Consider the following 70,225-nt stretch of genomic DNA (forward strand, 5'->3'; position numbering starts at 1 on the left):
CCAGAGAAAGAGTATAGTGGGTAAGAGGCAAGGAGCTGACCTGAGTTTGATCTCTGGTGTCCTGAGTCTACCAGGAGAGATTCCTGAATGCAGAACCAGGCCCTGAGCATGACTAGGTGTGGCTCAAAAATCAGACCAAAAAAACCCAAACCAAAATGTATCTTGGTTGGAGCTCTGGTTCAGTGAACGTCTGGGTTACCAGGGATTGAACCAGAATCTGCCAAATGGAAAGCAAGCATCCTACCAACTAACTGTACTATCTATTCCAGATTCAGTTTTCTTTTTTTTTTTTTTAGTTTTTGGGCCACACACCCGGCGGTGCTCAGGGGTTTACTCCTGGCTGGCTGCTCATAAATAGCTCCTGGCAGGCTCGGGGGACCATATGGGACACCGGGATTCGAACCAACCACCTTTGGTCCTGGATCGGCTGCTTGCAAGGCAAACGCCGCTGTGCTATCTCTCCGGGCCCCAGATTCAGTTTTTAAAAACCTTTTCATGGCTCAGGGCTGGAGCAATAGCACAGCCTTCAATCCTCAGCATTCTTTATGGTCCTCTGAGCCTGCCAGGAGTGATTTCTGAGCGCAGAGCCAGGAGTAACACTGAGCATGTTGGGTGTGGCCAAAATCTATAAAAAATGAAAAGCTAAAAAAAAAACAAATAGAAAAAGAAAAGCTTTTCATGGCCAAGGGAACTTGGACTGAACTAAAAAGACACCCTACCGAATTGGAGAAAATGCTCATATCAGATAAAGGGCTAATATCCAAGATCTATAAAATGCTTTTTCAAAGTTCAACCAACCTACAGACAAACCCATCCAAAAATGAAGAAAGGAGATGAACAGACACTTCTCTGATGAGCTCATGAGATCAGGCAGAAGTCATCTGAAAAAGGGCTTCATCAGCACTTGTTAACAGGGAAATGAAAATCAATGCTACAAAGAGAAATCTCAGGCCAGGAGAAGAGTATCAGAGGCCAGAAAGAACTGGTGGGGGCGGGTATAGTGGGAAAAGTCCCCTCACTCACCCACACACTTCTTCCATCAGTACTTCCTCACACACACACCTTCACACATTCACTCATTGCCTGGAATGCCTTCTGGGGCAATCTTGAAAATAGTCAGGAGACTCTTCAAATATCAGAGTTTCCATGTGCCCCAGAAATCCCTCAGCACGCCTCAGTGCTAACCCCAAATTACAGTCATTCGTTTGAGCAGTGCTCAGACACTCCCACCAAACACCAAGCATCCAGCCCTTCTCACTCGGCTCTTTTGATCACTTTCGAAGCAGACAGTGAGCTTCAGGTCAGCCTCTCCTCCATACCTTGAGAACCCAGCACCAATGCCCGGCACACGGTCGAGGCCCCATGGGACACAGGATTTGCTTTCCGAGAAATAAGCACATCATAACAAGTGCTTTGCACAGTGTAAAGAGCACACGGTAACTGAGGTCAGATGAGGGGCCCTGACACAGCACTGCACATTAGGGCTGGAGCCAGAGAGGAGAGTTCCATGGTCCAGGGCCACCCCAGGGGCACTGCCCCTGTGTCCTGAGCACCACTGCCACGTGTGTGTGTGTGTGTGTGTGTGTGTGTGTGTGTGTGTGTGTGTGTGTGAATGCTGCAATGACCACGTGTGAGTTCTGGGGGACACAAGACACTGCAACCCAGTGCGTGAGCCGCAGCAAGGCCCAAAAATGCGTGTGCACCCTTTCCAGCTGCAGTGTGTGAGCAATGGGTGTGTCCATGGTCCCTTGGCAGGGACAGCTGAGAGATGCATTTCACAAAGGCCAGGGCGGAAACTGCAGTGGGAAGGAGCCACCTTCTGCTCTTAACCAAAGAATGGAATGGAAAGGTCTGGGGGGGGGGGGCAGGCAGAAGGTAGAGCACAGCTGAGTGCACCTGTTTGATGGGGCAAATCTGGTACAGTCGCTGTGCCACTTCCCAGAGGTGGTGCTGGCAGGTCTTGTGGACCAAGGCAAATGCAGCCCATTAGTAGTCAGGGGCCCATCTTCCATCGCCCCCCAGGCCCCACTGTTTGGCTGCCTCTGGAGCCCTGGCCAGGATTCAATGCGTTTTTCACTCTCCTGCCCGCTCTCTTGGCCACTGAGCAAACAGTCGTCACTGTTTCCACTGTGAGCGCCTCTGCCTGGAGCCAGGCCCAGCTCGGGGCCATGTGTTGGAGAGCTCAGTCCTTGGCAGCCGAGGCCCCACTTGGACTTTCTGCCTCTGCCTCTTCCCATCGAGCTGCACAGTGGGAGATTGAAAAGCCGTGTTGGACACGCTTATATCCTCTCTCACAGCCCGGCTGACGGCTGATACATCTTGGCTTGCTGAAGAAAGTTTCCTTCTGCTTTGTGTGCCCAATAAAGAACTGTGATGCAAAATCCTACCTGGAAACTGAAAATAAAAAGGGAGTGTTCCAAATTCAAACAGCCTTTTGTTGACCAGGTAGCAGGTGAGAAAGCAAAAAGAACTTTACTTTTCTCTACATAGATCTAGGAAGTGGCTGAGTTATTAAGCACAGTGATTAAAATTTGGGGGGTGGGCTGGAGCAATAGTAAAGTTGGGTAGGCGGCTTGCCTTTCACATAGTCAACTCAGGTTTGATCCCTGGCATCCCATATGGTCCCCTGAGCCCCACCAGGAGTGATCCCTGAATGCAGAGTCAGGAGTAACCCTTGAGCATTGCTGGGTATGGCCTTTATATATAATTTAGTTATTTGATTGCAGTTGATCCCTGGTCATTTACTTGCAGGGTAAGTGTTCACCCACTGTATTATCTCTCTAGTTCCCGGGACATGGTGATTAAAAATTTTTTTTGAATTGGGTGTGATGACAAACAAAATGCACAGATCGGAAAGGTAGAGCTTAATCAGCACTGACTTGAGGTAATACTCTGATGGTATCAAGCCCAGGTCAGCTGTGTGCAATGCAAGTGCCCTCCCCCAAACAGAATTTTGTGAGCTGTGAAGGCAAGCATGGACACTACTTTCTAGCAGTTTCTCTATTTTCAATGATTTTCCTCTTGTCTGGGGCAAGCCTGATGCCTCTCCTGACATTTACAGGAAGTCAGTGGCACTGCAGAAGGTAACAAACCCTTTCCCTGGTTATTTACTCCAGCAAGGGAGGTGGAGAACGTGGACTGGGCTTGTCCAAGAGCCAGAAAGTGCTGCCAGGTCCAGGTGGAGGCAGCTTCCTAGTCACCTCCAGAGAAGCCACATCAGATGGACCCAGCTGGCAGCCTCCCCTCCCGAAGCAGGAGGCGGCCGCGCTGCTCCAGACACTGAGCTCATGCTTGGCACCAACACCTCCACCAAACCAGCAGGCACGTCACCCCAGAAGTGACTGCGTGATTTAAGGTGCTTTCAGAATAGTAAAGAAAAAGAGCAACCAGGCATCTGGGGCCTGCCTGTAAACATGAAGCAGGGGCGGGCTGAAAGCGTTGTGTGCTTGTGAGTTCAGAGCAACTGTGAGCATGGCACTGATGTGCACTCAGACACGTGTGCGTATATGTGTTTGTGTGTATATTGTGTGTACTTCATGCATGGGACCTGAGTGCTTTACCTCTGAGCCACATCCTCCACACAACTTTTTGTTTTGTTTTTGCTTTGGCCACACTAGCCTGTGTTCTTCGCTTACACCTGGATTTATGTTCAGAGATGACTCCTTGCTGGGCTCAAGATTGAACCTGGGTCAGCCTCATAACAAGGCAAACGCCCTCTCCGCTGTACTATCACAGGCCCCCATCTTTTTTTTTTTTTTTCCTCGGCCCGCCCCCTCACAGGCCCCCATCTTAAGTGCTTTCTTAATATGGGATTTTGGAGTCGAGCAACGTATCTCTCCTATTAAAACAACATATAAGGAGAACCCTGGTCTTTGGGATTTTTTTTTAACTTTTTGGTTTTTTGGCCACACCCGGCGGTGCTCAGGGGTTACTCCTGGCTCTCTGCTCATAAATAGCTCCTGGCAGGCACAGGGGATCATATGGGACACCGGGATTTGAACCAACCATCTTAGGTCCTGGGTCGGCTGCTTGCAAGGCAAACGCCACTGTGCTATCTCTCTGGCCCTGGTCTTTGGGATTTTTGTTTAGTTTTTTGTTATTTTGGGTCACACCGGCAGTGCTCAGGAGTTACTCCTGGCTCTACGCTCAGAAATCACTCCTTGCAGGCTCAGGGGACCACCTGGGATGCTGGAATTCAAACCACCACCCTTCTGCATGCAAGCCAAATGCCCTACCTCCATGCTATTTCTCCAGCCCCTGGGACTTTGTTTTAACTTTACTTTACTGCTATCAAAAAGGATTTATAGGGGCTAGAGGGATAATGCTGTAGGGTGTTTGCCTTGCACACAATTGACCCAGATTCTATTCCCAATATCCCTTATGGTCCCCTGAGCCTGTCAGGAATGATTCCTGAGTAGAGCCATGAGCAATCCCTGAGCACATTAGGGTAGGGCCCCAAAAGGAAAAAAACAAACAAACATGTATTCCTTCTGTAACTTATGGAAAATAAAATACAAGAACTTGTGTTCCCACTCAAACTTGCACACAAACATTCAGAATAGTTCTGTCCCCAACATCCCAAAGATGGAGATAACCATTGACATGAATGCCCATGAACTGACCAGTAATTGTAATATGCCCAGTAATGGCAGGTTTATATTCTAGAAAAGGAAGTACAAGTTCACGCAATACATCCTGAATCTTGACAACATTCAATGAGACATTCATTCAGAAACAAAATACCAAATACTCCATTATATGAAATGTTCGCAACAGACAAATCTGTGGAGACAGAACGTAGCTTATCACTTTGGTGGAGGGTGGGGTTTGAGGCAAAATGCAAGGTGGCAGCTAAAGAGTCCTATTTGGATTCCAATAGTGCATCCCACAAAACTTCATCACAAGAATGTTCTAAAATTGAGAGGTTGGAGTGGGTACAGTAGGTATAGCAAGTACACTTGTCTTGCACACGGCCAATCTGGGTTCAGTCCCTGGCATCATATATGGGTCCCCTTAACACTGCCAGGAGTGATTCCTGAGTGCAGAGCCAGAATTACCTCTGAGCACTGCTGGGTGTGTCCCCACCCAAAAATAAATTAATTGATTGAAGTTAGGGCTGATTCATGGGTATCTTAAAGTTAAATTATATTTCATGGTATGTGATTATATATTTCAATAAAACTTATTTAAAAGGAGGGAGAGGGAGAGAGGGAAGGAGAGAGAGAGGAGAGAGGGAGAGAGGGAGAGAGAGAGAGAGAGAGAGAGAGAGAGAGAGAGAGAGAGAGAGAGAGAGAGAGAGAGACCATGAAAGTTCAGCGGTAGGTCCTAGATTCAAACAATGCAGACCCAGCTCATATCTGCTGTTTAGTTATCACAGGCTCACCCAGTCTCTTAGCAAGCAAACTGCCAGTTGTAAGATGGCAGAAAACTGAGGGTGCCAGCTCTCCCATAGCAGGAATGTATTGCCTGTGATGGATGTGCAGGCGGGTGCTTACTCCAAGCACCCAAATCAAGTATCTGGAGCTGTTCCTTCTCGGGCCACCTCCTTTCTCCTACATTCTTGAGCTGACTGTGTCTAGGTGGGAGAAGGGCCTCAGGATATGGCTTTGTGAGGATGTGTTTTGATAGCTCCTGATTCAAAACAAAAGGGGATCTTACCCGATAGTTCTGGACTGCCAGAGTTAGTTCAGTCTTTTTTTTTTTTTTTTTTTTTTTGGTTTTTGGGCCACACCCGGTGACACTCAGGGGTTACTCCTGGCTATGCGCTCAGAAGTTGCTCCTGGCTTGGGGGACCATATGGGACGCCGGGGGATCAAACCGCGGGCCGTCCTAGGCTAGCGCAGGCAAGGCAGGCACCTTACCTCTAGCGCCACCGCCCGGCCCCTAGTTCACAGTCTTAGCTGGATAGTAAAGGGATGGTTGCTGGACATGTCAAAAAGATGCCCCTTCTGCCAGGCAAAATTCCAGAACTAGCTAACAGCTACTCTTGCCTTGGCCCAATAAGCATCGATTGAGTCAAGGTCACGCACACGGAGCTGCTCGGCTGCATCATCCTCTCCCACAGTCCTTATCATCCTCCCACATTTCAGGGAGGCTTTAAATCCAAGAGAGGGCAGATTCTGACATCAAGGGTAGATGCTGGCTACATTAACCAAAAGCTTCTCCATCAAATATAAATTGTTCCATGCTGCAGAATTTCTTTTATCTTCCATAGAAGAGATGTGTCATTCATATCAGTTCCCAAGGACGTCTAAGAGCCCCTCGTTTCACTGAGCGAGGAAGGAGAGCATGGTGACAAAAGCCACTGGGGCCATGTAGACGTCCCTTGTCATGGAAACTGGTGGTAGTCGGCTGAGTTTCGCAGCCAGGACCCAAAGGCCTGGTTCCGGAGTGCAGCCCACGCCTCCTGATAAGCAGACGCTGCTTCCTTATACTCTTGGTACGTCTCAAGTGTCCGTGCCCTAATCACACACACAAAGAGCATGTCCTCAGGGCTGCTCATAGCAGTGACCCACAGGAACACAGCAATTGGGGGTTGAACTATGAAGAGATGGGACAAGGAGGGCTCTGGAATGCTGTCTTGTCGGTAGGGAACCCACTAGAACATAACGTGAATGAACGAACAGTGCTGCTGGCATTGCAGTTGGTGTTAATCCACATCCAAGTGTGATCCACTGTGGTACACACCATCATCAACATGCTATAATTGGGCAGAGCGATAATACAGTGGGGAGGGCACTTGCTTTGCACACAGCCGACCTGGGTGCAATCCCTGGCATCCTATATGGTCCTGTATGCTCCTTCAAGCCTGCCAGGAGTGACCCCTGATTGCAGAACCAGCAGTAAGCCATGAACTCCGCCAGATATGGCCCCTAAACCAAACTAAACCGAATCCTGTTATACTAGGTCTTGGCAGATAGAGCTAAAATAAGAATACTTATTATGGCGGGGGAGAGGGGTTTAGAGGAAAACACCCAGTGGTTCTCATGCCCACTGTATGCCCATGTAAACCCACTTTGTTCCTCATTCCCTTAGCACCTCCACAGCTCAAGAACAGAGGATGTACTGAGCATTGCTTGTGATACTCGGAGCAGAGACCGTGTTGTTTACCTTCTCTGGGGCCTCTTAGTCCAAACCTAGCCCTGTACCTGCTCTGCTCCAAGTGAAGGAACTGAGGGGATCCAGTCTCCTGGGTTTTGTTTTGTTTTGTTTTTGGGCTATACCCGGCCATGCTCAGGGGATACTTCTGGCTCTGCATTCAGAAATCGCTCTGGGCAGGTTCAGGGGACCATATGGGATGCTGGGAATCGAACCCAGGCCTGTCCTGGGTCAGCTGCGTGCAAGGCAAACGCCTTACTGCTTTGCTATCTCTCCGGCCCCAAGTCTTCTTGGTCTTTATTTTTGTTTTGGCTTTTGGATCACACCCAGAGGCGCTTGGGTTACTCCTGACTGCTCAGAAATCGCTCATGGCAGCCCGGGGGACCATCTGGGATGCTGGGATTTGAACCACTATCCATTCTAAATTGGCTGTGTGCAAGGCAAAAACCCTACCACTGTGCTATCTCTCTGGCCCCCTGAGTCTCCTAGTTTTAATGTGATTCTTCTTGGACTCTCTGTTTCTTCCCTGAGGTCTGAGGGAGACCCACACTGTTCCAGGCCAGAGCAAATTGCTCATTCTAGCAAATAGGAATGAAAGTTTTATCTGAGTCCTAATTTCTTTAAAAATAGCTTCAGAGCCAGAATGATAGTACAACAGATAGGGCACTAGTCTTGCCCGAAGTCAACCTGGTTCCATTCCAGCATCTCATATGATTTCCAGGAATGGTCCATGGAGAGCCAGAAGTTATCCTGAGCATCACTAGGTGTGATTCAAAAACAAACAAACAAAAAATAAGACCAACAAAATCAAAACCCAGACAACTGGGGGGGGGGGGATAGCTTCAGGGCTGAGGCAACAGTACAGTGATAGGGAGGGCATTTCCTTTGCTCAAAATTGACCTGGGTTTGATCTCTGCCTAACATCTGGTCTCCCAAACCCCTTTAAGAGTGATCTCTAACTACAGAGCCAGGAGTGAGAAAATGGCTTCCTAAAGCATCACCCCTCAGTACCTACATTTTTTTAGGCCTTTCTAGCCCTAAATTTACACCCAGCCCCGATACTCAGTATCCCCTAACCACCAACCCCCACACTCTGGATCATGGCCAGCACTTCCTGTTTGGCCAACGAGAGCAGAGCAAACAGCTAGTTATTGTGCCAGGGAGCAAAGGGCAGCAGCGGTCAGTACCTGAGCGAGTCTGGCCACTGGTCCTCAGGGATGCTGCTGAGAAGTTTCTGGAACAATCGAAAGAGCTCCACTTTGCTGATTCGGGATCTATCCAGAAGAGATCAGGATGGTCAAATGTTTTCTAATCACCAGGCCACCCATCCAGAAGGACAAGAAGCATCTCGTGGTGTCCCTAGAATGTTCCAGAGTCCTCATTCTGACTCACATTTGACAAAGAAACAATATGAAAGAAAAACTAGATTTTACAATTTTATAAGATCCACATTAGGCAGAGGTGTCAGTAGCAAAACCATCACAGTGACACTGAAGTGGGGGTAGGGACTGGTGTGGGCTCCCTGCATCCTATCAGCAGCAGGAAACCTAAAGCTTTGTTTAAGAGTCCTGAGTGGAAAAAGAAAAAAAAAAAAAAAAAAAGAGTCCTGAGTGCCAGGCCCTATGAGAACTGGGTTTCCGAAAGGAGGGCAGGGGCAAAGTCCACTCAGTGGTGAGTGGGGCTCAGTGTCCAGCTTTCCTGGTTGGGCAGTGTGAAGGCAGCCACAGAACAAGAGTAAATGTTTGCAAACATGTATTGGACCAGAACTGACTAGAATATGTGAAGAATCTTGTACCCCAGAAAGCACCAGAAAAAAACATAGGCAAAGGATCTGAATAGATCTCAAAATGACAAAGGATCCCTGCTAAGAGGCTCCATCTGGGCCCGGAGAGATAGCACAGTGGCGTTTGCCTTGCAAGCAGCCGATCCAGGACCAAAGGTGGTTGGTTCGAATCCCGGTGTCCCATATGGTCCCCCGTGCCTGCCAGGAGCTATTTCTGAGTAGACAGCCAGGAGTAACCCCTGAGCAATGCTGGGTGTAGCCCAAAAACCAAAAAAAAAAAAAAAAAAAAGAGGCTCCATCTGCATCACTGGCTTTTAGTCTTGGGAAGGACGAGACGTAGCACCTAGAATCGCCCCAATATTGGTTCGATCTCCACATCCCATATGGTCCCCCGAGCTGCCAGGAGTTAAGTGGTCAGCCTCCATCTCTTAACCCCAAAGGCTGTACCTTGTCTGCAGGTTCTGGATCCCCCTCTTTGTTACTCCCTGGGGAAAGCCATTGGCAGTGACATCCAAGGGCTGCTCAGGCACTGCGCTCCAGCTGATGGCTAGGAAAAGCAATGATGCAGGGTTAACTCCACTCAACTGACTAGGAAAAGGGACACTGCAGGCTTAACTCAGCTCAGCTGACTAGGGCAAGGGAAAAAGTGGGTTAAAGAGCCTTCATTTTCCAGAAACGCCAAAGGTGCCTTTCTTTTCCCTTTTGGGGTGCTGGGGATGAAGCCCAGGGCCCTTAGCAAAGAGGCACACTCCATTCTACTACTTTGTGACCAAGAGTACATGGGGACAGGACCCCAGGAACTAGAGGCTGATGGCCAGGGCCTCCCAGGACAGGTTCAAAGAAGCCCTTGATTAGTCGGCTTCATGACACCTGTGGTGTGTCCCACACTGTCGATACAGGAAGTTGGCTTACTCATTTATTCATCTCAACAATCCAAATGTTTTTTGTTTGTTTGTTTGTTTTGTTTCAGACCTGAGACTTGTTCAGGGCTGCACAGAGCGTGACCCTGACATCCCATGTGGTCTCCTGAGTTCCTTCCCTCTCCCCCCCCAGGCTGGGGGCTACAGCCTCCCCTAGGCTCTGTCTCTAGACAAATACATCCAGAGCAAGTGGAACCACCCCTTACCAGCGCCACAGGGAACCAGACGGCTGGTGCCCTCTGCCCTCCTGGCCTGCACTGCTTGGCGGCTCTGGGCGAACAGCTCGTCTGACTGCAGGATTTTCAATTTTTGGACTCTGAAGCCGGAGGGTAAAGCCGAGACATTCTGACACCTGAATAGGAGGGAAGATATGTATAGTATAGGTGTCCCTTACAGAAATAGAGGATCAGACATTATGGGCCACATCAGATCTGCCCATAAGTTTCCTTACAAACAAATAATTCATTATTTTTGCAGTGCTGGGGGATTGAATGGCAGGCTTTACACATGCAATGCAAGTGCTCTACCACTGATTTCTGGCCTGGGCACCAATTTTTTTTAAAATATATTTTCCTATCTATATCTTTTATTTATTTTTTGGCTCACACTTAGTGATGCTCAGTAGTTACTCCTAAAAGTGCTCTGGGGACCATATGTGCTGTTGGAGATTGAACCTGGTCCAGCCGCATTCAAGTGAAGTGCCCTATCTGCCCTATCTCTCTCGCCTGTTTTTTACAGCTGCCCCACACCAAGCCACCTATATGGGCACTGCTTTCATTGCTTCCTTAGGACTGACTGAGCTGGACAAAGAGAAAGACCGCACCCTCACCTGCCCACCAGTGCTCTCTGCATGGTGGCCTGGCTGTACGGGCACTTGCCGATGACTACGGCTGACAGGTAGATGGGCTCTTCCAGGAAGTGCATCAGCAGTGCCCCCTGGCACCCAAGCACATTCCATCGTGCCAGCTTGTCACTGCAGGACATGGAGCGGGTCCTGTCTCCACGGCCTGGCTTCACACGCAGCAACCCCACCCGGTGGTAGGCAGCACCAGGCTGGCCCGAGTCCCCGACTCCTCCGGGCACACACTTTGCCCCTGTTCTGTAAACATCCACCACCTGGTTCCCACTGGGGGCAGAGCCAGCAATGGGGACTGTGGCAGCTTCCAAGGCAGGAGGCGCAAGGTCCAGTCTCATCTTTTTGTGAGTGGGACCATCCTGGCCCTCACATCCACTCTTTTCTTCGGCAGCCTCAGGGTGAGCTTGGCTTTCTGACGAGGGAGTCCAGGCACCATTTCCACTGACAGGATAGCACGGCTGGTCCTCCAGGGTGAGCTTTGGGATGATGGAGGCATCTCCACCTGCAGAGGAGAAGCCCCTCAAAACAGGCCCCAGGGCCCGGAGAGATAGCACAGCGGCGTTTGCCTTGCAAGCAGCCGATCCAGGACCAAAGGAGGTTGGTTCGAATCCCGGTGTCCCATATGGTCCCCCGTGCCTGCCAGGAGCTATTTCTGAGCAGACAGCCAGGAGTAACCCCTGAGCATCACCAGGTGTGGCCCAAAAACCAAAAACCAAAAAAACAAACAAAATAAAAACAGGCCCCTGGGAACCATTGAGGAACACAAAGTCGAGGGACCTCAGGGATTTATAGGTGAGTAAATGCAGGTGGGGCCCTTTGGTCTGTCCAACAAGCTTTCCTGTGATTCAGGCCTGTTCTGTGTGAGCCGTCCAGCCCCAGGCAGAAGATTTCCTAGGGAACTGAGACAAGGGGGTTTGAGGTTCCAAGCTGAATACGCCATAGTGGGTGACAGCGCTGTTGTGCCCACACACTCGAAGAATTCTTTCTTTTGGGTCTTTGGGCCACACTCAGTGATGCTCAGGGGTTACTCCTGGCTATGCATGCAGAAATCGCTCCCTGCTTAGGGAACCATATGGGACGCTGGGGGATTGAACTGCAGTCTGTCCTAGGTTAGCACATGCTAGGCAAATGCCCTACCACTGTGCCACCTCTTCGGCCCCTGCTTTTTTGTTTTTAATGAAGGAAGCAAGGGAAAGAAAGGAGGGAAGGAAGAAGGGAAGGGCGTAAGGAAGGAAGGGAGGGAGGGAGGAAAGACATCCAAGAATCTGTTCTTGCATCTATGGGTCAGTATATCTGGGCGAGTAAACTAAGTGCTACTAGATATGGCCACAAAATGGAAACCAACACCAAAACAATTCAATTTGGAGCTGGAGATGTACAGGGACCAAAGCATTTGCCCATGTGCAGCCCTACCCCAGTTCATCCCCAGCATTTGCCTGGTCCTGAGTACTACTGAGAGCTCCCCCAAGCAGAGAGCCAGAAGCATCAGCCCACCCCACAAGCACTGTAGGGAGGTACCCTCCCGTCAAAAATCTTCAGTTTCGGGGCCCGGAGAGATAGCACAGCGGTGTTTGCCTTGCAAGCAGCCGATCCAGGACCAAAGGTGGTTGGTTCGAATCCCGGTGTCCCATATGGTCCCCCGTGCCTGCCAGGAGCTATTTCTGAGCAGACAGCCAGGAGTAACCCCTGAGCACCGCCGGGTGTGGCCCAAAAACCAAAAAAAAAAAAAAACCTTCAGTTTCTCAGCTCCCAGAGCTAAGAATAAATCTTGGTGTGCTCAGAGGACCACAAGGGAGGGCAGGGATAAAACTCGGGTCAGCAATATGCAAGGCAAATGCTCCACCCAATGTATTGTCTTATCACCCTGGTTGTGAAATGAAATATTTTAACAAGATCCAGGATATTTATATTAAGGGCAATTCTGGAAAGACTGGTTTTAGGCTAGGATTTCTCCACTTCCATCAGTGACACTGAGGGCCTCGTCTTGGGGAGCCCTGATTACTAGAAGCACCCTTGGTATCTACCTACCAGATACCACTAGTCCCCACACCCCCAATTTCAACCTTTAAAGATCTCCTGAGTGCTCCCTGGGGCATAAAATCACTCAGAATGAGAACAGAGAATGAGTTTGGATTCACAAATGAATCCCCAGTCCCTTGGAAAACAAAAGCGTTTGGGTGGGGTCAGAGAGAGAGAGAGAGAGAGAGAGAGAGAGAGAGCAGTGGGCAGGGTGCCAGCCTTAACAGGACTGACCTGGGTTTGATCCCCACCTCCACTATGGTCCTCTGAGTCTACTCGGAGAGAGCCCTGAGCACAGAGCCAGGAGAAAGTCCCAAAGCCCTATCAGGTATGATTCCTAAGAGTACAGACCCTGGAGTAAGCTCTGAACCCCACTAGGAGTGATCCCTAAGCATACCCGGGGGTGGCCCCAAACCAAACCAAGTATCTGGTTTCACTCACAGTTCACCCTGCCTTGATAGTCAGCACCTGCAGACCTGTATGCCATGGGAAGCCACTGGCCTTTCCCAGGACTGGTGCAGAGATTTCTGACCTTCTCTGTGTTTCCAGAGAACCAGAGAAAATCAGGTCAATGAAAGCTCCCTCCTCTTCTCCTTCCTGCACTCAACTACTGGCGGTGCTTTCCCGGGTGTAAATAATAGGTCTGTAGCACAGAAGCAGGAGATGGAGCAATGGGAGTGTTGCCAGTGGCCGCCTGGCAGCCTTCCAGCTACCTCAGAAGGTGACACTGACTTTGGAGGGTTCACTGGGGCCTCCTCCCCCTCAGCAGCCTCTGAGATTGGATCCTGACAGACCCTGAGCATAAGAGGCTGACTCACGCTTATAAAGCGCACAGTGAGCCCGGGGTCTCTTTGAGGCACCGCATGATCAATCAGTAATGGGGAATAGATGCCCATTTATTCAGGGGGAAACTCTCTAGGTGCTAGTCTCTCTGCAAACATGAGCCACCTGCTGGGGAAGCTGGTCTGACGACCTTAGACTTTCATTCTAGTAAAATTTCCAGATCGTCAGAGCCATAGAGGGTTGTCAATTTTTGTTTGTTTGTTTCATGTGGTGCCAGGGATCAAACCGGGGGCTCCTACATGCAAAACTTGAGCTCAGTTGCTTGAGTGACTGTTTTGACCTCCACATGTCACTTTCAAAGTCTAATATTCCTAGGGAAAGTTTATGTGTTTTCAGAGTTTTTTTTTGGAGAGGCCATTTTACTGCCATCACTGCACTGTCTACAAAAGGAAGGAATTCTTATTTGTCAAAACAGAGCCAGAAATCAGTTTCTAGGCTGTTCTGAATTTCCCATCTCCCAGAGCTGGTCAAGAGTCACCCCTATCTAATCATGGTTGTCACTTCTCCCCAGGACTCCCAGGGAAGATTACGCTTTGTTGAGGGGGATGAGCCACCTCTGGCAATGCTCAGGGGCTACTCCTGGCTCTGCATCCAGGGATCACTCCTGTTGGTGTTCAGGGATTGAGTTCATGGGATGCCAGGGATTGAGCCTGCATCAGTGTCATGCAAGGTAAACAACCTCCTATTCATAGGACTGTTGCTTCATACCCCCAGGCTACTCATTTCCTGCAACATTTATACTGTACCATACAGTGGCAGACAAGGAGGAGAAGGGATGCATTCAATGAATTAACATTTCAGGATAAATTACTGTAGATTTCAAAGTTTTGCTTTCTGCTACCCATGGTTGACTTTGGACGTTGTAAGGTTTTGGGTTGAAGTTTACTACCTGATTGATAAATGAGAGCCAGAGTGAAGTTTTCCTGAGGATCTACCCCCACCTTCTGCTCAGCATAAATGGGGCTACCAGCCTTTTTTTTTTTTTTTTTTCTTTTCTTTCTTTTGTTTTTTGGACCATACCTGATGATGCTCAGGGGTTACTCCTGGCTATGCACTCAGAAATTGCTCCTGGCTTGGGGGACCATATGGGATGCTGGGGGATCAAACTGCGATCCGTCCTAGGTTAGCGCATGCAAGGCAGATACCATCCCACTTGAGCCACTGCCCTGACCCCTACTGCCAGACTTTTTGCAGAGTGGAACTGTCCCTGGTTGGAGCTGCAGTTCTGTCAGGGCTATGGTTTTTTGTTTGTTTTGTTTAGCTGTGAGGTGACACAAATTCCAAGGCTTACATACAGGGTGTATGGCTGGAGAAAAACACAAATTCAAGGCTTGGCTTGAGCTTCCACAAGCCCTTCTGCATCCCGAGGTCGAAGATGCTCTTCTCCCTCAGGGCTGCCGCATGCAGCTGATAGAGGAGGTACCTGCCGGATGCAGACCGAGGATGAGCTACCCAACTCCACTTACAGAGCAAGCAAGATGGGCTGAAGCAGCTCTGACCACTGGGACAGGGGAACGATCCAGGATAGTGGTGCCTGAGGCCCATTTGAGGAGTAGCTGCTGACGACCACTGTGGCATGAACACCATCTGAGGAATAGCGTCAAGGCTGCTCCTTGGCTGTGCTGACTCCCTCCAGTGCCTCAGCGGCCAACCTTCCACCCTCATCTCGGACTCTCTCTTACCTTTGGAAACTCCTCCTGGCGATGACCTCAGCGTGGCTGTCATTGAGGATGTCTCCTGTGGCAAAGGGGACACCAGTGAGGGGCCCTGGTATGCAGGGCAGAAGCCGCTGTTTACCACCTGCCATGGGCCGCCTGCACCTGAGATGACACCTCTGCAGTAGGTTCCTCAGCTCCTTCTAAGGGTATTAGGGCTGGTAGAGGTGTCATCAGACTAGTTAGCACTCCTGGACTTGTCACATCACGTGTTATTCACCCAGCAATGTAACCAGACACCTGCAATGTCCCCTAGGGCCAGAATGCCCTCAGCTGAGAACATGGAGTTATGGGGTGTCCAGTACTATTACCTGGTACTAGTTCTCCATTTATGACAGGCTATGGCACATAGGGGAGGGCATTTGCCTTGCAGTAGCCAACCCAGGCTCAATCTCTGTCATCCCATCTCTGTCCCTAGAGCCTGCCAGGAATGAGAGATCCCTGAGCACAGAATTAGGAGTAAATCCCTGAGCATCTCAGCGTGTGACCCTTCTGTGCCCTCCTCCCTCCAAAGACTGCTTTTGTTTGGCTTTAGGGCCTTAATCAGCAGTGCTCAGGGCTTATACCTGGCTTTGTGCTCAGGGATCACATGTGGAGGGACTTAGGGGAACCCTCTGCAGTGACAGAGCACAAGAATCGAGGCCAGTGCCTTAAGCTCTGGACTATCTCACTGGCCCTTCTGATCACTTTTGGGCATTTCAGAAACTACCCAAGCTGCCCCCTCTTGAGATGTAGGGAATTTCTGGTGCGGAGCACAGAAACATTAGACAGTTTTCACTTCACACAGGGAATGTCTTGAATGCCAGGCAGCCTTTGCTTCTACTGCTGTCTCTGTGTGGTGTGTGTGTGTATGAGAGAGAGAGAGAGAGAGAGAGAGGAGAGAGAGAGAGAGAGAGAGAGAGAGAGAGAGAGAGAGAGAGAGAGAGAGAGAGAGAGAGAGAGAGAGAGAGAGAGAGAGAGAAATCAGTTTTATTGAAACTTGCCTAGAAAGATGTGAAGGAATGGGGCTGGAGTGATAGTACGCTGACCTTTGTTCAATTCCTGGCACCGAATAAGGTCCCAAGCCCTCTAGGAGTGATCCTTGAGTGCAGAGCCAGGAGTAAGCCCTGAGCACCACAGGGTGTGTCCCCCCCACCCTTTAAGTCCCCCAAATGAAAAAGAAAGATGTGAGGACAGAGAAAGGGAGAACTGTGTGTTTAGGAGAGAACACAGGCTTCTCCATTTCCACCAGCTAAACAAGCCCTTCCTTCCCACGGGCCCCTTCCTGGTTAGAAGCAGGGGCCGGGGCGAGCATGCTTGGCCGGGACCCCACCAGGCTTACCACTCTTTCTCATCTTGGACTGGCCGATGCATTTCGTTCCAGTTCCCATGGAGACAACTTCCTTTGTCACTAAGAGGGTGAAGGGGACAGACTGTTAAAAGCTCTCAGAATCGGAACGTTCCCAGGGTTCGAAAGCCTGTACATTATTGTTGAGTCCCATAGGCGTCCTGGGCAGGACCTCACGGGACCGGCAGCGAAGAGTGCCACCTGGTGGGAGAAAGAGGAACAGTGGTCCAGAGGACACCGGTGGGTTAGCTCCCTAGGGCCCGACTCACCTGGCACCGGTTTGTCGGCGCTGTCGCAGGCCTGGTCCGTTGTGGACTGCACCTTCACTACGGCTGCGAGCAGCGTCCACTCGCGATCAGGCTCTGGCTTCCCCTGCTTGGGTAGTCGAGTCTCGTAGTGCTCGTAGCAAAGTCGCGCAATCTCGTCTGCCTCCCACATGGTAGGAGCCTCTGCCCGGGCCCTGAGCAAGAGGCATAACATGCCAAGCCACGTGAGAAATGAGCGCCCCGAGACGCTGCTCTTGCGCACCCAAGTTCCAGCAGTCTTTGGGACTCCAAATGCACCCCAGTCGGAATTCTGTCTCTGCTTCTCTGGCCCTTTGCAACCTTTCCCGAATGCGAGCTCATTCGGGAATTATCTGCAAAAATCGCTAGAACCTCAGAAGGCGAACCAAAGTCTGATCCTGCTGCTCAAAATCAAACCCAACAGTTACCTCTTAGCTCTTCCCCAAGGCTGCCCCAGCTTGGACCTTTCCTGTTTTTCCTTTTTTTTATTGCGCCACACCCAGAAATGCTCAAGGCTTCTAGATCTTTGCTCAGCAATCACTCCTGGTGGAGTGTGGGGGACTTGTATGGGATTCTTCGGGATCAACCCCGCACCTCTCTTGTTCTGCTTTCTCCAAATCCTGCCCGGCCCTTTTCCAGCCACTCTTACAGGCCTTTCTTTTACTCTTCTCACCTCCACAACAGAGTTCTCTTCCCGCCACTGCCCGGTCAGAACAAAACACACTCTCTCTTACTTTCAGATAGAGCAGAGCATGGATTACAGTTCTCCTGCCTGCTATCTCAGCTGGGCTGAAGATGAAGATGCCGGCCCTGGAGACATTCTCTCTGGGTTCCAGCTCGGCTTTGCTTCTAAACTACAGGTGCTAAAGGGCTGATTACCTCTGTATTCTCATATTTCTCAAAACAGGACTCATGGGAGCTGAAGACTAGAATAGGGGTGAAGTATTTATTTGCCTTGAACACATCTGACCCAGGTTCGACCCCTGGCACCTCATATAGTCATCTGAGACCCACTAGGTGTGATCCCTGAGCAAGAGGCAGGAGTAAGCCCTGAGCACTGCCAGGTGTGTCCATCAAACCAAATCAAACTAAACTAGTGGGGCTGGATAGCATAGGAGGAAAAGAACTGCAGTGCCTGTGGCTGACCCTGTTTGATCTCAGCACAGAATAGCCCCTGAAACACCACCAGGTGTGGAGTGCAAAACAAAAATAACGAAAATAAGATAGGGCTAACAATGGTATTTAGTCCACTGTGATGAAATATTTATAAAGAACAAGTGCTACAATGCAGAGTATCATTGATCCCAGCTGAATCCTATTATAGAAAGAGAGCTATGGCGATGACCTGGAGTCTCTCAGGATGCAAAGGGTTAAAATGGGCAAATAAAGCCACGAAGAACAGACACACAGACACAGACACACAGAACCAGAAAGGGAGCTCCAGGGGCTGCAGCACATGCTATGCATTTGGGAGTCTCAGGTTCCCTCTTCCTCATCATAACAGTTCCCAGGACAATACTAGGAGAGATGCCAAGGAGCAGAGTCAGAGCTTATCTGAGCACTACTGGGTGTTGCCCCAAAGTACCTAAATAACATTTTTTAAAAAAGGGAACAGAAATTAAAAATAAAACCCCTCTGAAAAAAAATAAAAAAAAAAAAAAATAAAACCCCTCTGAAGGTTGAAGCAATAGTACAGCAGGCAGGACATTTGTCTTGCATACATCCAATTGGGTTCAATCCCTTGTACCTCATGTGGTCCCTCAAGTAAGTCAAGTAACTCCCCAAAACTAACAAACCCAAACAATCCACTAAGCTCAAACTGAGGGGCCAGGACTGTGTTTATTGGGTAGAACACTTGCTTTGCACACAGATGACCAAGGTTTGCTCTCAGGCATCGCATATGGTTCCCAGAGCCTTGCCACAGTCTGAGCTCAATTGGGTATGGACCACTACACCCTCCCCCGAAATTAGTTTGGAAAGAATACTTTGCTAAAGTTTCCCATCCTTGACTATCAAGCTAGTGTAGGCTGAAGTGTACAAAAAGCTTTTTAGGGCCAGAGAGATAGCATGGAGGTAAGGCGTTTGCCTTGCGTGCAAAAGAACGGTGGTTCAAAACCTGGCATCCCATATGGTCCCCCGAGCCTGCTGGGGGCGATTTCTGAGCGTAGAGCCAGGAGTAACCCCTGAGCACTGTAGGCTGTGACCAAAAACCAAAAAAAACAAAAAAAACAAAAAAAAAACCTTTTTAGTAGAAAATGAGAGCACTTGGGGCCGGAGAGAGATCATAGCTGCAGTTTGCCTTGCATGCGGAAGACCCAGGATGGATGGTGGTTCAATTCCAGGCATCCCATATGGTCTCTCGAGCCTGCCGGGGCGATTTTTGAGCGCAGAGCCAGGAGTAACTCCTGAGTGCTGCCAGATGTGAATCCCTCCCTCCCACCCACCCACCCCCCAAAAAAGAAAATGAGAGCACTTAATACTTCTTGCTAAGTATTGAGGGAAGTGGGGAAAGGCTTGACTAAGCCCCAGTACATGTGGCTTCTGAAAGTTATTTCTACAGCGATGCTCTGTAATTATAAAGCAGCCAATTTATTACGTTTAAATAAGGTCTGGCCAGAGCAGTAGTACAATAGGAGGGCGCTTGCCTTGCAAGTGGCCTACCAGGATTCAATCTCCAGCAACCCATATGATCCCCCAAGCCTATCAGGAGTGATCCATAAGCAGAGTCAGAAGCAAACCCTGAGCAGCACAGGGTGTGGCTCCAAAAACCAAAAGTAAAGTAAGGTCTGATGGGGCTGAAAACACCAGGTAGCTTCTGCAAGCAACCCAGACTATAAACTTCAAGGTTACTAAATTAAAACTATTTGCCGGGGTCGGAGAGATAGCAAGGAGGTAAGGCGTTTGTCTTTCATGCAGAAGGTCATCGGTTTGAATCCAGGCGTCCCATATGGTTCCCGTAACCTGCCAGGAGCAATTTCTGATCATGAAACCAGGAGTAACCCTGAGCACTGCCGGGTGTGACCCAAAAACCACACAAAAAAGAAAAAACAACAACAAAAAACACAACTATTTGCCAAGAATCACCAATGTAAATATTTGTCTCTGTAGCTTGTGCTCTCTCTAGTCTGTCCCTAGATCCTGTCGGCAGCAGCAGCTCTTAACCAATTCTGATTTGGTGGCGGGATTCCACTTGAATTTTGCTCAGTCAATTCCTATAAGATATAACGTGCCGTGGCCTAACAGCCCCAAAGTGCCATACAATGAATGCAATCCATGGGGATGGAAAAATCAGACCAAGGCAAAATTCTGGTGAGAATGGGCAGTGACTTTAAATCCAGAATCAGCATAAATCTTGGTTCTGCTGGAGACACAAAAAAGCATGTGAGATGCCAGAATCTTCTCTGTATTTTCCTATCAGCACAAACAGCGTGTATGATAAATGTGTTGATATATAGGGGCCACTGAAATTCAAAATCACGCTTTCCTGGATCTGGAATAACTTCAGGAGGCAATAATTCATTTAAATAGGCACCCCCCGGCCCCAAGACCCGCAAGTTAAACCTATGCCCTTTTCAAAGAAAAGGGAGAACAGCTTTAGCGTGGAGAAGTCAGGCCGCTACTGCAACCCCAGTGCAGGGCCCAGTAGCCCGGGAAGAGTGAGCAGCCGGCCCGATCTCGGCACTGCCACAATGGCGCACATGGCGGGAGCTCGGTTCCCTGAACTCCTTCCCACACAAACCGGGCCCGGAATTACAGCAAAAGCACCTCGCCTGGAGTACAAGGTTCCCCCAGCAACCCCACGGCCTCTCCCACCCACCATGCCGGCTCCCCTCCCACCTCCACGCCGCGCGCCCTCCGAGTCAGCCGAATGCGGCGGCGCGGCGGATGTGACGTCACAGAGGAACAGCTTCTAGGGCCCGCCTCCCAGAGCGCTCGGTGCATGCTGGGACTTGTAGTCCTTCAGTAGGTAGATGAGGCTAAGGGGCTGTGGGCTTCAGGGTTCCATGAAACATGGATGTTAATGAACCGACTGCAGTGTAAGAGGACTTCAACTAGGAGCGTCGAGAGATGTGCCTCAAGACTGAATAGTGGTGTATTTCGGAATGCTCGTCTGAATTGATCTATGAAAGCTCTCTTATATGTATATTACATATATACACTATATATATCTACAATTGTAAATGTAGCCAGGTATGTATGGTAACAAATTTTTCTAGAAGCTATGTTTAAAAAAATAGGGGCTTGAGTTGGGGCTGGAGTGATAGCACATCAGGTAGGGTGTTTGTCTTGCAATGCAGCCAAGCTGGGTTTGATCCCCACATCCCATAAGGTCCCCCTAGTCTACCTGAGCACCACGGATTGTGGCCCAATAATGAAAAGTTAAATAGGGGCAAAGACGATACTATAGTGGGTAGAGAATGTGCCTTGCATGTGCCTGACCTGAATTCACTCCCAGCATCCTATATGGCTCCTGAGTAATAATGTACTGTAATCCTATATGGCTAGGAGTAATTCCTGAGTGCAGAGCCCGGTGTGCCCTCACCCCCACCCCATCAAGCAAAATTAATGCTTAATTTTGGGCCTGGCCCTAGGTGGTGCTAGAAATTATATTTCTTTCCTTTTTTTTTTTTGGCTTTTTGGGCCACACCTGGTGGTGCTCAGGGGTTACTCCTGGCTGTCTGCTCAGAAATAGCTCCTGGCAGGCACGGGGGACCATATGGGACACCGGGGATTTGAACCAAGCACCTTTGGTCCTGGATCGGCTGCTTGCAAGGCAAACGCCGCTGTGCTATCTCTCCGGGCCCGAAATTATATTTCTTTCTTTTTTTTTTCTTTTCTTTTTTTTTTTTTTTTTTTTTGGTTTTTGGGCCACACCCGGTGGTGCTCAGGGGTTACTCCTGGCTGTCTGCTCAGAAATAGCTCCTGGCAGGCACGGGGGACCATATGGGACACCGGGATTCGAACCAACCACCTTTGGTCCTGAATCGGCTGCTTGCAAGGCAAACGCCGCTGTGCTATCTCTCCGGGCCCCAGAAGTACATTTTACTATTCCCTGAAAGTTCAGAGAAAATGCCAAGCCGTTTGTTTCCTGGAATAGCATATGCTCTCCAATGAAAGAACCAGAAAGTCTCTGAACAGTACCAGATGAAGTGCCAAAGTAAGTTTGATTTGGAGAGTAGGTCAGGAATCTCTTCCTGGGGTCATGTTCAGGATTAATACCATCAATCTGATTGCATACGCTATCTAAATTATCATTTCTTTAATCTCCACCATAAATGCTGTTACCAGTTAATCAGTGTGGCCATGTCAGAGAGGTGAAATGAAATGAAGCCTTCTAGAGGCTGGAGTCAAAGTACAGTAGGCAGGGTGCTTGCTTTCAACACGCCAACCCAGATTTAAAATCCTTGAAACTTCATAGATCCCAGACCCCCACCAGGAGTGATTCCCAAGTACTTCTGGATGGGGTCCCCAATCCAAAATCAATACAAAAAAGGATCTCCAACAACTCTACTTACTCCTTGGAATATACCCCGCAGGCCCAAAAACAAAATAGAGAAAAGAAACTGCATCTTATGTCCCTTACAGCACTACCCACAACAGCCCAAATCTGTAAATAAACCTACTGGCCAAGAACGGAGGACTGGATAAACTACAGTACATCTACACAATGGAATACTTCTTGGTCTTAAAAAAGACAAAACCGGGGCCAGAGAGGTGGTGCTAGAGGTAAGGTGCCTGCCTTGCAAGCGCTAGCCAAGGAAGGACCGCGGTTTGATCTCCCGGCATCCCATATGGTCCCCTCAATCCAGGGGCAATTTCTGAGCGCTTAGCCAGGAGTAACCCCTGAGCACCAAACGAGTGTGGCCCCCCAAAAAACCAAAACCAAAAACAACCCCCCCCCAAAAAAGACAGATGTCCCCACCCAACAAATGTGGGGCGATTCCTGCCATGTGATTGGCACCCAGAGACTTAAAGAGGACGGTGGCCATGCTCTGACTTTTTCCTGCTGAGCCAGCCTAGAGACACCAAGGACCATAATCTCTCCAGGACCCACATTGAGAAGCGTGGCCTCTCCGCTCTGCTCCATGGCTGCGCTTATCTTTTAACCCCTGAATTCCATTTCTCCACATTGTAAAGGGCCTGGAGAGATAGCACAGTGGTGTTTGCCTTGCAAGCAGCCGATCCAGGACCAAAGGTGGTTGGTTCAAATCCTGGTGTCCCATATGGTCCCCCGTGCCAGGAGCTATTTCTGAGCAGACATCCAGGAGTAACCCCTGAGCACCACCAGGTATGGCTCAAAAACCAAAAACAAAAACAAAAACAAAAAAAAAAAAAAGTTTGGGTCTCCACATTGTAAGAAGCAATCTACAGCCTTACCAATGGAGAAATTTTGCAGAACACCCCCTTGTTTAAATAAATCAAGATGGCTGCTCTGATAATCTAAAAAGTAGGAAACAGCTAGGTATCCTCTCAAATAAGTTTAGAGTAAAATTATGGAAGATGTTCAGGGAGCTCAAACACCAGGTATGGCCCAAAAACCAAAAAAAAAAAAGCATCGATAGATTTGACTGAAGCACAATTAAGCATGAAGAGGATTTGACGACTGAAATTAGAAATTTTCACACTGAAGTAACAGTTCTGAAAAACTGAGCTTATGCAACTCTTGCCAGGCATGGGGTTTGGGGAGACCCCATGCCGGAGGCTTTCTCCCTAGCCATGGAGTGCCGGGAGGCTTGGCAGGCCCCACAGCTGTCCCCCTCTTTCTCCCTTGGAATCCAGACCCTCCCTGATGCCAGCTCAGATGGTCAGAAATGGGTTCATGTGGATTCTTAGGGGTCCTCAGGCTTCCCCGCTCCTTCCGTTTTCCAGGGGGGAGGTGCATGGGGAGGAGGGCGGGCAAACATCTGGTTTCCAATTTCCTCTTTGATTCTGGAGGCCAGCTCTTGCCAGGTATGTGGTTTGGGGAGGCCCCATGCCGTCCCCCCCCTTTTTTTTTTTGGTTTTTGGGCCACACCCGGCGGTGCTCAGGGGTTACTCCTGGCAGGCACAGGGGACCATATGAGACACCGGGATTCGAACCAACCACCTTTGGTTCTGGATTGGCTGCTTGCAAGGCAAATGCCGCTGTGCTATCTCTCCGGGCCCTCATTTCTAATCTTTTACTGCCTCAGTCCCAACCCTTATTTCCCCCATCTCCCCATGTAGGTGCAGCTCATGACATGAAGCTCACCAGAGTGATGAGTGCAGTTAGAGAAATAACTACACTGAAAACTATCATAACAATGTGAATGATGGGGCCGGGCGGTGGCGCTGGAGGTAAGGTGCCTGCCTGCCTTGCCTGCACTAGCCCAGGACGGACCGCGGTTCGATCCCCCGGCGTCCCATATGGTCCCCCAAGAAGCCAGGAGCAACTTCTGAGCGCATAGCCAGGAGTAACCCCTGAGCGTCACAGGGTGTGGCCCAAAAACCAAAAAAAAAAAAAAAAAAAAAAAAAAGAACAATGTGAATGAATGAGGAAAATTGAAAGCCTGTCTTGAGTACAGGTGTGGGTGGGGTGGGAAGGAGGGAGATCTGGGAAATTGGTGGTGGGAATCTTGCACTGGTGAAGGGGGGTGTTCTTTACATGACTGTTATACAACTACAATCATATTTGTAATCAAGGTGTTTAAATAAAGATAATTTAAAAAAACCCACGCAATTTGCTGATACATGGAAGGACCTGAAGAGTATCATTCTGAATGAAGCTAGAGACCAACACAGATTCACCTTTCCTATACTGGATATAAAGAAACAATGATGGAATAATGAATAATACCCAAAGCCAATGAAAACACGAGAACTGGCCTTTTTTTTTTTTTTTGGGCCACACCCGTTTGACGCTCAGGGGTTACTCCTGGCTATGCGCTCAGAAATCGCCCTTGGCTTGGGGGGACAATATGGGATGCCTGGGGATCGAACCGTGGTCTGTCCTATGCTAGCGCTTGCAAGGCAGACACCTTACCTCTAGCGCCACCTTCCCGGCCCCGAACTGGTCTTTAGTAGGACACATACAATTTGAGGGGACAAGGGAATTGGACGGGGAGATGTCTAGGGTGGAGGGAGGTGAGCAGTTAATTAGGAAGAGGATATAATTATGCTGAAGATGTACAAGTGCTTTATACACATACACACACACACACACACACACACACATATATATATACACAACTGTCAGCAACAGTACTATAAATCAGAGTGCAAAAAATTCTATTAAAAAAAAAAAAAAACAAGGGGCCGGGCGGTGGCGCAAGAGGTAAGGTGCCTGCCTTGCCTGCGCTAGCCTTGGACGGACCGCGGTTCGATCCCCCGGTGTCCCATATGGTCCCCCAAGCCAGGAGCGACTTCTGAGCACATAGCCAGGAGTAACCCCTGAGCGTTACCGGGTGTGGCCCAAAAACCAAAAAAAAAAAAAAAAAAAAAAAAACAAGGGCCCGGAGAGATAGCACAGCAGCGTTTGCCTTGCAAGCAGCCGATCCAGGACCAAAGGTGGTTGGTTCAAATCCTGGTGTCCCATATGGTCCCCCGTGCCTGCCAGGAGCTATTTCTGAGCAGACAGCCAGGAGTAACCCCTGAGTACTGCTGGGTGTGACCCAAAAACTAAAAAAAAAAAAAAAAAAGCAAGAAGAACAAAAAAAACCTCTTTGGGGTCGGAGAGATAGCATGGAGGTAAAGCATTTGCCTTGCATGTACAAGGACGGTGGTTTGAATTCCGGAATCCCATATGGTCCCCCGAGCCTGCCAGGAGTGATTTCTGAGTGTAGAGCCAGGAGTAACCCGAGGACTGCCGAGTGATACCCCCCCTCCCCACAAAACAAAAAACAAAAAAGCTCTTTTTGTAGAAATACTTATAGGTAAGTGACAGGCAAATGGGGTTGGGATTTCATAGATGGAGGGAAGTGGACCCTGGTGAAGGAATCGGTGTTGAAACACTATATGCCTGAAACCCAATCCTGTTTTTAATTTCAGCTACTAATCTTTTCAAATATTTTTAGGCTGTGGTCCTTCAAGAATGTTTTAATGGTTCACTGAATCCTTTAAAGTAATGCCCAGCACAGAGTAAATATGTAAACTGGTCTGACTGGTAGATCCCAAACATTCATTATACTGGCAATCTAAGAAAAAAGCTGATATCCCAATGGTAAAGGGAAGTGTGAGGAGCAAAGTGTAGAGACAAATGGTTTATTTGGTAACAAAGAGGCAAAAGAAAGCCTGATTCCCTCTTTTCTCCCCGGAGAAACTGAGCTGCACATGGCACCCAAGAATGTCATGGGAGTCCTTGATTGATCTCTTGCAGAAATGCAACAATGCCTGAGTTAAATAACCTATCATTTTTATTTTCTAGACAGAAGTGCCAGCTGCTGTGTTTTCCACTGTCTCAGAGGTCGCCACGTTTTCCTTTTTGTCTTCTGGTTTCATGGCAGGAAACAGAAGTACTTCCTAAGGCAGAGAAAAAAAAAAGTTTGAAGTTAGAAATACTGTTTATTTCCTGTTACCCACCCATTCCTTTTTTATCTGAATAGTGTTATCACCAGAATTCTACACACCCCAATTGAAAATGCAGAAGCACACTCTTTTTCCGCTTTAAGGCCACAATGGTGCTGCCTAGGGGTCAATGTGATGTGGGGACTGAGACTGGGTCTCTAGCATCCAAACCAGAGCTATCAGCTAACTCAACCGTGGGCCTTTTAATGAGGGAGAATGGAAAAGATGTGTTTAGTACAGCCTCTGGCATTCCGAACAGAGGTTCTTTATCAGTCTACTTTCCCACTAATAAAACTGGGTGACAGCTTTTACCCTCAGGGGCAGACTTAAAGGATGCAGTGCACCCTGGATTCTCAGGAACAGGAATAATATAAGCCAGAAGCACTTCATGGACCTCTGGAGGACACAGCCCTGACCCCTCGGTTTTGAAGGCAACCCCTCCACTGCAGGGTTTTCTTTACCCTTGTGACCACTATACCTTGATGTTGTTGGAGTCCGTGAGAAACATGGTGACACGGTCAATGCCCATGCCCCAGCCGGCAGTGGGAGGCAGGCCGTACTCCAGGGCTGTGCAGAAGTTTTCATCTATGAACATGGCCTCATCATCACCAGCGGCCTTGGCCTAGGAGAGAATCGTATAATGAGGTCATGGGCCTAGGTGGCAGCATTTCTCCATGTCCACATCGAAATACTCAGGGAAGTTCGCCACACTCAAAACTCATAGGAATCTAATTTGAAACACCTATAGATGGATCCATAAACGCCCTGTGAATTCTCTAGGAAATGAAGACACCGCCACTGCTTGGTGCTCTAAGAGCTCAGAGAGGCCAATTTTCGGTCCTAAGTGTCTTTTTCTCATCTCCTCAAATATCTGTAAGTGGCAGAGGCAGCAATGGCAAGGGGAAAAAGGGAACATAGGGGGCATTCCTATCTTCATTAATCATTATTTGCTTCTCATCCCCATACCACAAGCCTAAAGCATCTAAGGAAAACCAAGCTCATTAGGCAAACATTGTTCTAAGCCCAGTCTCTCTACATGGGCTGTCAAACCCACACTCCTCACAGGTGGAATGCCAGGGCTAAAGCTGTTCAGCCATTTCTCGACATCTCACTTCCTGTGAAAGCCCGTGGCTGTTTCCTTCACCTCTGCAGCAGTCAGACCAAATTAAGGTTGACCTTAACACTCCCTAGGTGCTTGTGGTCACTGTTGTTACCTTAGCCTGTTCTTCAAAGAGCTGCCGTTGCCGCATGGGGTCGTTCAGCTCTGTGTAGGCATTGCAGATCTCCTTCTTCATGACGAATAGCTCAAAGCGCTCCGTTAGGCCTTCTTTGGAACGATGCCTGTGGCCAGAAGACAGAAGGGAGGCTGAAGAGACAGGCCCACCAGAGGAATAGCGGCTGATACAAACACAGGTGCTCTTGGATTCTACCCGATCCCAAAGTCACTGACTGCAAACTCAGTGCACTGTCAGCACCAAATCATCTCGGCCAACAGGAGAGCCAGAGCTGAGAGGATTTCTTGCCTTCACACTGTCCTATGCAGTAGACTACCAAGGCAGGCACCTTGGGTATCCATCCTTTACTCTAGTGCCCTTCATACTCTCTGGGTTCATACACAGCAGCAAAAGCGCACTATGCTCTGGTGCATGAAACCAACCCAGGCTGTGCTGCAGAACAAAGGCTACCTATCTGCGAAGAGGCTTGAAGGACAAGGTTCCCTGTCCAGGAGGCAGTGGCCTTGGCTGAGCTCCCAGCTGGAAAACAGCCATGCAGCCCCACGGCCGTAGCCCAGAGATAAAGCCCACTATCAGCAGCAGTATCACTGAGGACCCTGGAGTCCAACGGAGTGTTGCTCGGGTCCACAGCGACCAGATGTATGTAGGCCCTGGCTATTGTGACAAGAAAGCAAGGGGAAAAGAAGATGAAAGCTTCTCCTGCATACCCTACACATTACACTGCATAGGGTAGAGATGTGCCCTAATATAATCTTGAGAATACATTGTATTTGTGGTCCGGGTATCAAACCATGGCCCCACACATGCAATGCATGGAAATACTCTACCACTGAGCTTCCCAGCCTGAAGGACCCTTTTTGGGCACAAATGAGGGTGCACATGCAGCAGGGAGCAAGTGAGCAGCACGCTTTCTCTCACCATTTGGCCAAAGGACTCATTATCTGCGGGTGGTCACAGATGAAAGTAGGGTTGATGCATGTCACTTCCAGGAACTCCCCCACGAGCTGAAGAAGAGAACAGGGCAATCAGCGCAGCTCTGGAGGGGCACTAGGAGGGCCCAGACTGCATGGAGGAGGACTTGGCTTTCCCTGCATACAGGGATCGGAGCTTCACTGGAGGCAGCTAAGAATGAAGCTGACACTAGGGACTAGGATACAGAACCTGGCACCGTAGGCGTGGAAGTCTTTTCACTCATCTAGCTTTTTTCTATGGAGAACCCCATGTAGTGGCTTTTCAAGGTTGAAGTCACCTTGGCCAGGGACTAGTGGAGGTAGGGGAGTAGGGCAGAGCCTTTTACCTTATCAAGAAGCCTGGCTGTGGTTCGAGGTGCAGGACACTCTACAGCTTTTGCCACACAGATGTCATCCAGAATCTTGCGTGTCTCTGCAATACAAAAACACGAGTCAGGAACAGAGATGGATACACACACACACACACACCCCCCGCACGCACGCACGCATCAATTGGTACAGAGTGGAACTAGAAGTCTGGCCCATGAAGGTGCCTCTACCTTCAGTGTCAAAAAGCCTGGTCTCAGGCAGCTTCATGCCCAGGGTCTTCTCCAACTCCTCCACCATGCTGATTCTCCGGAAGGGTGGGGTGAAGTCAATCTCACAAGCTTGGCCCTCTGGGCCATCTGGATGGTAGATGACCTTGTAACTGCCCGTTATATGCTTCACCATCCCTGAGGAAGAAGCAAATGGTTTAGAGGCCCCAACTGCAGCGCCCCCAAACCCCACGGCAAGTTGGCACTGCCTAAGTCATGATAATGAGTCAGTGACTCACCTGAAACCATCTTCTCTGTGATCTCCATGAGGTCGTGATAGTCAGCATAGGCCATGTAGAATTCACAGGTGGTGAACTCAGGATTGTGTGTCAAGTCGATCCCTTCGTTTCGGAATTGACGTCCGATTTCATAAACCCGGTCAATGCCACCAACCACCAGCATCTGTAAAAACATGGCCATGGTCATGGCAACCAAGCCTCATGACTCTGGGACAAGTCTACATAGGCAAGGGTAAGCCTCATGCAGCAGCTATTCAGGGGTTAGGATGCAGAGAGACACCTGTGAGGCTGGCTTCAACAAGAAGCAGGCACAACAGAGAATCCACCTGATAAAGGGGCCAGAGATTTGGAGTTGTCAGATAGTGGACTGGTCCCTAAGGAGCAAGCAGAGCTTGGTGTTGGGCCAAGCAGTATGAAGCAGTAGGTGGAGACACAAGCCTGAGTCGAGTCTGCCTTTCCTGGAGTCACTAGGCTCCCAGGAAACTTAAGACAATTTTCTTTTGCTCAAAGTAGTTTTAGTAGGTTTTGTCGTTGGCAATTAAGAATCTCATTTGAGGGCCCGGAGAGATAGCACCGTGGCGTTTGCCTTGCAAGCAGCCGATCCAGGACCAAAGGTGGTTGGTTCGAATCCCGATGTCCCATATGGTCCCCTGTGCCTGCCAGGAGCTATTTCTGAGCAGACAGCCAGGAGTAACCCCTGAGCACCGCCGGGTGTGGCCCAAAAACCAAAAACCAAAAAAAAAAAAAAAAAAGAATCTCATTTGAGGGGGCTGGAGAGATGGCATGGAGGTAAGGCGTTTGCCTTGCATGCAGAAGGACAGAGGTTCGAATCCCAACATCCCATATGGTCTCCCGAGCCTGCCAGGAGCGTTTTCTGAGCATAGAGTCAGGAGTAACCACTGAACGCTGGCGGGTGTGACTCAAAAACCGAAGGGGGAAAAAAGTATCTCATTTGAACATACTTGGTTTCAACTTCCAGAAATGAATTAAGTTCTTCTACCAAAAACTCATCAGATCTAACCTGAACTTTTAAGTATGAAGGAAGACTTTGCACAAACCAGAGTAACAGAGATATCAAAGTGAACTAACAAAGGTCAGAGGATCTGTTCACGTAGGAAAGACCTTTCCTTTGCCTTCTGATTTGTTGTTTTATGTGTTGTAGCAAAAATGTAGAAACATTAAATGCATAAGTCTGAAAAATTGGAAAACACTTACAGCTAAATAAACTGCCCTTGCTGGCAACCCTCAACTCCCTTCATTCAAAGAGTGGTTGTTTCAGCCAATGAGTCCAGCCTTTGCTCTTCTAGGAAAGCAGCACCTTTTTATTGATTACCTTATGGTAGAGTTCTGGAGCAATTCTCATGTATAAATTCATGTCCAGCTCATTGTGATAGGTGATGAAAGGCCTGGCCACAGCTCCTCCTGGGATGATGTTCATCATGGGCGTTTCAATCTACAAGGTGGGGGAAATACTTAGTTCTCGAGGCTACAAAGCAGAAGTCTAAGGACACATTATGTGCCCAGGACAGTTTAAGCCTATTACATTCCCAACTGAAAATTAAGTTCAGGGGCCGGGCGGTGGCGCTAAAGGTAAGGTGCCTGCCTTGCCTGCGCTATCCTTGGACGGACCGCGGTTCGATCCCCCGGTGTCCCATATGGTCCCCCAAGCCAGGAGCAACTTCTGAGCACATAGCCAGGAGTAACCCCTGAACATTACCGGGTGTGGCCCAAAAATAAAAAAAAAAAAAATAAAAAAAAAAAAGAAAAAAAAAAAAAAAAAAAAGAAAATTAAGTTCATAACAATGTGCAAGTGAGTGGCCAATAAATATGTAGCTTCGTTTCTAGTGTTTCAATTTAATTAACTATCAAATACCATTAACATAATGCCGTTAAGTTTCATAAACTGTCAGTGGGATTAAAAACTGGCATGGGGCAAAAACAAAACAAAAAACTGAGGCCAGAGAGATAGAATGAAGGTAGTGCTTTTGCCTTGCATACAGAAGGATGGTGATTTGAATCCCGGCATCCCATATGGTCCTCCGAGCCTGCCAGGAGTGATTTCTGAGTGTAGGGCCAGGAGTAACCCTGAGTGATGCCAGGTGTGACCCCAAACCAAACCCCTCCCCCAAAAAAGGAATTTTACAAACAAGTGAGCAAAAGGTTTCAGAATGTACTAAATGTGGATAGCAGTTCCAGCTTGTAAAAGAGGATGTTCCTGGGCCCGGAGAGATAGCACAGCGGCGTTTGCCTCGCAAGCAGCCAATCCAGGACTAAAGGTGGTTGGTTCGAATCCCGGTGTCCCACATGGTCCCCCATGCTTGCCAGGAGCTATTTCTGAGCAGACAGCCAGGAGTAACCCCTGAGCACTGCCAGGTGTGGCCCAAAAACCAAAAAAAAAAAAAAAAAAAAAAAAAAAGAGGATATTCCTTTGTTTAGAGCAAAAATAGAAATCCTCCTAATACAAGCATACTTTCTTTTTTTTTTGTTTTTGGGTCACACCCGGCAGCGCTCAGGGGTTACTCCTGGCTCTATGCTCAGAAATTGCCCCTGGCAGGCACAGGGGACCTATCCCCCTCACCTCACAGGTTTCTCTGAACCTTGTCAGGAGTTATCCTTGAGCATAGAGCCAGCTCTGAACAATGCTGGATGGCCCCAAAATACAACAGAAAATTAATTTTAAAAGTTTAACCCTTTCACAAAAATTCTAAATACATGTAAGTACTATAGGGAAGAAAACAGTTTAACAAAAAGTACAATAGAGTACAATCTTCTTATTGTTGAGTCATTATCCATTATGTATTATGACCATATGGGATGCCGGGATTCGAACCACTGTCCTGCATGCAAGGCAAATACCTTACCTCAATGCTATCTCTCCAGCCCCACAAGTATACTTTTTAAAAACCTGCTAGAAAAAGGCAACTGAGGTGGCACCATTAGCACCTGGATGACCCCTAGTTTGAGTAGTAGGTCCTGCCATCCGATTTAGGGCAATGAGTAAACCATCCAGAACAGATTTTTTTTTTGTTTGTTTTTGGCGGCACTCAGGGCTTACTTCTGGCTCTGTGCTCAGAAATCACTCTGGGCAGGCTTGGGAGACCATATAGGCATATGGGATGCCAGTAATTGAAATGGGGTCTGTCATGGGCTAGCTGCATGCAAGGCAAACGCCCTACCGCTGTGCTATTGCTCCGGCCTCTAGAAAAGAGATTCTGACAGGAAGGTGGTGTGCTGGGGTGAAGAGAAGCAGGGAAGTACCCCAACTTGCTCTCACCTCAAGGAAGCCCAATTCGTCCAGGAAACTTCGTATATATGTGATGATCTTGGCACGGATGATGAACTTCTGCCTCACGAAGTCATTCAGGATGAGATCCAAGTACCTCTGGCGATAGCGGGTTTCCTTCGAGAAAAACAGCAGACTGAAACCACTGGGGAAAGTGCCTGGACTGGACAAACTGCAGCTAGCAGGGGGAGCACTGAGCTTACCTTATCTTTGAGGCCAAAGTGAAGATGTGGCAACATGTGCAGGCATGGAGATAGTAGGGTGATCTCGTGTGGGATGATGCTCAGCTCGCCCTTCTTGGTTTTTCCAGGATTCCCCTCCACGCCGATGATGTCTCCCCGACGAAGCTTGTTATTGATACGAACAAATTCTTCCTCTGATTTATAATTCCTGAGTGAAGGAGAAAACTTCTGATGTTACTCCAAATCAAAACAGACAGTGCAGCTTCCCCTAGAACCATCCAAGCCCAGAAGGACCTATTTAAGCTGCAAGGAGTACCCCTCTGTGCTTGGACCACCTGGCAGTACTCGGGAACTATGTAGTGCCAGGAAGTAAAATAGGCAACCACAAGGAAGGCTTGTCACCTCTTTTTCTGAACTGCTATTCCTCTGGAGCAGTGAGGAATCCATGGTAATCAGCACCATTTGACTCTCTCTTGCCTCATCATATCCCTCCATTTCTCCATGACTTTTAGTATCGTGAAAAAGGGACTGCCCTGCCCCACCTTTCTCCCTGACCATGCTTCTCTGGGTCAGCCCATTCAGATTTGTGAATACCTGGAATTGGCCATGACTTGCAACTTGACCCCTTCCCCTCGAAGGTCATAGAAGATGAGCTTCCCCCCGGATGCTCGTTTGGCATGGATTCTACCTAGAAAGAGGACAGCAAAAATACTCATTGGCATTTTATGGCAAAAACAGCTCCCTCTGCAGGGTTACAACAAAAGCCACATCCTTCACAAAAACCAAAGATGCGCAGGAAGCTCTGACTTTAAGTGATAGATGTTCCCTTGGACCCAGGAAATATGGCTCAAAGGGGTCTAGTTTGTGCCTGGGATGTGAGAAGTGCTGGGTTTGATATCTGGTGCCAAATGGGCCTCTAAATACCACAGGGAGTATCCTGTGGCCTGGAGTAGACCTTGAGCCTCTCAGCACTATTGCATGTGGACCCTGGCCCTTGCCAAAGGCCATGTTGGACACTGGGAAGATGGTGGTACAGAGGTGGCAACAACCTCAGGGGTCCCCTGTATCCTTGGATAAAAATACAGAGTACAGGGCCAGAGAGAGTGTAGTGTTTGATTGACCTGCTACTTGGCTTGGTAACTGATACCTGGGCACAGCACGAAGTATAAGCCTTGAACACTGACGGTCAGGTAAGGCCTCCAAACAATCCACTCTTAGACTACAGTATGAAATATCTGGGAGCCTGGGGCCTTGGCAGCAGGCCTGCATTTCACCCCAGAAAACATCCACTTTCTATAGCATTACTAGGAAAGAGATCCCCTGTTGGCAGGTGCTCCTATAACCAGTTATTCTGGCAAGGCTCAGGACAGAAATCTGAGAAATGAACAGACCAGAGGCCTGTTACCCTGCAGGGAGATTTACAACCTACCTGCTACCTTCAAGGTGACATCTGTCAGGTGATCTCCAGGCTGCAGGTGGTTGTACTCATTGATAAAATGAGTAAGCGAAACATCCACGTGAAACTTGTGTGGGTAGGGGTCTTCTCCGCTGACCTTTAGTTGCTGAACTGCTTGGCTGCGGATCTTGTAGTATTGCTGGAAATAAATAAAGAGACTTTGAGAAACTGGCTGTAGGCAGACTGAGGACCATCTAAGAAAGTACTAGACTCTGTTGAATCGAATTTTGGTCTGGGGGACAAACCTGGTGGTTCTCAGAGAATCATATGTGGCACCAGGGATCAAACCCAGGTTAGTTGCATGCGAGGCAAACACCTTTACCTATTATATTCTAAGTCTGGTTCTATAAAAGTTTTTTTTTGGGGGGTGGGCTGTGGCACTTGGGGTTTCTCCTGGCTCTGTGCTCAGAAATCACCCCTGGCAGGCTCAGGGGACCCTTTGGAATGTTAGGGATCAAACCCACATCTGCCATGTGTAAGGCAAAAAGGCCTACTACTGTGCTATCATTCTGGCCCTATGTGAGTTTTTATTTCTTTATTTTGCAGTTTTGGGGCCACACCTAGCAATGCTCAGAGCCTACTCCTGGCTCTATACTCCTGGTAGTGCTCCCTGGACCTTATAGGATGCTGGGGATCAAATCTGGGCCAGTGGGGCTGGACTCATTGTATAGCAGGGAGGTGTTTGCCTCGCATGTGACTGACCTGGGTTCGATCCCTGACATCCCGTACGGTCCCCTGAGCTCACCAAGAATAATTCCTGAGGGCAGAGCCAGGAGTAACCTCCAAGCATTGCGAGGTGTGACTCCCAACCCCCCAAAAAAACCCCAAACCAAAAAACCTGAGTCAGAGATATGTAAGGGGGGCCAGAGAGAGATAGCACAGCAGCAAGGCGTTTGCCTTGCACTCAGCTGACACAGGATGAAAGCAGGTTTGATCCCCGGCAACCCAATATGGTCCCTGGAGCTTGCCAGAGGCGATTTCTGAGTGCTGAGTCAGGAGTAACCCCCGAGCGCTGCTGGGTGTGACCCAAAAATCGAAAAGAAAAAAAAAAAAAAAAGAGATGTGTAAGGCAAGCACTCAATCTCTCTGGCCTCCCCTACGAAGTTTTTAAACCAAGTCCTCCATACCTCTGAGATCACATCAACAATTACAGAATGAAATTTTCCTTTAAAATACATAGGGCTGCTGCACTCATAACTAAAAACAAAGGCCAGAATTCCAAATGGCAAAATTCAACAACAAAAACAACTTCTGGGGCCCGGAGAGATAGCACAGCGGTGTTTGCCTTGCAAGCAGCCGATCCAGGATCTAAGGAGGTTGGTTCGAACCCCGGTGTCCCATATGGTCCCCTGTGCCTGCCAGGAGCTATTTCTGAGCAGACAGCCAGGAGTAACCCCTGAGCACCGCCAGGTGTGGCCCCAAAACAAAACAAACAAACAAACAAACAAAAAACAAAAAAAACCTTCTGTCCAAACTAAGTACAAGTGGGATTCATGTGGCCTTGACCATCACTTTTGTGGATTCATCTGCAAAGTAAATTGGTGCTCCTCTCTCCAACCACTGGCCACACATTCACTGCATCAGATGGGCCTAGTTAAAAAGGACCATTCTAGGGTAGAGGTCAGCCGAGTTTCTGATGCAACTACTCAGAAACAATGCAGACAGAGTGGAAGCCTCAGACCATTGTGAACAAATAGATATGGCTGGACCTCTCACAGAATCTTATTTACAGAAAAGAAAATGGAAGGCTCAAGTGGAGTGCAGGAGAGGCTCTGGTCTGTAGAAAACAGGAAATCTCTACGGTAAATTTTAGCTCATCTTTAGGGAATCTCCTTCTCTGGGGTTCCCACAGGCCAGAAAGGAATTGCTTGGTTTGTCTGCTTTGGGGTCACACCTGCCAGTGGCCATCTCTTACTTCTGGCTGTGAGTTCAAGGATCAATCCTGGGTGAAACCAGGTCAGCTGTGTGCCAGGCCAATCCTCTACCCACAGCACTATGAATCTGACCTGAAAGGATTTGTTTGGAAGCACTGAATCCACCCAGGGCCTGCTGGAGTGACTGATGAGCTCACTGCAGTGATTTAGGGCCCACTGCCTGCTCTAGCTCCTGCTTCTCTTCCCGGTGTCTGTTCCAATGACAGGGCTGTGAGCCTTACTCTAAGTTTTCTGGAACCATAGCCGCCAGTGGGGTCCCAGGTACTCACGTTGGGGTCCAAGGTCTCCTCCTCGGCACTCACACCATTGTCAGTGGTATGGTTGGTGGCAGCAGCTGTGGCCTGGACCTGTTGTTTCTCACTGAGCTCTTTCTGCCTGGCCTCCTTCTCTGCCACTTTCTTCTCAGCTTTCAAACGTCTCTTCAGCTCACTGTTGGGAAGATGGAAACGGTCATAGTGATGTTTGTCAAGGCTAGAATTTCTAGTCCAGCTAACCCAACAGCCACTTTTCAAACATATGATAGGTCTGGAGAAATGTTCTGCAGCCACCCCTGGTCCCTTTTTGAGTCTTAGTCACTGAAAGGCAAAAACAGGGAGGGAAGCTTAGACTAAAGATGTGAAATATTAAGCCTCTATTTTGATCTGTGGTCCTTATGCCGGGGCAAAGAAAACCCTAAACTAGTTTCCATTTACAATGGGAAAAAAGTTGTTACCCAGGAAATCACAAAATGAGTTCCCCTCAGGGACCGGAGCGATGGCGCAGCAGTAGGGTGTCTGCCTTGAATGCAGCTGACCCAGGAAGAACCGCGGTTAGATTCCCTGGCCTCCCATATGGTCCTTTAGGCCAGGAGCAATTTCTGAGCACATAGCCAGGAGTAACTCCTGAGTGTCACTGGGTGTGCTCCTCCCCACCCAAAAAAGAGTTCCCCTTAACAGGGGCTCCTTGAGTTCTAAGGCCACATCTGTGTCCTCTGAGAACAGAAAGTTCCTGTGGCAGCCATTGCCTCCCACTGCCAACATCCTCTCCCTTTCCCTGTGGGAAAGGCGGTGCATGGGCCTCACACACTTCTCTGACAATCTCCCCAAGCACTGGTCTCCCTCTTTCCCCAAAACAAAATGGATAGAACCTCACAGAGGCAGAGGATGGGGCCAATACACCATTTCTGGGGTCAGGACATTGGGGACCTATCCTAACACTCCATTAACTAGTTATGTGGCTTTGGGCAAGCCACACAGCTTCTGATCTGGAAGATCAAAGTCAGTGACACTTCCTCCTCCCGAAGGCTGCTGTGAGGACTTATACGAACGAACCTAACTAGACTAGGTTGGTCTTAGTCCTCACATTTAACATTTGACAGGCTTGTGAATGTGCTATAGCGAGTACGCCTCACTATATATACTGTCTTTCTTTGAGGGACGTCCAGTTTTCACGCTACTTCTGGCTTGGTGGTAATCTGGGGGCCATGTGGAGCTTGGGTTCAAAATAGGCCTCTAGTATGCATAGCAGGCATCTCAGCCAGCTGGGCTCTCTGGCCTCCTCTCTATTTGAGACTCATCTCTGCCCAGGACAGGAATCTTACAGATTCAGATCTATTTCTGATCTTGTCCCTCACTTTCCAAACTATTCGTGATTCAAGATTCACAAACTGAAGTGATGTGATCAATCTGGTGTTCCTTACAATTCAAGCTTTGCTATCTAAACCCAGAGAGAGATTTGGGTTAAGAGGGTACCCCTGTTATTATTTTTAAAAAATCCTTCTTTTTATCAGGTTATTCTTTAAACCCACCCATGTTTATGAAATACAAACCATGGCAAATGGGCCCAGTCATGCCTATATAATGTGTCTTTAGGGCACTGCCTTAAAAAATAACTTTCAGAGCTGGAATGATAGCAGAAGGGAGAATGTCTGCCTCGCACACAGCCAAGACTGGTTCGATCCCCAGCATGCATGCATGCATGCATGCATGCGTGCTTGCTTGCTTCCTTCCTCCCTCTCGCTCTCTTCTTCCTTCCTTCCTTTCCTCCCCCCCACTTTTTTTTTTTGGTTTTTGGGCCACACCCGGTGACGCTCAGGGGTTACTCCTGGCTATGTGCTCAGAAGTTGCTCCTGGCTTGGGGGACCATATGGGACGCCGGGGGATCGAACCGCGGTCCGTCCAAGGCTAGCGCAGGCAAGGCAGGCACCTTACCTCTAGCGCCACCGCCCGGCCCCTCCCCCTTTCATTCGTTCGTTCGTCCTTCCTTCCGTCCGTCCGTCCTTCCTTCCTTCCTTCCTTCCTTCCATCCTTCCTTCCTTCCTTGTTTGTTTCTTTCTTTATTTGTTTATTTATTTCTTTGTTTCTCCACACCTGGTGATGCTCAGGAATCATTCAGAAGTTGTTCCTGGCTTGGGGGACTATATGGGACACTGGGGACCAAACCGTGGTCCATTCTAGGTCAGCCGTGCACAAGGCGAATGCCTTACCACTGCGCCACCGCTCCAACCCCCTCAGGAATGATTTCTGAATGCAGAGTCAGAAGTAACTCCTGAGCACCGCTGGGTGTGGCCCCAAAGTAAAACAAAAAGTGCCCTTCAAATTTGGGACCCGAAATCATCTTTAAGGAAGAAAATGGAAGGTTTCTCTGATTCTAAGGATTATAACTGTAGATAATGAGAAAGATATGTTCTGTGTCAGTGATGACTTTTCCCCGAAGCATGAGGCCTCTTGTGCTGGGACTCTGGCTCATCCCACCAGCAACTGATTCTATGCCTCCATTCAACTAGGACCTAGTTACTAGGTGGTGTTCTTCAAATGCAGCAAAGGCAAGGAGAGTGTTAAAAGATCCAAGGGACAGAACTAAGATTAGAGACCAGGAAGCCAGATGAAGTTGAAAATACCCATATAAAGTATTAGTTTCTTATTGGGGGCAGAGCTGTAATACAGTGGGCAGGGAACTTGCCTTCCACACAGCCGACCCAGTTTCTTCTATCATCAGCATCCCAGATGTTCTCCTGAGCCCGCAGGAATGATCCCTGATTATAGAGCCAGGAGTAAGCCTGAAGCGAGTGGAGTGTAGCTCACAAAGCCAGAGACACCCTTATTCATACAAGGGTTTTATTCTTGGCAGAGTTCTAGAATAAGACTCACCTATCATCTCCAGAATCTGGATCTAATAAACTGAGTTAGTGAAGAGAAGAAGCATAGCAGAGCCAGTTCCCTTTGCACCATCATGAAGACAGCCTAAGGCATAAAGATCAGCTAAGGAACTAGGAAGAGAAAGACTTCTGCCCCACCCCCAAAACCAAAGAAGGTAACAGGCACCAACCTCCTTTTATCAGAAAGTGTCTTGTCCTTGTGACTCGTGAAAGGGGCAAGTTGACAAAATCGTGGCTCCCTCTGCCCCCACTGTGCCCAGGCGGTTTGGCGCAGGGACCCCCTAACAAGCCTGAGAGCAGCTTGTGTCAACATGGCAGAAAACCCTGGAACTAATCACCACCACCTAACAGGAAACACAGAGATGCCATATCAGATGAGGACAGACACATTCTGGCAGCTGCCTGTTCTCTTGGCTTGGGGTGGGGTTGGGAGAACGGGGTGGCAAAACCCTTTTAGACCCCCCTGACTGACTGTAACCCTGCAACACTCACTTTCACCCTCTCCTCAGCTGTTTCTGAGTTCAGTCAGTTCACTAGGGACCTGCTTCCAATATATGAGGACCTGTGCTCATCCGTCTATATAAGAGGCTGGGTGGGAGGGACAGTGTGATCCATGAGCTGAGTGACATTGTGGGATTCCTCAATCATCTCTGGTCACTATAAGCCAGGTGTGTGTGGGCATTGCAGTTAAAGAGTGGGTGACCTCCTCCTCCATGAGCATCAGAGCAACCCCCAGTAAGAACTAGGTGTATGCGAACATTAAAACTGGGAAGTTGGCATGCAAGAGCCACAGTTAAAGATGTCTCAAAGAGTATCACAACCAAATTTTCCAGCAGCCTCCCCACAGCCCCAGTCAAGCATGTGTGAGAATCACCACTGCCAATGAGATAAGGATGAAGGGAAGGGGGGAAACATGACCGGTAGATCTCTCGATAGTTTAGATGGCCATGGTATAAATGTACTTAAAAACAGAGGGCAAGGGGCCGGGCGGTGGCGCTAAAGGTAAGGTGCCTGCCTTGCCTGTGCTAGCCTTGAACAGACCACGGTTCGATCCCCCGGTGTCCCATATGGTCCCCAAGCCAGGAGCAACTTCTGAGCACATAGCCAGGAGTAACCCCTGAGCGTTACCGGGTGTGGCCCAAAAACCAAAAACAAACAAACAAACAAAAAAAACAGAGGGCAGGAGGTGGCTCTTTTAGTTCCTGTATGACATTTTCATGTTATCTCTTGGTGGCCCCCAAGCACTATACATGGGGTCCAAGCCTCTTTGGAAGCAGCCCCGAATAGAAGGCAAAGTTAATTATATAAAAATTACTTTAGCCCAGCGAGCCAGAGAGGTAGTATGAAGGCAGGGCATTTGCCTTGCATGCAGAAGGATGGTGGTTTGAATCCTGGCATTCCATATGGTCCCCCAAGCCTGCCAGGAGTGATTTCTGAGTGTAGAGCCAGGAGTAACCCCTGAGCGCTGCCAGGTGTGACCCAAAAATAAAAATAACTTTAGCCCAGCCACGAGAAGTATATACACCACCAGTATCTTCTAACTATGGACCAGACATGGCTGTGGTGGAGGCCTACTCATGGCTATTCTCAAGGATCACCCCTGATAGTGCTAGGGACCAAATGCAGATACATGCAAGGCAAGCTCCCTGCTCACTGTATTGTTTATTTATTTATTGTTATTTTAAAAAAGATTTTTTTTGGGGGGAAGCATACCCTATGGTGCTCAAGGGTGCTTCTGGCTCTGAGCTCAGGAATAAATTCTTGGTAGGACATGGGGAACCATATGGGATGCTGGGGATCGAAGGGATTAAATCTGTGTTGGCCATGTGCAAGGCAAGTGCCCTTCCCATTTGTACTATTGCTCTGGTTCCACACTAGCATCTTTTATTTTTTATTTATTCATTTTGGTTTTTGGTCCATACTTGGTGTCACTCAGGGGTTTCTCCTGGCTCTGAGCTCAGAAATCACTCATGGCAAGCTTGGGGGACCATATGGGATGCCAGGAATTGAATCTAACTCAGCCATGTGCAAGGCACATGCCCTACTTGCTGTGCTATCACTCTGGTCCCTCACCAGTTCTCTTAGATACTGCATTGAAGTATGGTGTAAATGGCTCATAGTTTATGAATTAGATTTTGTGATCTTTGCTCCAGTGCATCAGCACTAAATCACTAGAGTCCTTGTTCATTTATTTGAAAATAGACAAACTTTTCCTACAAGGTTATTAAGACAGAAAATTTGCATAGGTGTCGCAAAATGTCTTTAAATTTTTTATTTTGGTACTTTTCCCAATGTCCCCAGTTTCTGTCCTGCTTCCCAGCCTCCCTGTTTCCCCCTCTCTTTCTAGCATAATGCTTGATGCATAAAAGCTGTCTTTAAAATTGGCAGGTTTAGAAACTGAAAATAAAGTACAGTGGAGGCCACTTGCCTTGCATATAGTAGTCCCAGGTTTGATCACTGGTACCCTATATAGTTCCCTAAACCTGCCAGGAATGGCCCCTGTGATTTAATAGAATTCAGAAAGTAGAAAGTTGCTCAGGAGTTACCTAAAATGTACAACTCCAAAAGTCAATGACGGGTCTAAGAGGTTAAGTGCAGTCCCACAGGCAGATTCCAATCAAAAGGAAACCAGACACTCTCAGGAGTGACATATTGAGCCACAAACAACCTATAAATTTGGCGACTTCCCTTTCGCAGAATACCTGACTCATAAACCCAGACACACAAGGAAAAATTTTTTTTAGAGTGGAAGCTTTCTCCAGGAATGCTCAGAGAACCTGGGGGTCACTCCCTGGTGGGCCTGAAAGTTTTGTGTAGGCAGAGCAGGGTGCAAAACTTGAAGCCCTTTGACCATCCCCCCACCTCCCAATTGAAATGTCCCTTCTTTTTTTTTTTGGGGGGGGCCACACCCGTTTGATGCTCAGGGGTTACTCCTGGCTAGACTCTCAGAAATTGCCCCTGGCTTGGGGGGACCATATGGGACACTGGGGGATCGAACCATGGTCCTTCCTTGGCTAGCGCTGGCAAGGCAGACACCTTACTTCTAGCACCACCTCACCGCCCCGAAATGTCCCTTCTTAATCACTTAACCCTAAGAGTGTAAGGATCCAGGAAGAGGAAAGAACCTGAATGCACCAAAAGTCAGCAGTTCTACTAAAAGAATTCAACCTCTTTCCCAGGCTCTGAGATGGCATTAGCTATGGCCTATCCTTGTGAGGGTTGAAAAAAAACTTCCTGAAAACAGGACCTGTGTTCTGTGCGTCAGAGGATGTAGTAACCAGAGAACACAGGCAGCAGTTAAAGAGCAGTTACCACTCAGGAATCATTCCTGGTAGTTCCTGGGGGGTAGGAGGGTGAGACCATATGGGATACAGGGATCGAACCCTGGTCAGCCCAGGCAAGGCACTCTCCCCACTGTACTACTGCTGAGGCCCACAATAATACATGTGTATTTACTTACACACACACACCTCGGGATGGGGGATGGTTAGTAACTCATCGAAAGGGCTAAGTTAGGATTGTTAGGGCTGATGCCTTGAATATGCTTCTTTGACATGGGAGACTCAACTTTTTTTTTTTTGGTTTTTGGGCCACACCCGACACCGGGATTAACCAACCACCTTTGGTCCTGGATCGGCTGCCTGCAAGGCAAACACCGCTGTGCTATCTCTCTGGCCCCCCTCCCTTTCTTTTGCTTTTGTTCTCTGGACCTCATGGTGAGGTTCTCCAGGCTCTGGGTTCAGGAAACATTTCTTGGAGGGGCTGGGGCACAGAACAGAACCTGGGTCAGCTGTGTGCAAGGTAAGCACCTTACCCAGGCAATTCCTCCTGTCCCAGGGAGACTCAATTGGCGGGGAGGGGAGGCTACATTTAGAGGTGCCCAGGGGTTACTCCTGGCTCTGTGCTCTCCTGGGTTGGCCCCGTGCAAGGCAAACGGCCTACCCACTGTGCTATCACTCCAGTCCCAGAGACTCAATTTTTATTTTTATTTATTTTTTTTGGTTTTTGGGCCACACCCTGCGGTGCTCAGGGGTTACTCTTGGTTTTGCACTCAGAAATCACTCTTGGCAGGCTCGGGGAACCATATGGGATGCTGTAAATCGAACCCAGGTCTGTCCTGGGTCAGTGGTGTGCAAGGCAAACGCCCTACCGCTGTGCTATCACTCCGGCCCCAGAGACTTAAATTTTTTTTTTGTTTTTGGGCCACACCCGGCGTTGTTCAGGGGTTACTCCTGGCTGTCTGCTCAGAAATAGCTCCTGGCAGGCACGGGGGACCATATGGGACACCGGGATTCGAACCAACCACCTTTGGTCCTGGATCGGCTGCTTCCAAGGCAAACGCCGCTGTGCTATCTCTCCGGGCCCCAGAGACTTAATTTTTAAACACATCAACCAAGACTACCTTTTTGATCCTGGCTTCCAAGAATGGGATCTGCTCAACCGAGCCCAACCAAACAACCCAAACTTCCCTGAAGCACGTTCCCGCTCAAACAGACGCCACTTAGGGGGGCAAAGAGGTACCAAAGGCAAACCCGCAAGGTTCTCTCGGTGCAGCCACTTACAACGATGACACCCACCATCCCCCTAACATATGTCAACGAAGAGTCGGAAAACATGCTGCTCGGCGCAGCAGATTCCTTTAAACAAACGACTCGCTCCGCAACTTTTCCCCTTGGCTAAAATCAAAGCACTCGGACCCCTGGCCCAGAGCTGGCAGAACCCATCCTGATCCGGTTAAAACGTCAACATTTCGGGGCTCGAGAGTACAACGGTTTAGGGCCTTTGCTTCTGCACGCGGCCGGTCCGGGTCCCATCTCTGGGAACCCCGTATCTCTCGATCACTTTCCAAGAGTGATTCCTGAGCAGAGAGTCAAGAATTGCAAACCTTTGAGCATCGCTGGTGTGGCCCCCAAAACCAAAACCGAAACCCACTACAACCTGAACCTATCTTCCAAGCGCCTTATCAGGGCGTGGATCGCCAATAATAAAACACTAAAACTCAAAGCGAGAAAAGGGAAGAAAATTAAGTTTCATTTTCCTTCCGAGGTCCTTGTCCTTCCTCCACTGTCCTTGTCTGCCTCCAGGGAGGGATACCAGGAGGTCGGGGTAGGGTGGTCCCTTAGGCAGCACGTTGTACAGGGCGACCCGGGAGCAGGAGGCGCGGGGCATTCTGGGAGTTGTAGTCCAGGGAGCATAGCGGCTCATCCCGGTGTGTCTCTACTACTACTACTCCTACTACCCACGAGCCCGGCCGGGGAGGCCCCCAAACAACAAACAGCCGCCTCTTCAGTCGGGAGCCCCTAGATACTTCTTAATCGAATCTCTCCAACCACACAAAAAAAAACCTTCGCAGCGTCGCTTACTTACTTTTTTGCTCAGCTTCTGCTCGCCGCCGTCCACTTTCACCTCCGCCGCCTGCACCGCGGCAGGCCATGTTCCCCCGAGGGCCCGCCGACCTGAAGAAAACGTGATTAGATCCGGGCCGCAGTTTCCAGGTCACGGTTGAGAAACCCCGCCCCGGAAGTGGTTGGGAAGCCCACGCCTTTTCCGGGGGGCGAGCCAGTTCGGCGCAGGCGCAGTTGAGTCGGGGCGGAAAAGCGCCTTTGAAGAGCCGCAGTGTGGCAAGTCAGTTTCGAAGCGAACCGGAAGGTCCGCCGGGGGAAGCTTTTTTTTTTTTTTCCTTTCAAATTTCATTGAGCGGCCGTCATGGCGGAGGCGCTCGAACTCGGCAAGGACCCCGTCGGGCCTTCGCATTCCTCGACGCTCTTCGTGAACGCCGACGGCAGCCCCATGTCCTTCTACGTGCGGCCCAGCGCGGCGAAGCGGCGCCTGTCGACGCTGATCCTGCACGGCGGCGGCAGCGTGTGCCGGGTGCAGGAGCCGGGCGCCGTGTTGCTGGCGCAGCCGGGCGAGGCGGCCGCGGAGGCTTCGGGCGACTTCATCTCCACCCAGTTCGTCCTGGACTGCGTGGAGCGCGACGAGAAGCTCGACCTGGAGGCCTACCGCCTGCGGGACAAGGAGAAGGAGGCGGAGAGCGAGGCCGAGGCGGAGGCCGAGGCGCCGCCGTCCACGGGCCGCCTGGCCTTCACGGACGCCGACGACGTGGCCATCCTGACGTTCGTCAAGGAGCACGCGCGCACGGCCGCCTCGGCCTCGGGCACGGCGCTCTGGAAGGCGCTGGAGAGGAGCGCGCGCACGGCGCACCCCTGGCAGGCCCTGCGCGACCGCTACCTCAAGCGCCTGCGCGGCCACGAGCACAAGTACCTGCTGGGCGACGCGCCCGTCAGCCCCGCCAGCCAGAAGCTCAAGCGCAAGGCCGAGCAGGACCCCCAGGCGGCGGAGAGCGGGGGTGAGGCCTGCCTGCGGCTCTCTAGCCCCCCCCCCCCGCCTTCATGGACCCCCCTGTGTATGGGGGTGAGGCCTGCGGCTGCCCAGTCCCCCCTCCCATGGCCTTCACTGATTTCCCCTCCTGTGGGGGTAGGCCTGCGGCTGCCCAGTCCCCCCAAAGGCCTTCATGGACCCCCAGTGTGTGAAAGTAAGGCCTGCGGTTGTCCAGTCCCCCCCCCCAAAGGCCTTCTTGGACCCCCCCGTGTATGGGGGTGAGGACTGCGACTGCCCAGTCCCCCCAAAGGCCTTCATGGATCCCCCCTATGTATGGGGGTGAGGCCTGTGGCTGCCCAGCCCCCCCCCCCCATGGCCTTCACTGATTTCCCCTCCTGTGCATGGGGGTGAGGCCTGCGGCTGCCCAGTCCCCGCCATGGCCTTCACTGATTTCCCCTCCTGTGTATGGGGGTGAGGCCTGCAGCTGCCCAGTCCCCCCACGGCTTTCACGGCCCCCCTATGTATGGGGTTGAGGCCTGCGGCTGCCCAGTCCTCCCCATGGCCTTCACTGATTTCCCCTCCTGTGTATGGGGGTGAGGCCTGCGGCTCTCCAGTCCTCCCCAAAGGCCTTCTTGGGCCCCCCCGTGTATGGGGGTGAGGACTGCGACTGCCCAGCCCCCCCAAAGGCCTTCATGGATCCCCCTATGAGAGTGAGGCCTGTGGCTGCCCAGTCCCCCCCAAAGGCCTTCATGGACCCCCCCCCCCCCCGTGTATGAGGGTGAGGCCTGCGGCTGCCCAGTCCCCCCTACGGCCTTCACAGACAACCCCTGTGTATGGGGGTGAGGCCTGCAGCTGCCCAGTCCCCCACGGCCTTCATGGACCACCCCCCCCCCCCGTGTGTGTGTGTCGGTGGGGTTGTCACAGGGGTGTACTCACACTCTGGAACCCACGTCCTCCCCCCTGATGCCATCTCCTTACCTGTCCAGGTTCCTCCCTTCCTGGGGTGAACCTGAGTTGCAAAAGTGAAACGCAGAGGCCATGGAAGGTTCTAGATGTACCCCCGCACACCCCCACCCTCCAGCCATCTCCATCTGCTGTCTCCAGTTCTGGCTTGGAGGCCCTAGATGGGTAGTGGTGGGGGTCCTTGGCTACTTGTGGATCTCAGAGCCTAGTATCCTGATTTCTTTATTTTTTTTAAACTTTATTTCATTATTGATTAGTTTTTGGGCATTCAGGGGTTACTCCTGGCTCTGCACTCAGAAATTGCCCCCACCCCAGCAGGGTGGGGGACCCTATAGGATTCCTATGGGAATCGAACTGGGTGGGATTCGTCCTGGATTGGCCGCATGCAAGGCAAATGCCCTTCCCCTTTGTTATCTCTCCCGACCCCAAGACTCCGATTTTATTTTATTTCCGCATGCCTTGCCATCTCAGCCCCAACTCCCCCAGCACAGAGCATCATGCCTCACCCCATCTCCCAGCCTGGAGAATGCTTGAGCCCGAGCTATCTATCTTTGTCTAGAGTGTATTTGTATAAGAAGGTTCTTTTTGAGGGGGTTAAAGGGCCTGCTAGGTCACCAACAGCCTACAAATTCTAATCCATGGTACCCACCTTGGTTCCCTCAAACGCTGCAGGCTGATTCCCTCCAGGCCCTCTCCCACGCTGGACCACTCTTAAGAAGTTTTTTTGGTGGGTGGTTGGGCCACACCCAGCAAATGTTCAGGTTACTCCTGGCACTGGGCTCAAGAACTGGAATCGAACCCCTGGCATTGAAACCGTCCTGGGAGGGCCCGGAGAGATAGCACAGCGTGGTTTGCCTTGCAAGCAGCCGATCCAGGACCAAAAGGTGCTTGGTTCGAATCCCGTGTCCCATATGGTCCCCTGAGCCTGCCAGGAGCTATTTCTGAGCAGACAGCCAGGAGTAAACCCCTGAGCACCGCCGGGTGACCCAAAAAACCAAAAAAAAAAAAAAAAAAAAAAAAAAAAGAAACCGTCCTGGGGTGCAGCGTACAAGGCAATCCCTACCGCTGTGCATCACACTGGCCCCCAATGAGGCATAAATTTTAGCATAGTTTAACAGAATGTTGGGACTGGGTCACAGAAGACATGTTGCAAAGCTGTCCTGAAAGTTTGAGGGTATGTCTTGGAGATTCCATTGATTGAAGATATAAGCTTTCAGGGACCAGAGCAATAGCATAGTGAGAGGGCTTTTGCCTTTCATATGCCGACCTGGGTTCCATCCCCAGCATCCCAAATGGTCCCCTGAGTCTGCCAGGAGTAACCCCTGAGAAACCACCGGTTGACCCAAAATCCAAAAAAAAAAACCTATTTTCTCCCTTCTACTTCCCTCTTATCCCTGTGGCTGTTCATGTAATGGTAACGTGTGGAAGTCTAGAAGCCATCACTCTTTAGGAATTTTGGTTTTGTCAAACACACACACACACACATAAATTTCTCACTGATCAAAAACACATTGTTTTGGTCACACCTGTGCGTTCAGGGGTGTGTCCTGTTTGGTCGTGCAAGGCAAATACCTTACCGCTGTGCTATCACTCTAGCCCCCTCAAAAGCATTTTCTAATAACTAAAAGTACAGGCTCAGTTTTTACTTAGAGTCACAGAAATGCTTTAATCATTTCTGCAAAAGAGACTAATTCCAGTCTGCTGCTATTCTCTTCAACAGAACCACAGAATAAGAAAACTCCATATTGCCAAAAGAGAATTTATTGCAAAGAAAGAGATCAAGGAGAATGAAGTAGCGGTCAAAAAAATGCTTGTGGATGCCACCAGGGAGTTTGAAGAGATTGTGGTATGTTAACTGTTTGTGTATATATGTTATATTAATATAATACAGAGTCCTGGTTTGGGTTGAGGCCTCTCTCAGCTTGGTTCCTATAGCCCCTTTGGCCAGCAGGTCTGACAATGCAGAATAATGGTGTAGAGATTCACAAACAGTCATTTGAAGTTCAGGAGATATTCACTTTATTTCAAGGCCCTAACCACCATGTGCATTTCTCTACATGGCTTCTCAGCCAAAATTTTCTTGCAACTCTTTTCACTGTCCTCCAAGCACCCTTCCTACATCTGCTCTCTCCTCCTCCCACAGTTAGCCCTATTATACTCTCTTCAAATATCCCCCATTCCAGTGTGGGTGGGTCTCATCATTCAGGTGGATTAAACAGGAAGTTGGGAGAGGGGTAATATTTCCACCTTTTTTTGTTAAAAACAAAAAAATGATAAGCATTACAAAACTTTTTTTTTTTTTTCCCTTTTCTTTTCAGGTCAAACTTGACTCGGGTTACTCCTGGCTATGTGCTCAGAAATCGCTCCTGGCTTGGGGACAATATGAATGCCCGGGGATTGAACTGTGGTCTGTCCTAATTAGCACGTGCAAGGCAAACTCCCTACCACTTGTGCCACTGCTCCAGCCCTTGTTACAAAGCTTTTGATTTCCTTTCTCTGCTGAAGGCAGGAACTCTAACCCAATGCAACAAAGTTTAAAGTATACACAATTAAAATATCAGTCTTTGGGGCCGGCGAGGTGGCGCTAGAGGTAAGGTGTCTGCCTTACAAGCGCTAGCCAAAGAAAGGACCACGGTTCGATCCCCCAGTGTCCCATATGGTCCCCCCAAGCCAGGGGCAATTTCTGAGCGCGTAGCCTGGATAACCCCTGAGCATCTAACGGGTGTGGCCCGAAAAACCAAAAAAAAAAAAAAAAATCAGTCTTTTCTATAAACATTAGAACTTTTCTGCAGAAACACTGGTAGTTTGAAAATACTTAGCATTATTACCAAGTACTATTAATAGGTCTGGAACATCCTAGTTCCTTTCCATAAACTTCTCTAAACAAAATTACAAGAACATTTCTGCAGTAAATACAGTTTGAAAATAGGCTGCTATGTAAGATACACAATAAAACAGCAATTGGGGACTGAAGTGATAGCGTGGAGGTAGGGCATTTGCCTTCCATGTAAAAGGATGGTGGTTCGAATCCTGACATCCCATATGGTCCCCAGCGCCTGCCAGAAATGATTTCTGAGCTAAGCAAGTAGTAACCCCTGAGGCTGCCAGGTGTGACCAAAAAAACAAAACAAAACAAAATTTTGTTGGAATTCTGTATGTAATTCTGTAAGTTACAGAGAAAGGTAGGAGTCACAGTAGTGAGAAAAATGTTAAAATCCAAATTATATGTATATTTCTTTTTTTTTTTTCCCTTATTCCTGCTCTATGCTCAGAAATCGCTGCTGGCAGGCACGAGGGACCATATGGGATGCCGGAAATTCGAACCACCGATCTTCTGCCTGAAAGGCAAACGCCTTACCTCCATGCTAATCTCTCTGCCCTGGTATAATTGTATTTCTCCCAGAAAAAGGACCTTATATTGGGCCCAGAGAGATAGCACAGCTGCGTTTGCCTTGCAAGCAGCCAATAATAGGACCAAAGGTGGTTGGTTCTATTCCTGGTGTCCCATATGGTCCCCATACCTGCCAGGAGCTATTTCCGAGCAGCCAGCCAGGAGTAACGCCTGAGCAACGCTGGGTGTGGCCCAAAAACCAGGTCACACCTGGCAGCCCTCAGGGGTTACTACTTGCTCTAAGCTCAGAAATCATTCCTGGCAGGCACGGGGACCATATGGGATGTCAGGATTCGAACCACCGTCCTTCTACATGGAAGGCAAACGCCCTACCTCCATGCTATCTCTCCAGTCCCCCAATTGCTGTTTTATTGTGTATAAATTACCTTATATTTTGTATACTAAGAAAAACTGGTTTAAAAGGAAAATGATTTAAATTTTATATAATTGATGCATTAAGGAATGCTGAAATTAGGGATTGCCTTTTGTGGTATGTTTTACTGTTAATTTTTTCATTTTTCTTTTCTTTTTTTTTGGGTCACACCCGGCAGCGCTCAGGGGTTACTCCTGGCTCCATGATCAGAAATTGCCCCTGGCAGGCTCGTGGGATGCCGGGATTCGAACTGCCATTCTTCTGCATAAAAAGCAAATGCCTTACCTCCATACTATCTCTCCGGCCCCTAATTTTTTCATTTTCTACAAACTTTTATGTGTTCTCAATACTTTTCAAAGACCTAACAAGGGCCGGAGAGATAGCATGGAGGTAGGGTGTTTGCCTTGCATGCAGTAGGATGGTGGTTCGAATCCTGGCATCCATATGGTCCCCCGAGCCTGCCAGGAGTGATTTCTGAGCGTAGAGCCAGGAGGAACCCCTGAGTGCAGCTGGGTGTGACCCCTGCCCACCCAAAAAAAACCCTAATAAATCTCATCTCATGTATCATGCTTTGTATAAAACCTGAATATAGTATCCAGGCTCTATCCTATAGCATTAATTTTTAATTATGCATTAGTATTAACACATAGTGATAAATGACACAAATGTAGTTTCTCTTACAGATCTTCCAATCTTAGTGATCTCACACTTTACAAATACTCTAGGCATTATGCATCCTCATATACATGTGTATATACCTCTGTATATGCTTTTCATATTCAGTATGTCTAACATTTTGTTGGAATACCATACTTAAACATATATGCACATGCACAACAATGTTCTTTACCTATAGCTAGACTTCCTGTCTTCCCATTACATATATATATATACAGCTCAAGTAATTATAGGAAATAATAAAGGTACTGAGGGAAGTCAAGTTTGATTGGAGTGAAAGGGCAAGGTGATGAAGACAGACCAGATACTGCTGAGTAACTGAACAAATGATTGGGAACTGATCCTGTTCATTCCTTTCTCTAGGTGGAGGAGAGCCCTGATTTTGAAATCCACATAACAATGTGTGATGATGATCCCCCTGAAGAAGACTCAGAAACACAGGCTGAAGAGAGAGGAGGAGGAAGAAGAAAAGTCTCTCCTTCTGAGGTGGGAGTGGCTATTAAGATCATCCGGCAATTAATGGAAAAGTTTAATTTGGACCTCTCAACTGTTATACAGGCCTTCCTGAAAAATAGTGGTGAGCTCGAGGCTACTTCCTCTTTTTTAGAGTCTGGTCAGAGGGCTGATGGGTATCCCATTTGGTCCCGACAGGATGACTTAGATTTACAAAAAGATGATGCAGTTACCCGAGAACACTCGTCAAAAAATTTGGTCCTCATAATGTAGCTCGGAGAATTGAATTTCGAAAGAAATAATATGCAGTATCATGAGTAAAGAAAAATGGCATTGCAGATGAGGCAATGAAAAAAAATTTTGTGGCCACTGAAATTTTGAAGTTTTTTAATTAAAGTGTGTGTGGTGATGGTGATCAAACTCAGGGTCTCGCACATGCAAGGCATATAGCTGCCACTGAGCCTCATTCTCTAGCCAAATTTCAGAGCTGCTTATTTTGGAGCTGTCTCTTGTCTTTTGACCAATACTGTCATTGCTGTAGTGCTAGATTTTGTAGCCAGAATCATATGGCAAGATACAAAAGAAATTTAAATTATTAGAGCACTGCATGTCATGTCATTGTGTTGTGAATAAATCTACATCAGAGGTTGGTTTACACAGTAATACATTTCATCTGAAATGGAACCTCTGTTGGTGACAGGAGCTGGTGACCTTGTTCTCAAAGGAGGAAAATTAGGAGGCCAGGTCCTTTTGTACATGAAGACTTTTGATTTTTAGACTTCTTTGAAAACTCCTGTTTCCCTTTGCTTTAATATTTGGGAATCCGCTCCTTAGCCATTTTTTTATTTGTTTTTTTTTTTTTTTTTGAGTTTTCATCTGTATTATGTGTATTTTATTCCTGTCTTATCTAAATCATACAAAAGTTTAGAATGTCTCAATAGCCTTACTTGGTTAGTAATGTATTTGTATTTATTAAGAGTAGTTTTATTTATTTATTAAGAGTAGTTTTGTGCTATGGCCTGTGCTCCCCTTTGTTGTATTATTTCATTACTCAAAATAAAATTTTGTATTCAAATCTTCAACAGATGTTTTATTGTATTCACAACATCATTTATATATAAAACATCAAAGAAGTGGACATTTTTTACTTCTATTAATTAGAACCAGTAAAGTGGTTCCATTTCAGAACCAATAGACTTGTAGGAAGCAACTAGTTCATGGGAGTGGAGCAGTGAGAAGACCAGCATCAAGGATTACATGAAGACAAATCAGGTGAGCTGCTGAGGGCCAAGAAGAGGAGCCATTCAGGATGCAGCAGGTGCACCACAGGTACTTCACATCCTCTGCACTCACTGTCCAGCCCCCTTCAGGGCCTATTACAATCAGTTGTGTGGATTAGTGTTGCTGGGAATAGCTTTAGGGGACATGTACCCCAGTTTCCTTGCATAATTAATTACAAGGGAAAAGATGCAGCTGATTACAAGGATTTTCCATGGAGTAGGGTAATGGTTTCCATGCCAGCAATTTATAGGTCCCCAGCACAAGTAAACATCATTTCCCATAAGAGGGAGGAGGGGTACTGAGGAAGGAATTTGTTTATGAAGGCACCCTTCTTGAGCTTTTCTTTCTCATCCTTCCTTGTAGTACATTCTAGAATCATCAGTTTCACTGATGAGGAGCCTAGGTTAAATCAATCAAAGTATTTAATCTTCTTTTCTATTTTTGGGCCACACCCAGCAGTGTTCTGGGCTTACACTTGGCACATTGCTTAGGGATCACTCTTGGAAGTTCTCTAGGGACTATCTTGGGAAATACCAGAGAAATGCTTTCCCCCTACTATCTCTCAGGTCCCCCAGAATATATATATATTTTTTTTTTTTTTTTTGTGAGGGGGAGAGCATTCCTGTAGATCAGGGGTCTCAAACTCAATTTACCTGGGGGCCGCAGGAGGCAAAGTCGGGGTGAGGCAGGGCCGAATATTCGCAATAAAAAATCAAGAAGAAAAAAAAATCAAATTAAAAAGAAAAAAAATCGCAAAAATATCGCATTAAACATTTGCCTACCCCGAATGGAATTGCTCGGGGTATGCGAATGTTTAATGCGATTTTTTTTCTTACTAATGCGATTTTTATTGCGATTATTCGGTAAGTGAATAATCGCGAATACTGCGATATTTGAAGGCCGGCCGCGGGCCACAAAATGTATGGAGGGCCGCAAACAGCCCGAGGGCCGCGAGTTTGAGACCCCTGCTGTAGATGCTCAGGGGTGACTCCTGGCTCTGCACTCAAAATTATTCCTGGCAGTGCTCGGGGAGGATAATATGGAATGCTGTCAGATAATCAAACTGGGGTCAGTTGTGTGGAGGGCAAGCTCCCTACCTGCTATATTTTGGGCCTTACCAATTTATTTTTTGGAGGGCACACTTGGTGATGCTCAGGGGATACTCCTGGCTCTCCACTCAGAAATTGCTCCTGGGTGGTGGGGACCATATGGGACACAGGCAGAGCCGGATGGGGGAAACCAAGGTCAGTCCTAGGTCAGCCTCGTGCAGGGCTTGCTGTACTGCCGCTCTGGCCCCATCCCCCAAATTTTTAAAAGTAATTATTGGGGAGTGGTGCCAATGTGAGACCACATCTACAAAGCATATGCTCTACCACTAAGCCACATCCTTGCTTCTATATAGTAATATTAGCATAAACACCCAGGAGTAGAATTTTGGGATTTTGGGTCACAACTGGCGGTGCTCGGATTACTCCTGGCTCTGCACTCAGAAATTGCTCTTGATACACATGGGGGAATCATGCCAGGTCCTTCCTGAATTGGCTGCTGGCAAGGCAAACGCCTTACTGCTGTGCTATCTCTCCGGCCCAGAAGAGCTGACTCATGGGAATAAAACCCACTTACCCCAAATTTGCCACATCTGATTCCTTGATTGCTTCTGCTGGTGATGGCTCTTGCTGCAGTAGCAAGTGCATGTTATTTTGGAGAGGTGCCTGGTGTGGCTGTTGCAAGTTGGTATCATCTTGGTGGGATGCCTGCAGCTGTGGCCACAAACTTGTATCATCTTGGGTAGACAACTGCCAGTACGGAGGGGCCAGGGGCTCTGCAGCAGCTTGTGTGTAATAGCTCTGCTGTGGCTGCCGTTGACTAGAAGACCAGGGAAGCCAGAGTACTGGGCTGGGTGCATTTGCTGCTGCTCCTGATGGTGTTCCGTGATTTCCTGTGGTAGTGAGGGTGGGGAGGCTGTTGAGGGTGAGAATGGCCCCCAGAATGCTGCTGTCCCTCCTGCCTCCTCATCTGGGTCCAGTGAGCACAGTAGGATAGGAAGGGACGCAGGGACTGGCTGGCCCTGATGCTTGCCCTGCTTCTCCCCTGTCTGTCACAATTCTGCTCAAGTGAAGTGAGACATTGAACACCCATGACTAGGATATTGCTAGGGAAAGAATAGGTAGAGGAAGGTCTGTTTCCTGCATAATGTTGATGAAAACCTAAGTTGGTTTGGTTTGCAGTGGGTGGCTTTGGTTGCATTTGTTGATAGGAACAAGCAGCCCACTCAGGAGAGATTCTTGGGGGCAAGAGAAACTCTGCACCTTGGTATAGTTGGGAGTTGGAGCTCTGGTCTGGCAGTCCTGGGGCACTGCCATCTTTTTTTTTTTCCACATGAGATAGAGTTTACGTCTCTCTTCTGGTGTGAGTCTGGCTCTCCTATTCTGAAACCAGGTCTAAAGGGAAAAGACAAAATATTTTACCAAAATTATTGATTATATTCTTCAGTGCTTATAATATCATGGGACTTTTTGCAGTAGTGTCTTCTGCCAGGGAAAATCAAAAGCTGTATTGTTCTCAGACCAGGTCTGTGGTCAGAGAGATTGAAGGTTTGAGTGGGAGACTTTTTCTAGCACTGTAGCTGCAACCTCTGCAGATTGAGGCCTGCATGGTTTGTATGGAAATCAAGCCATTTGTAATCTTAAGCCTGCTGTACTATCATGCTATTTTTTTTCACTGAGACTCTGTAAATCTGTAAAGCTACCAAGACCGCCAGCTGCTCCACCCACAACAGTGCATTGTTCCTGCAGTTGCTGCTTTACCCAGCCTGCTGCCATAGTGCTGAAACCCCTATGCAGTACTTCTTTACACCACACTCACTATTTTATTTTGTTTTTGTTTTTGGGACACAGCTAGAGGTTCTTAGGGGTTACTCCTGGCTCTGCACTCAAATCACTTCTGGATTGTGGATTCGGGGTCTATATGGGATGCTGGAAATAGAATTCGGGTTGCTGCATGTAAGGCAAATACCTTACCCTCTGTGATATCAATTTCAGCTCCTTTTTTTTTTTTTTTTTTTTTCAATAATTTTTGTTTTTGGGCCACATCCAGCAAGCAAGGCTTACTTCTGGTGGTACTCGGGGGATCATATAGGATGCTGGGGATAGAACTTGGGTCAGCCATGTGCGAGGTAAATGCCTTCCCTGCTGTACTATCTTTTAGCCCATCTCCCCCATCCAATACATTACTTTTTACTTGTTTTGTTTTTGGGCACACCGGGGGCTATTCCTTTCTTTATATTTTCTCCAAAATGTACCTAGACTGTTACCAGTATTGGGGGGAGATTGCTCAAGTGATATAGCACATCCTTAGTATGTTCAAAGTCTTAAACTTGAGCCTATTTGATCCCTGGAAACATTTTCTCCACTCTTCCAACCCTCTTACATAATGTCAGGACACACACACACACACACACACACACACACAACAAACACATCAGAATAAAATATCTTGTCAGTCATACTCACCAACCTTCATCCAAAGAATCATCACTGCTGACTACAGTGCTAACCAACACACACACACACATACACACACACACAAACACACACAACAAACACACATCAGAATAAAATATCTTGTCAGTCATACTCACCAACCTCCATCCAAACAATCAGCACTGCTGACTACAATGCTAACCAACACAGCCATTGCCTCACTGCAATTCAGTTTTCATAGCAAACATCCATTCTATTATAATCATGTAATAAAGACATTAAAAAAAACTGGGGACCACCCAAGCAATTTATGTGGGCCATCAGCATGAGTCCTAGCTACAGGTGGAGGACTAGGTAATATCTGTGATCCCAGGCAGGGGAGCTCCGTGAGCTCTACTCCTTTGAACTAGCTCCCTGGCCTGATGTAGTTTTCTTTGTGATAAAATGTTAAAATACGAACTGGAGTGATAGCACAGCGGTAGGATGTTTGTCTTGCACATGGCTAACCCAGCACATATGTTGGTTCGATCCCCGGCATCTCATATGGTCCCCTGAGTCAGGAGCGATTTTTGAGTACAGAGCCAGGAGTAACCCCTGAGTGCTACCAGGTTTGGCCTAAAAACAAAACTGGGGCCAGAGTGGTGGTGCAAGCCATAAGGCGTCTGCCTTGCCTGTGCTAGCCTAGGACGGACAGCAGTTTGATTCCCTGGCGTCCCATATGTTCCCCTAAGCCAGGAGTGATTTTTGAGTGCATAACCAGGAGTAACCCCTGAGCGTCACCGGGTGTGACCCCAAAACCAACAAAACAAAACAAAAAGTTAAAACACTACTTCATTAGTCTGACTATTTTTCATATTGTGTTGGTATTGATCACTGCCATCTCTGAATTCTGTGCCTTTCTACACAAACTTACTTTCAAATTGGCCCTTTATTGTATAGGAAACCATGAGGTTTGGAATTTACATAAATTATAAACCCTTCACAGTGAAACTGTTTGGCTAATTTTTCTCGAGTTTCATAGGGTAAGGGCTTTGCATAAATTCTGCCTTTACTGTTTGCAGTTGTTCTGCAGTAAATCGATGTTGGAATTTTGTTTTTCGTTTTTTCTTTTTTCTTTATCAAAGCCTTCTTATCCTCTTGGTGATCTGAGAAAAATGAAGCTGAGAAGAAAGCATTGGAGAAAAGCTCAGAACTACACCAAAAAATGTATTTCAGAACAGGGTGGGCTCAGTTCATAAGATCATGGTCTAACCTCTTAGTTTCATATAAGAATCAAATAACAGGGGCCGGGTAGGTGGCGCTGGAGGTAAGGTGTCTGCCTTGCAAGCGCTAGCCAAGGAAGGACCGCGGTTCGATCCCCCGGCGTCCCATATGGTCCCCCCAAGCCAGGGGCGATTTCTGAGCACATAGCCAGGAGTAACCCCTGAGCGTCAAACGGGTGTGGCCCAAAAACCAAAAAAAAAAAAAAAGAATCAAATAACAATTCTTTTTCTTTTTCTTTTTTTCTTTTTTTTTTTTGGTTTTTGGGTCACATCCGGCAACGCTCAGGTTACTTCTGGCTCTCCGCTCAGAAAGCGCTCCTGGCAGGCTGGGGGACTTTATGGAATGCCGGGATTCGAACCACTATCCTTCTGCATGCAAGGCAAACGCAATAGCTCCATGCTATCTCTCCAGTCCCGACAATTCTTTTTTGTTTGTTTTGGGGCCACACCTGATGGTTGCTCAGAGCTTGCTCCTGACTCTGCTCAGAAATCACTCCTGGTAAGTTTGGGGGACCATATGGGATGCCGGGGATAAAATCTTTAATGGCCACTTGCTTGTTTGTTTTTGTTTGTTTGCTTGTTTTGTTTTTTGGCCACATCCGGTGACGCTCAGGGTTTACTCCTGGGTATGCGTTCAGAAATTGCTCCTGGCTTGGGGGACCATATGGGATGCCAGGGATCAAACCGAGGTTGGTCCTAGGCTAGTCTAGCGTGCGAAAGGCAGACGCCTTGCGCCCTGTGCTACCGCTCCTGCCCTTATTGACTACTTGCAAGGTAAACGCCCTACCTGCTGTACTATTGTTCCTGCCAGACCTTGTTTAAATGTAATAGACTACTTTATTTATGACAGGGCAATATCTACATTGCTGTAGAAATAACTTTCAGTAGCCACATATACTGGCTCCCCTCCCTTCATACTTAGCAGGAAGTATTAAGTGCTTTCATTTTCTACTAAGAAGCTTTTCATGCAGATCTGTTGAAACTCAATACATTCATATTGTCTGTAGCTGCTTATAAGCTACAATGACCAAATTAAGTAGTGACTCAAGTTTGCTGATGGTCCACAAAACCTCAGATATTTCCTTTTTCAGATCAGAGAAGTGATCTTTAGGAATAGTGACTGCCACTTTCATTTTGATAGGAGATAGGGAAACAGGCTGCAGTTAACAATTAGGGAATGGGTTTCTCAAGAAGTCCTGGAGCGGAAGACTGAAAGCTGCTTTGCAGGATTCTGAATGCTAATTCTGAGAGTTCAGTAGTTTGTGAAATGAATGTATGTATTGATATGCACTGTTTTGGACCATACTGTGCCTTAGTGAAAACCTTTGTTAAAAAATAGCTTTCAGGGACTGGAGAGATAGCATGGAGGTAAGGCATTTGCCTTCCATGCAGAAAGTCCGTGGTCCGAATCCTGGGATCTTATATGGTCCCCTTAGCCTGCCAGGAGCGATTTCTGAGCATAGAGCCAGGAGTAACCCCTGAGTGCTGCCGAATGTGACCCAAAAACCAACCCCCCCCAAAAAAATAGCTTTCAAGTCTTTTTTTTCTACCTTATTTTACTCTTCACTTTGTGGCTTTCAAAAACTTTTATTGGTGCCAGAGCGATAGCACAGAGGTAAGGCATTTGCCTTGCATGAAGTCAATCTGGGATTGATTTCCGGCATCCCATATGGTCCCTTGAGCCTGCCAGGGTGATTTCTGAGCACAGAGTCAGGAGTAACCCCTGAGCACTACTGTGTATGGCCCCAAAACAAACAAAACAAAATAAAAAACAAGTTATCTGAACAGGGTTTGATCCCCAGCATCCTACATGGGTCCCTAGTACCTCAACTATTGATTACTGAGTGCAGAGCCAGAAATGTCCCTGAGTACTGCAGGGTGTGGCCCCAAATTTTTTTTTTTTTTTTTTACAGTGCAGGGGTTTGTTGCTATAGTAAAGTGGGTAGGGCACTTGCCTTGCTCATGGTTGAACTGGTTTTGGTTCCCAGCATTGCATATGGTCCCCTGAGTGCAGAGCCAAGAATAACTCCTGGGCACCATTGAAAAAGAGAAAAATTTGCAGTGCTTGGAAGACTCTCACTGACAGTGCAAGTGCTCTGTGGCCAAGCCACCTGCCCTGCTATTTCCACACTGGTTGCTAGTGCTTTCAGCCTCTCTCAGTATCCTCATGCTATCTTCACTATTTCTAGGAGCTCTCTGCTCTGGTTCAGCTCCCATCTGGAAAGCGCCACACCTCACTCCCTCTCTGCCTGGACTCCCAATTTTTCCTCCTAGCTTTTACTCAAAACTGAGTTTTTCAGGGTGGTCTTACCCCTCTCCCCAGTTTAAATAAATGTAATCATTTTTCTTGCTCTATTTCTAGTTCTAATTTCCATTATATGATACTGCTCTAAATTACTAAATGAGCTACCTTTGGGCCATGAATTTTCCTTTTTAACCTTCCTTCTTCCAAATACAGTAGAAGCTCTAGAAACTTGTGTCTGTGTCTCACTGATATTTTCTAAAAACCTAAGATACCGGGGCCGGGCGGTGGCGCTAAAGGTAAGGTGCCTGCCTTGCCTGCGCTAGCCTTGGACGGACCGCGGTTCGATCCCCCGGTGTCCCATATGGTCCCCCAAGCCAGGAGCAACTTCTGAGCACATAGCCAGGAGTAACCCCTGAGCGTTACTGGGTGTGGCGCAAAAACCAAAAAAAAAAAAAAAAAAACCTAAGATACCAGTTTCTAAATGTGGACTCATGGGGCTGGAGCGATAGCACAGAGGGTAGGGTGTTTGCCTTGCATGAGACCAGGATTTGATCCCTGGCATCAAATTTGATCCCTTCCAAACCTACCAGGAGTAATTAGGGGTATTTTGGGTCATAATCTTTTGGGGGTTTTTGGGTATCTGAGGGGGATGTTTTGCATTGCTCAGTGCTCAGTGTTTTGGCTTTGCACTCAGAATTCGCTCCTGCCAGGCTTGGGGGACCATATGGGATGCCAGGAATTGAACCAGGGTTGACTACATGGAAGGCAAAGGCCCTACCACTGTGCTCCAGCTCCCACCACGAGTAATTTCTGAGTGCCACTGCAGGGTGTGGACCCAAAACAAATAAAAACAAAACAAATATGGACTAAGTGCTCTGAGGTTAAGTGCACAAAACAAACATCCCTGATAGTTATATGATAAATACTTCTCCCTTCGCTGCTGTACTAGGACAGGATGGGGAAGTCGTGCCAGAGACAGAACTTTGCTCTCTCCCACCCTTATCACTAATAAACTTTTGCTTTTGTTTTAGGGCCACACCTGACCTTGGTCAAAGCTGACTCCTGGCCTTGTGCTCTGGTGAGGCTTAGGGAACCCTCTGGGGTGCTGAGCATTCAAAACAAGAGCCTTTTCTGCTGTACTAACCTTCCAGCCTCTATATATTTATGGAAGAAATGAATTAGAACAACCATTGTAGGGGCCAGAGTGATAGCACAGTGGTAGGGCATTTCTAACTTGCATGTGGCCAACCTGGAATGGACCTTGATTTGATTTGATTCCCAGCATCCCATGTCTCTGGGGCCTGCCAGGGGCAACTTCTGAGTGCAGAGCCAGGAGTAACCCCTGAGTGCAACCAGGTGCAAAACAATTGAACCATGCCATGGGGATTGTTGGACTTGTTCTTATGGCCCCCATATGCGCCGATAACGCCATGTGGCATTGTTCCTTGTTTGCATAGGCACATTAAAATGGGAAAATACTATACATATAAATAAGTTCTTATCTAATAGAGATTGGAACACACAAATCTTGTAGTGCAATGGGACCTTACACCCTGAACATTGAATATAATGACATGGCACAGGCCTTAGACAAATGGGCATCCTCCATTCACCCCTGAACCAGGGAAGCTAAAAAACAACAAGGTTTTTTATAACAATACCTGGAAGCATTCCTCTGCCAGGGAAGATCCTACCATGGCTCTGACATCGACGTGCTCAAAAGAGACTTCCCTTAACACTAAGAAGACTTGACAACAACAACGACCTGCTTACAGGACAGGGTTCTCTGCATTGCCCTTTAATTGTGAGGTGAAACGAGAGGACGCTCTGCACCATCCTGACTGCAGTATAGAATATGCAATCTTATTTCCAGATCTTTAATACAGAAACACGACACCAAAAATAGAGACTGTGTGAAGAATAAAAGTGTATTGGCACTACAGACAATGACCTGGATTGGACAAACTAGTTCGCCTGGAGCCTAGAGTTGGTCTTATGCCAGGAAACTTCAGGGGTAGGGTCTCCTTGTATTTAGGCCAAGGCTTTTCCTTTCCATGTCCCTCATATTTTGGTGGGCCTATGCAAACAATAATTGCCACTCTAACACCGTTTTTATTGTGCTCCTTTGACTCTAATCCTTAAGAAAAACAACCCGGGGCCGGGCGTGGCGCTGGAGGTAAGGTGCCTGCCTTGCCTGCGCTAGCCTAGGACGGACCGTGGTTCAATCCCCCGGCGTCCCATATGTCCCCCAAGAAGCCAGGAGCAACTTCTGAGCGCATAGCCAGGATAACCCCTGAGCGTCACAGGGTGTGGCCCAAAAACAAAACAAAAAAAAAAACTAAAACAAAAAAAAAAAAAAAGAAAAACAACCCACTTAAACTTTTGAGGTTCACGTTAAACTAATATGCAATGTGCATTGAAATTGAAGAGAAACGTACTTTGCCTTCAATGTTTAAGGAGTTACATAAGCTTTATGTTTTTAGATTGCATTTGTTGTGTGCTGCCTGAAGCAGATATTATGTATTATAAATCTGGGGGACTTGAGGGACTAAGTAATTGTACATGGGTTCTGTTTTATTTTTCTGTAATATTCTTGCTGAAAGTTCAAAGTTAATATATCAGCAATGGGACTACTGAGAATTCTGTTTATATGTGATCGTCCTTCCACTGTAGACTTTACCATTGTCCTCTTTCTTTGCATCTTTGTTCTCATAATTAAAAATAAAAAAATTAAAAACAAAACAAAACAAAAAAGAAACAACCATTGTTCATGGACCTGCTGTCAGACATGGAGTAAAAGCCCTGAGTCAAGGTTGAGCATGAGGCTGGAGCCCTTTGGATTTCCCTTAGAGGAAACAGGTTAAACAGTATGGGGAATCCTTGAGTGCTTCTCTGGAGAGCAAACAGTATCCAGGAAAAGACAGACTTATTTTACTGTGTCAAGAAACCCAAGAATCAATGTATGATTTTAATGCAATAGTAAAATAACTTGTGCAGCTGAGGAGATAACTCGGGGACCTGGCCTGCATGGCTCAGAGCATTTCTAGGTAAGCCAGAGGCTCTTCTAAGCACTGCTCAGGAGCTGGAGGCCTCTGGTGGTCCCCAGCACCACTGGCTTGAGCAGGATCACTGCTGGCCTGAGCATTTAACAGTCCAACCATGGTGGCCGAGTAGTGCTGTGAGAGGTTTGCTCAGACCAGATCACTATTTGGGAGATGCCTGCCCTACCAAAAGTGACTCCTCTTAAGAAAAAAAGTAAAATTAACAAGCTTTTTATTGTAATAGAAATTTTCTATTCCATGATACCACAAAGAATAGTGAGTACAGTTAGAGAAATAACTACACTGACAACTATCATGACAATGGTATGAGAAAATAGAATGCCTGTCTCAAATACAGGCAAGGGGTGGGGAGGAGAGGTTGGGGCATTGGTTGGGGTATTAAAAAGAGAAAAAAAAAAAAAAGAAAAGAAAGGAATTTTTTTTCTGAACCACAGTAATCCTGATTAGGTAGGAGGCTTTGTTCAAGGTCAGAGTTTGGAATCTATTTTCTTAGAACCCTGATATTTGCTCACTATTGATTTCTGGAATATATTTTTTTTCTTTTTGAGAGGTGATTTCTCAAATATTGCTCAGGGTCCCCCTGGAGATTTTTGGTGAACAGGCAATGGTTTAATGCCAGAGCCTTGGGATATGCTGCTGTAGGATGCTTGGGGGAACATGTTTTGGGATTACTGGGCTTGGCTGTATGCAAGGCAAGCGACTGAATCCCATACTCTCTTCCAACTCCTGTTTTTCTTTTCTTTTTTTGGGGAGAGTTTCTATTTTATTTTTCTTATACAATAGTGCGTACAAATGTGTCATTATTATTTATTTATTTAGTTTATGTTATTATTATTTTTTTTTTTTTTTGGTTTTTTCGGCCACACCCGTTTGATGCGCAGGGGTTACTCCTGCTACTGCGCTCAGAAGTGCCCCTGGCTTGGGGGGACCATATGAGGGACGCCGGGGGAGTTGAAAACCGAGGTCCTTCTTGGCCTAGCGCTTGCAAGGCAGACACCTTACCTCTAAGCGCCACACCTCACCGGCCCCTTTTATTTATTTATTATTTTTTAGTTATGCCATATCTAGTAGTGTTCAGGTCTTCTGGTTCTGTACTCAAGGATCATTCCTGGCAGCTCATGGCTTGAGGGACTATAGTAGCTGGGGATTGAACCCAGGTCAGCTGTGTGCAAAGCAAGAAACCCAGCCCACTATGACTCTGGCCCAACAAAGAGTGTTTTATCTCAAATGACAATGCTTTATAATTTTGGCAGTGATTTATCTATAGATTGTAGGCTAGAGAAATGAGTAAATAAATTGATCTTATTAGAAGTTAGGGTATTTTTCTTGGAGAAGGAAATATGGAAAGACAAGTTGAGGACAAATTTTGTATTTGTTCAGCGAGAGCTCAGCAGGGAGAGTGCATTGCTGGAGGCTTGCATTCACTTCCAGGCACTAGGGGGTCTCTAGATATCACCATAAATTGTAATCCCAGCATGGAGCCAGGGTTATCCCTGAGCACCACTGGATGTGGTCCAAAAAAAAAAGTCTTTTGTAAGTTTAGTTTGAATTAGAAAAACTGGTATAACTTTATAATTGAAAAATTCCAAAAAAGGGGCCTGAGAGATAGCATGGAGGTGGTGTGTTTGCCTTGCATGCAGAAGAACGATGGTTCAAATCCCCAGTATCCCATATGGTCCCCTGAGCCTGCCAGGAGCGATTTCTGAGTGTAGAGCCTGGAGTAACCCCTGAGCACTGCCAGGTGTGACCCAAAAACAAAACAAAACAAAACAAAACAAAAAAAAAAGAAAAATGGGGGCCTGATCGGTGGTGCAAATGATAAGGCATCTGCCTTGCCCGTGCTAGCATAGGACTAGCATAGGACGGACCGTGGTTTGATCCCCTGGCATCCCATATGGTCCACCCCCCAAGCCAGGAGTGATTTCTGAGCTCAATAGCCGGGAGTAACCCCTGGAGCGTTAACCAGGGTGTGGCCCAAAAACACAAAACAAAACAAATTCCTCCCAACAGAAAGCTGACTTTTTTGTTTGTTTTTGAGCCATACCCAGTGTCGCTCAGGGGTGACTCCTGGCTCTGCACTCAGGAATTTCCCCTGGCAGGCTCAGGGAACCATATGGGATGCTTGGACTTGAACCCAGGTCAGCTTCATGCAAGGCAAACACCCTACAGCCACCAAAAATACTAAGGAATCTATTAAAAACAAACATTATTAATGTGGGCCAGACTGACAGTACACGAGGTAGGGCATTTACCTTGCATGTGGCTGACCCAGGTTCAATCCTCAGTATCCCATATATCCCCATGAATATCTCCAGGAGTGATTACTGAGTACAGAACCCGGAGTAGTGCCTGAGCATCACTGGATATAACCCCCAAATTAAAACCTAAATCAAAACAACACAAAATACCCCAAAAAAAACTACTAATAGGAGTAAAAGAATTTAGTATTTTTATGATGTAAGATCAATTATAAATAAATTGTACTTTTATATACATGAGATGAACAATATAAAATGAAAGCAATTCCTTATAATAGCAGAAAAAGTAGTAGTCAGGAATAAATTTAACAGAAAATGAAAAAGTATATTTTAAAAACAAGACAAAATGTGGTGAAAGGAAATGAAAGTAGATTAAATAAGTGGGGAAAAACTAGTTAATGTATAAGATGTAGAAGACTTGATCTTGTTATTATGGAAATATGTGATTATATTTTTTTTTCTTTGTGGGCCACACCCATGTGCCTGTGGATGTAGAGAAATGCACGAGGCTTCACCTGACAGCGCGAGGGGCCAAGCAGTGCCCAGGATCAGCCCAGACTTTACACATGCAAAGTTTGTGCTCTACCACTTGAGCAATGACTTGTGAATTTTTGCTACTGGGCCACACTTGACGATGCTTAGGGTTTACTCCCTATTCTGCACTCATGAATTACTCCTGGTGACATGGGGGACGCATATGGATGCTGGGGACCAAGCTAGTTGAAAGCATGCAAGGCCAGGCCCTTCTGCTCTTCTATTGCTCCCATTTCCCCTGGCTTGTGACTTCAATTCAATGTAATCTCTACAAAACCCCAGTTTAGCTCCTTACAGAAGTTAATAAACGACCTCTAAAATTTATTTGAAAATTTACTGGGTGCAGAAACTGCCAAAGATAATCTTGAAAATGGCCCAGAAGATAGTTCAATGGGTTCCTGGAGTGTCATCAAGGAGCTGTCTCCAGCCTAGAGCCAGGAATAGCCCTTGAGTATTATCAGTGGTCCAAACCCCACCTCATCACCCTCAATGATCCTGAAGTAGAAGAACAAAGTTTGATGAATAGATTTCCTGGCTTCAGAAACTACCACATAGTTTTACATTAAAAACCAAAAGTCTGGGCCCGGAGAGATAGCACAGTGGTGTTTGCCTTGCAAGCAGCTGATCCAGGACCAAAGGTGGTTGGTTCGAGTCCCGGTGTCCCATATGGTCCCCTGTGCCTGCCAGGAGCTATTTCTGAGCAGACAGCCAGGAGTGACCCCTGAGCACTGCCGGGTGTAGCCCAAAAACCAAAACAACAACAACAACAACAACAAAAACAAACAAAAAAAACAAAAAACAAAAAGTCGATCTGGCATAAGGAGATCTATTTAAATTTTTTTTTAAATTTGGTTTTGAGGCCATACCCAGCAATGCTCAGGGTTTTTTCCTGGCTTTGCTCTCAGGAATATATTCCTGGCAGGGCTCGGGGACCAAATGGGATGCTGGGGCAGCATGTAAGGCATGTCCTTTCTACTGTACTATCATCACTCTGGCCCATGAATATTATTTAGAAAAAAAATATTTGGGGGGCTTTTCAAGCAATTGCACAAGGGGCTTAGGAGCCACTCTCGAAGATGCCTTGGCTAGACAGGACTGACTGGTTCAATGCTCTCCCATTAATGCCAGGTTGCTTAGGCTTGGTGTTTAAGGCATTTTCCAGAACTATAATCAGAGATTCTTGAGGGGGGGGGGGCAAAGAGATTCCTGGGATCCAATCTGGGCCTTGTGTGGATAAGAAAAGGAATCTAGGCCTCTGAGCTATGCCCAGCACCCTGGTCTTAAATAGAATAGAATTGAGAGTTAAAAAATGAAAGTGCTTATATTTCCTGTCAGTTCATCTTCAACAGTAATGCAAAGATAATTCAGTGGAGTCAAGAATAGTCCTTTAAACAAGTGCTGGGGCAGTTGTATATTTAGAGAAGGGAATAAAAATTCATTGGAAAAGGAAGAAAAGAAAAAGGCATTATTAAATCTCTTGTTTTAGAGCAAGGAGTGGGAAACCTCCCAAAGGCCCTTGAATTTTTAGAAAATCATTTGCTGGCCCTATAAGGCAGCCAGAACTGCAGGCAGCCAAGGAGAGAAGCAAGAGAGATAGGTTAAGCATTTATATCTGCCCCTTCGTAGACCAGGCCAGATCATGTGGCTTTCCTGGCCTTTCCTGGTGCAGAACTAGCGCCAGACATTCCCAGCCCCTATTTTATTTTATTTTATTTTATTTTATTTTATTTTATTTTATTTTATTTTATTTTATTTTATTTTATTTTATTTTATTTTATTTTATTTTATTTTAATTTTTTTGAGTCACACCCGGCAGAGCTCAAGGGTTACTCCTGGTTCTGTGCTCAGAAATCACTACTGGCAGGCACAGGGGACCATATGGGATGCCCGGATTCAAACTACCTTCCGTCCTGCAAGGCAAATGCCCTACCTCTGTGCTATCTCTCTGCTTCCCCTCGCCCCCTCCCCCATTTTAGAGCAGTTTTCTTCAACCCATGATCTACAGATCAGTGCTGGGTTCCTCCTCCACTTACCCCCCATTATGGTCCCCTGAGCCTTGCCTGGAGAGATCCCTGAGCAGAGCCAGGAACAAGCCCTAAACATTGTTGGGTGTGGCTCTTTAAAGCAAAACCAAACCAAATAAAAAGAAAAACAATGTTTGCCAGACCCTGGCAGTGGTCAGCAACCTTTTTTTTCAACTGAGCCAAATCTCGCCAAAACCACGATTGAAATTTATTTTGAGAGCCACACTGACAGAGGCTAGGAGCAGAGTCCTGACTCCTGGAGCACTGCCCGGCACACAGAAGAGCCAAATTAAAAGTGTAAAGAGCCACAAGTGGCTCGAGAGCCACAGGTTGCCGACCACTGCCTAGGGAGATCTCAGGGTGAAAAATCAGCAGGAGCAAAAGCACTCCCTTCCCCCTGCCCCATAAAAATAGGAAAAAAAAAAACAACCCTGAAATTCATATCCATTCCCCAGATAGCCCCTGGGGTTCACTCTTGTTACTGACTGTTCTTGGCTTGGGGCCACACTCAGTGACACTCAAGATTTACTGCTGACTCAATGCTCAGTGATGTGTGTGTGGGGGCCCTATGTGGGGGAGGGAAATACAACAAGGTGGGTTGCATGCAAAGCAAGTGCCTTAAGCCTGGCAACAATTCTTATCTGCAGAGTGCCACACCAAAGGAAGGTGAGAGCCTACATAATTCTTCCCAAATGGAAGGAGATCAATGGAAAGAGCATATTCCCTCTCTGAATATGCTTCTTAAATATTCTTTTCTTTCTCCTTCCCTTTGAAATAAAATGTCTTGCTTTTGGGATCTGAGTGATAGCACAGCAGTTAAGACCTTGCATATAGATGGCATGGCATCCCATCTGGTCCCCTGAGCACTGCTAGAAGTGATTCCAGAGCACAGAGCCAGGAGTGACCCCTGATACATCCCAGTGTGACTCCAAAACCAAAACCAAAGGATTTGCTTCACTAAGTGAAGTCTAGTGTTGCCTGACTGCTGCTTTATGCACTAATGGGACCTAGAGTCCCTGCAGCACAGACAGCGGCCTAGACCTTTAGCAGCCCTGTCCTCCCTGCCTTTTCCAGCAGGCCCAGTGGACCAAGAAGGAAGACAGGGAAACTAATTTTTTTGTGTTTGGGTTACAACTGACAGTGCTCAGGGGTTACTCCTAGCTCTTCACTCAGGAATTAATTCTAGTTCAGCTTGGGGAGCCATATGGGACTCTGAGGACCAAACCTGGGTCAGCATCATGCAGCGGAAGGCCCTTTCTGCTGCCACTATGGCCCAGGACTGTCTTATGGCCACGACCTGCCCTGCTGACTCCCTACAGCAGTTTGCTGGGCCCCATACAGCTGCTTGCTGGAGGACCTCATCTAAGAAGTGCCTTTGCTCATTCTTTTTCCATAGGCTCTATTCAAATACTGTGTGTGCAGGGCTTATTGGCTTTCTCATTCCCCATAAGTTAGGAGCACTTCTTAGATTACTGAAACAGTTCTTAGAGGGTTGGGCTCATAGTTCAGCTGGTAAGATATTTGCCTTGCATGAGGCTGACCCAGGTTCAATCCTGGGCAGCCCTGAGCCCACCAGGAGTGATCCCTGAGCACAGAGCCAGAAGTAAACCCTGAGCATGACTGGATGCGGACTAAAAAGCAAACAAGCAAAAAAGAAAAATTGTGCTCAGAGCAGCAAGACAAGAACAAGTTGACCATTACTGACCTTCAGCTGGTACTTTCTCCTCTTACACAGAATGCATCAACATGAGTGTGAGCCAGAATGCTCTGAGGCTGCCATTTCAGAGAGAAACAGGGCTAAGTTTTTTCTGATTTCTGAACAGAAATCACAGCATCTCAACTGGGTCAGGGAAAGGAATACCTGCTGCCTTTACACTTGTAAACCTGTTTAAACTCTAAAGACAAGACAAAATTTGGCTTATTTTTCTGCAGGGATATAGGGATATGCTCTACCACTGAATACATCCTTAGGCCAGAAGTTAATGCTTCAATATCTAGTTTTACTGGAAAAACCTAAACTCTACTTCTGCCTCCAGCATGAAATGAGGGTACCACAATGCTCACTTGTTAAATTATAAAAGATCAAACAGTACAAAAAGTAATTTTCTTTTCTTTTTTTTTTTTTTTGGTTTTTGGGTCACACCCGGCCACGCTCAGGGCTTACTCCTGGTTCCAAGCTCAGAAATTGCCCCTGGCAGGCACAGGGGACCATATGGGATGCCAGGATTCGAACCACCAACCTTCTGCATAAAAGGCAAATGCCTTACCTCCATGCTATCTCTCCAGCCCCAACAAAGTAATTTTCTAAAAACCCTCAAATATAAGTATGAAAGACACTTACCATTGGATGGCATAATGGCAGCTCAGTGCAGATACTTTCTCAACAGGATGAGATTCAGGACTTGGGAGCAATACCTTTAGTATTCTTCCAAGGGCACCCACCCTAAATGTCTCCACACTCCTAATTCCTTTCTGGTTGCTTTTTCAGAAATCTGTTATCCTCTTCTCAATGTTTGGAGC

General features: G+C 47.7%; 3 protein-coding genes across 4 annotated transcripts; 1 reads left to right on the plus strand and 2 right to left on the minus strand.

Moving 5' to 3' along the window:
• Positions 1-6,326: 6,326 nt before the first annotated feature.
• ADAT1 (adenosine deaminase tRNA specific 1) lies at positions 6,327-16,999 on the minus strand. The gene is made up of 9 exons (XM_049786493.1): positions 16,831-16,999; positions 16,556-16,624; positions 15,202-15,256; positions 14,815-14,942; positions 10,631-11,159; positions 10,008-10,153; positions 9,329-9,428; positions 8,286-8,372; positions 6,327-6,461 (listed from the first exon to the last, which is right to left on the minus strand). The coding sequence occupies exons 1-9, from the start codon at positions 16,997-16,999 to the stop codon at positions 6,329-6,331; spliced, it is 1,416 nt and encodes a 471-aa protein (XP_049642450.1). The 3' UTR covers positions 6,327-6,328.
• A 9,051-nt stretch (positions 17,000-26,050) lies between these two features.
• On the minus strand, positions 26,051-44,874 carry KARS1 (lysyl-tRNA synthetase 1). Of its 2 annotated transcripts, none has more exons than XM_049786383.1 (14): positions 44,747-44,874; positions 36,512-36,671; positions 34,278-34,447; positions 33,447-33,536; positions 32,874-33,060; positions 32,662-32,787; positions 30,721-30,840; positions 29,388-29,550; positions 29,113-29,286; positions 28,900-28,985; positions 28,521-28,606; positions 27,582-27,708; positions 26,846-26,989; positions 26,051-26,322 (listed from the first exon to the last, which is right to left on the minus strand). In XM_049786383.1, the coding sequence occupies exons 4-14, from the start codon at positions 33,458-33,460 to the stop codon at positions 26,224-26,226; spliced, it is 1,326 nt and encodes a 441-aa protein (XP_049642340.1). In that variant the 5' UTR covers positions 33,461-33,536; positions 34,278-34,447; positions 36,512-36,671; positions 44,747-44,874; the 3' UTR covers positions 26,051-26,223. The 2 variants fall into 2 exon arrangements, with proteins under 2 accessions (XP_049642340.1, XP_049642339.1); XM_049786382.1 differs by lacking the exon at positions 44,747-44,874 and adding an exon at positions 39,549-39,716.
• Positions 44,875-45,059: 185 nt separating this feature from the next.
• Positions 45,060-52,176, plus strand: TERF2IP (TERF2 interacting protein). Its single transcript, XM_049786423.1, is given in 5 exon segments — positions 45,060-45,727; positions 48,383-48,435; positions 48,437-48,508; positions 51,468-51,795; positions 51,798-52,176. Coding segments are annotated over 5 exon segments (1,158 nt in total). The 5' UTR covers positions 45,060-45,084; the 3' UTR covers positions 51,860-52,176.
• The last annotated feature ends 18,049 nt before the right edge of the window (positions 52,177-70,225 follow it).

The sequence above is a fragment of the Suncus etruscus genome, chromosome 14 (assembly GCF_024139225.1).
Source record: "Suncus etruscus isolate mSunEtr1 chromosome 14, mSunEtr1.pri.cur, whole genome shotgun sequence".
NCBI classification, from domain to species: domain Eukaryota; kingdom Metazoa; phylum Chordata; class Mammalia; order Eulipotyphla; family Soricidae; genus Suncus; species Suncus etruscus.

Excerpts from the sequence above, each read along its gene's own strand:
- ADAT1 (XM_049786493.1), bottom strand. The coding sequence starts at position 16,999 with ATGTGGGAGGCAGACGAGATTGCGCGACTTTGCTACGAGCACTACGAG. Across the intron at positions 9,429-10,007 it reads TCTGGTTCCCTGTGGCGCTG|CCATCAGCTGGAGCGCAGTG; the intron begins GTAAGGGGTGGT and ends TGCTTTTCCTAG. Across the intron at positions 6,462-8,285 it reads CAGTGGCCAGACTCGCTCAG|GGCACGGACACTTGAGACGT; the intron begins GTACTGACCGCT and ends GTGTGTGATTAG.
- KARS1 (XM_049786382.1), bottom strand. The coding sequence starts at position 39,691 with ATGTTGACACAAGCTGCTCTCAGGCTTGTTAGGGGGTCCCTGCGCCAA. Across the intron at positions 32,788-32,873 it reads ACTTTGGCCTCAAAGATAAG|GAAACCCGCTATCGCCAGAG; the intron begins GTAAGCTCAGTG and ends TTTTTCTCGAAG. Across the intron at positions 27,709-28,520 it reads ATGAGTCCTTTGGCCAAATG|GCATCGTTCCAAAGAAGGCC; the intron begins GTGAGAGAAAGC and ends TTCTGGCCACAG.